The sequence below is a fragment of the Chenopodium quinoa genome, unplaced genomic scaffold, assembly GCF_001683475.1.
Source record: "Chenopodium quinoa cultivar QQ74 unplaced genomic scaffold, ASM168347v1, whole genome shotgun sequence".
NCBI classification, from domain to species: domain Eukaryota; kingdom Viridiplantae; phylum Streptophyta; class Magnoliopsida; order Caryophyllales; family Amaranthaceae; genus Chenopodium; species Chenopodium quinoa.
This window is the reverse complement of record NW_018745068.1, coordinates 61,349-133,437: the sequence shown is the minus strand read 5'-3', so window position 1 is coordinate 133,437 and position 72,089 is coordinate 61,349. Positions and strand designations below refer to the sequence as shown.

At 37.7% G+C, this 72,089-nt stretch overlaps 2 protein-coding genes and 1 long non-coding RNA gene across 4 annotated transcripts; all 3 read left to right on the top strand.

Moving 5' to 3' along the window:
• The first annotated feature begins 12,211 nt into the window (after nt 1-12,211).
• Nucleotides 12,212-42,194, top strand: LOC110709441 (cleavage stimulation factor subunit 77-like). 2 transcript variants are annotated; one of them, XM_021887657.1, is made up of 22 exons: nt 12,212-12,577; nt 12,737-12,799; nt 13,280-13,389; nt 13,597-13,697; nt 14,310-14,371; nt 14,440-14,580; nt 18,847-18,975; nt 19,490-19,536; nt 20,673-20,736; nt 21,766-21,886; nt 22,028-22,086; nt 22,168-22,236; nt 23,657-23,797; nt 29,809-29,873; nt 30,754-30,850; nt 32,808-32,867; nt 33,310-33,462; nt 34,451-34,517; nt 34,603-34,710; nt 35,805-35,939; nt 39,361-39,582; nt 41,858-42,194. In XM_021887657.1, exons 1-22 carry the CDS (start codon nt 12,503-12,505, stop codon nt 42,019-42,021), a joined length of 2,253 nt encoding a protein of 750 aa, XP_021743349.1. In that variant the 5' UTR covers nt 12,212-12,502; the 3' UTR covers nt 42,022-42,194. The 2 variants fall into 2 exon arrangements, with proteins under 2 accessions (XP_021743349.1, XP_021743350.1); XM_021887658.1 differs by lacking the exons at nt 12,212-12,577; nt 12,737-12,799; nt 13,280-13,389 and having other exon boundaries at nt 13,607-13,697; nt 14,450-14,580.
• A 2,906-nt stretch (nt 42,195-45,100) lies between these two features.
• On the top strand, nt 45,101-46,746 carry LOC110709475 (protein gar2-like). The gene is made up of 3 exons (XM_021887698.1): nt 45,101-45,449; nt 46,165-46,229; nt 46,339-46,746. The coding sequence occupies exons 1-3, from the start codon at nt 45,101-45,103 to the stop codon at nt 46,744-46,746; spliced, it is 822 nt and encodes a 273-aa protein (XP_021743390.1).
• A 9,085-nt stretch (nt 46,747-55,831) lies between these two features.
• Nucleotides 55,832-56,867, top strand: LOC110709439. Its single transcript, XR_002508938.1, has 2 exons — nt 55,832-56,033; nt 56,765-56,867. It is a non-coding gene; the product is annotated as an uncharacterized LOC110709439 (long non-coding RNA).
• The last annotated feature ends 15,222 nt before the right edge of the window (nt 56,868-72,089 follow it).

Here is a 72,089-nt window from a genome sequence, read left to right as displayed (position 1 = left end):
CGTTCTAGTTGAAATTAGATTACCATTCTCATTTTCAACTACGGTCATTCCTCCCTTTTAGGGACCACATGAACGGGGGAAACCCATCTAGAACTCGAAATGGGGAAGATGATGCCGGCATCAAGGAGTTTGGTGATTTCTTTCTTCACCACCTCCCCCATTTGAGGATTGAGTTTCCTTTGCCTCTCAATGGAAAGCTTAGCACCCTCCTCAAGTGTTATGTGGTGCATACATAAAGCGGGGCTAATACCTTTGAGGTTATCTATGGTATAGCCTAAAGCACCTTGGTGATCTCTCAAAACACCACATAACATTTGAGTTTGGCACTCGTTCAAAGAAGAATTCACAATAACCGGAAAAGTTGAATTGGGGCCCAAAAACTCATACCTTAGGTGTGATGGTAGAGGTTTCAACTCTACCATTGGAACACCCTTACCTTCTCTTGAGGTAGCTACTTCTAATGCATCATGTGTTGTGATTCCCATGCACACTTGCTCATTGCTTGATTCCGTACTTCCTTCAAGCATCTCTTCATACAATGCCATCTCTTTGCTTTGGTCACCTATCTTTTCCTTGTTCAAAAGGACATTCTCAAGGGAATCGTTAGTAGTGAGCAAGTGCTCATGCATAGAAGTTACAATAGAATCAATAGTATCAATCATCATGCAATTATCAAGACTAGAGCTTGGATATTTCATGCTCTCATTCAAATCAAATTCTATCACCTCATCTCCTACTTTTAGTGAAATTTTAGCACTTTGAACATCTATTAAAGCACCCGAAGTAGCAAGAAAAGGTCTTCCTAGAATTATTGGAATGTTAACATCTTCATCCATCTCTAACACAACAAAATCCACCGGGATTACAAACTTCCCCACCCTTAGAGGAACATCCTCTACCTTACCCTTTGGGGATTTAATAGAGCGATCGGCCAATTGAAGGGTGATGTTGGTGGGTAGAAGTTCCCCTATCCCAAGTCTTTGGTATACCAAGTATTCCATTAGGCTAACACTAGCCCCTAGGTCACACAAAGCATTATCAATTTGCATCTTGTATATTGCACATGGGATAGAAAAGTTACCGGGATCTTTTAACTTTGGTGGCATCTTATTCATGATAATAGCACTACAATTCTCGGTGAGATTCACCGTTTCCACCACATCACACTTTCTCCTTCCACTCAAAATATCTTTTAAAAACCTAGCATAGTTAGGCATTTGCTTGATAGCATCGGTAAAAGGGATTGAAAGGTGAATTTGCTTCAGTGTTTCAAGGAGTTTTCCGAATTGCACATCTAATTTGTGTCTCACAAATTTATGGGGATATGGAAGTCTTTGCAATTGTTTGGTTTCTTTTTCACTCTCTTTTTCTCTTCTCTCTTTCTCAAATTCTTTTTCTTTCTCACAATCTTTCTCCTTTTCATTCTCATGGTTTTGCTCTCTCTCTTGTTCAAAATCACTTTTAAAGGGAGGCTCACTCATGTTCACTTTCTCATTGTTTTCCTTAGGGACTCTCTCTTCCAAAACTTTCCCACTCCTAGGTGATATAGCATTCACCGGTTTCTTGGGGTCAAGTCCTTGGGGTGGAAGTTTAGAAGTGCTAGCTCCCTCTTTTAAAGCATTGGCCAATTGAGAAATTTGTGTTTCAAGCATTTTGTTATGGGTCATTACTTCACTAAATTTCTTTTCACTTGAGGCCATGAAAGAATTGAACATTTTAGTTTGATTTTCCATCATTTCCTCCAAGCTAGACCTACTATGTGGTGCTTGTGCATAGTGGTTGTCTTGGGAAGCCCTATTACCTCTAGCATTCGAATTGGACGTATTTTGATTAGAAGAAACTCTATTATTATTGTTGTTCCAATTGTTCCGATTATTAGAGTTTCCCCCTTGGTGAAATTGCCCTTGATTCCCATAGTTTCCTTGATTATTATGATTATGGTTACCATAACCACCTTGTTGGTTGTAGTTACCTTGGGGATTTTGGTCCCTTTGGTTCCTACTTCCCCATTGATTTTGATTATGGTAATCGTAATCATTTCCTCTTTGGTTATAGGAATTCCCCCCTTGTTCTCTTCTATTTGGTGGTAAGTATCTTTGATTGTCATTCCTATGTCTATTATCATAAGACAAGGCATTGACTTGTTCATTTTCATTTTCATTACCATCTTCGTATTGGGGTTGGGGTTGGAAATCATAATTACAAGAAGAGGTATCATGGTCATAAGACCCACAATTTTCACAAAACAAACATCCATGAGGCATGTTATTAGAAGTAGAGGGAGAAGAGTTAGAATTCATACCTCTCCCCTTAGATTGGGAGGGATGCTCTTGTGTTGAACTAGAGGTCTCTAGTTTTGCCTTAATGGACGTCATCTCCTTCCCAAGGTTGGCGATTTGGGAGGTCAAATTGTTGATGGCATTAAGATGATCAACGGAGTAAACCGCATTTCCTCCCTTGTTTAGAGAATCTCTCTCTCCTTCTTGCCAATCCATGTGGTGCCTCACCACATCCTCAATTATCTCTATGACTTGCGCCTCCGTCTTGTTCATAATCGGGCCACCCGCTCCTGCATCCAAGCTAGTCTTTCCTTGTGGGCTCAAGCCCCCATAGAAAATTTTAAGCACTTGATATGACAGAATGCCATGATGAGGGCACTCCCTATGATATTTTCCTGTATCGTTCCCATGCTTCATAAATGGTTTCACTAGCTTTTTGACGGAAACCTTGGATCAAAGCTCTTGCCTCGGCCGTCTTCTTTTGGGAATAGAATCTTCCTAAGAAAGCCGTGGTGACCTCGTCCCAAGTTCTCAAGGAGTTAGGCCTCACCTCATTCTCAAGCCATTCAAGAGCTCTTCCTATCAAAGAAAAAGGAAACAACTTTAGTCTCACAAACTCTTGAGTTACCCCATTTACCTTGATCGTGTTACAATATTTTTCGAACTCGTTCAAGTGTGAAAGAGGGCTCTCATGTTTTGCTCCACTATATTGCCTCCTTTCAATCAAATTAATCATTGCGGGCCGAATCTCGAAGTCATTGGCTTGAGTAACGGGTGGAGCAATGCCGCTTGAAGCTCTATAAGCTCCCGGAGTTCCCAACTCCTTTAAAGGTCTTTGAGGTGGTGGTTCCGCGTCACCCATTTGATCTCGATCCTCCTCGAAATTGGTCTCCCTAGCTGGGGGAGTAGTAAACGGCCTAGAACCGGCTCTTTTTCTCCTTCTATAAGTTTGCTCAATCTCGGGATCGTAAGGTACCAAGATCCTGTTATGAGTTCTGCGCATACACTCTCAACAAACGCAATTAGTACCAAGGCTACAAGTGTAGCCAAAAAGAAACAATCTTTTTGAATTTTTTTTTATGGTGAACTAGACTCAAGTAATCAATTAGCTATCAACAACACCGTTCCCCGGCAACGGCGCCATTTTGATGGGCGTTAGAACGGTCGTACATTCCACACTCAATCAAACACATTTATTAACAAACACCTTACAAACCAAGCATAATGACAAGTAAGAGTTCGGTCCACAAGGAACGGGATATGATTGCCAAAGATCTTTACACTTAAGCTAACTCGAAGTCAATTGGTGAATTGGGGTTCGTCAAGAAGACAAACAAACTATGGTTCTAAATCAATGAATTAAAGATACTAGGGAATGAGATCCATTCAACCAAGGCAAATAGGCAAACGGGGAGTAAAATAGACAAGATATAGCAAGGACTATATGTAAAATCAACCTCATGCAATTAGAAAACAACTCACACTACTAAACTTAGATTCCTCATTAGTTTAGCAATAGATGATACATAATCAAATTACAATAAGTAATGACGTACTCAATTTACACTTCCATGTCAAATTAGGCATATCATACTATCAAGCTCCTTAGTCAAGGGTAGCTAAACCTATCATGAGGAACTAACAAGCAATCTCATATAATCAATTTAATTGCAATACAAACATCAATGCTTCTCTCACATTTGCATAGTTAACCCAAAAGGTCGAGCTTCACCCAACCCCTAGCAAGAAAACTACTCACAACTCATGTTTATCAACATGCAATCAAGAATTAGGGTTCTAAATACTTCAATAATTGGGGAAAAGTGGTTAACAATTGAAATAACTATCATCCAATAACAAATTACCAAGAACTAAGAAGATTTAAATAACATGCAAATACCAAATGAAATCTGAAATTAAAAGGAAGAAGGTTGGAGAAATTACTAATTGAAGCTTCAAATGTTGAATACAAAATGCCCAACTTTGAGAATAATTCTTGAATTTCACTAATACAATGATTTGATTTGATGAAAACTAAGCTAAATTAATCCTAAGAAATGTTTCAAACTAAGAGAGGTTTCTGAAAACTAGGCTACTGTCCTCCTTCTCCCCTCTTTCTTAAACGATCTCAAAAGGACCTTAAATAGTCCGTACAAAATTGGCTGAGATCGGGAAAAGGTCCGACCGAACTCTGGGTAAGTTCGGTCGGACTCAGGGTAGGTTCGGTCGAACCCTGTGTAGGTTCGGTCGAACCTCCCTGATCCTTGTTTGGTCGAACTTTTGAGGTTCGACCTCTCCTGCAAAATTGCTGAAAACAGGTTTGACACTGCCTTCACTGCACCCTGGAGGTTCGGTCGAACTTTTGAAAAGTTTGACCACACCAAGGTTCGACCGGACCTTTCAGAGGTTCGGCCACACCTCCTCTTGCACTTCCTTTTCTTGCTTCCTCTCCTTCCCTTTTGCTCCTCTTGCCTTTTTCCATGGCTTTCATGCTTGGCCAAGGGGCCTCCCACCGTGCATAGGACCGTCACGGAACCTGCAGAAGATACCAAAGTTCACGAGAGCATGGGGATGATAAAATAATGCATAAAGATTATCAAAATAAGCATTACTTTTCATCAACACAAAAAGAAACCATAAGAGGATAATGAGGTGGAAAAACCTAAGAAAAATAAGAGGAAAAAGACCTAAATACTACCCCTAAGAGTGACATAAATGTCACTCATCACCCATGAATCTTTGAAGATATGAGGCCACCATAACCCGCTTTGTAGTACTTTCAAGGCTGTTTTGTTGGCACCCATGTGCCCTCCACAAGGATCGGAGTGGCACATCTTCAAAACGCTCTTCACTTCATCATTTGGCACACATCTACGGAGTAAACCATCTACTCCTCTTTTGAAAAGGATCGGATCATCCCATATGTAAATGCCTTGCTTCCCTTTTCAACTTCTTCTTCTGGTTCCTTGAAGCATTTGGAGGAAACTCCCCACAAGCCAAATAGTTCACCAAATCCGCAAACCAAGGAAGATCTTTCTTGGCCAACAAGTAAAGCACATCATCTTTTAACTCATCACAAATTGGGACCCCATCGTCATTATCTTGCACGTTCTCTAACCGGGATAGATGATCCGCAACCACATTTTCGGCCCCCTTTTTGTCCCGAATCTCTACATCGAATTGTTGAAGTGATAGCACCCAACGAAGAAGACGAGGCTTGGACTCTTTCTTTGCCACAAGGTACCTAATAGCCGCATGATCAGTGTAGACAATAGTTTTGGAACCAAAGAGGTAGTTCCAAAACTTCTCAAAAGCATGAACCACGACAAGAAACTCTTTCTCCGTTATGGTGTAGTTCCGTTGAGCTTCATTCAAGGTCTTAGACATGTAGTAAATCACGTGAAGCCTCTTCTCTACCCTTTGCCCCAATACTCCTCCAATCGCAACATCACTTGCATCGCACATAAGTTCAAATGGCAAATCCCATCTTAGCTCTTGCACAATTGGAGTTGAGATTAAAGCCTCCTTTAATTTGTTGAAAGCTTGGAGACACTCTTCATAAAAAATAAAGATGGCATCTTTTTGAAGAAGAGCATTTAGAGGTCTAGCAATTTGTGAGAAATCCTTGATGAATCTTCTATAGAACCCGGCATGCCCCAAAAATGACCTTACTCCTCTCACATTGATTGGTGGCGGAAGCTTTTCTATCACTTCAACTTTGGCCTTGTCAACCTCAATCCCTTTGTTTGAAATCTTGTGACCAAGGACAATTCCCTCTTCCACCATAAAGTGGCATTTCTCCCAATTCAAAACCAAATTAACCTTCTCACATCTTGTCAAGCACTTGCCCAAGTTGGACAAACAATCCTCGAACGAAAGGCCCCCTACCGAGAAATCATCCATGAAAACTTCCATTTCGGCTTCAAGCATGTCCCCAAAAATACTCATCATGCATCTTTGGAAGGTTTCCGGTGCGTTGCAAAGCCCGAAGGGCATCCTCCTATATGCAAAAGTTCCATAGGGACAAGTAAAAGTTGTTTTCTCTTGGTCATCCGGGTTTATAGGGATTTGAAAGAAACCCGAATAACCATCAAGAAAGCAATAATACTTGTGCTTGGTTAGTCTTTCAAGCATTTGGTCGATAAAAGGGAGAGGAAAATGATCCTTGTTGGTGGATGCATTTAGACGTCTATAGTCTATGCACATCCTCCAACCAGTCACCGTTCTAGTTGAAATGAGATTACCATTCTCATTTTCAACTACGGTCATTCCTCCCTTTTAGGGACCACATGAACGGGGGAAACCCATCTAGAACTCGAAATGGGGAAGATGATGCCGGCATCAAGGAGTTTGGTGATTTCTTTCTTCACCACCTCCCCCATTTGAGGATTGAGTTTCCTTTGCCTCTCAATGGAAGGCTTAGCACCCTCCTCAAGTGTTATGTGGTGCATACATAAAGCGGGGCTAATACCTTTGAGGTTATCTATGGTATAGCCTAAAGCACCTTGGTGATCTCTCAAAACACCACATAACATTTGAGTTTGGCACTCGTTCAAAGAAGAATTCACAATAACCGGAAAAGTTGAATTGGGGCCCAAAAACTCATACCTTAGGTGTGATGGTAGAGGTTTCAACTCTACCATTGGAACACCCTTACCTTCTCTTGAGGTAGCTACTTCTAATGCATCATGTGTTGTGATTCCCATGCACACTTGCTCATTGCTTGATTCCGTACTTCCTTCAAGCATCTCTTCATACAATGCCATCTCTTTGCTTTGGTCACCTATCTTTTCCTTGTTCAAAAGGACATTCTCAAGGGAATCGTTAGTAGTGAGCAAGTGCTCATGCATAGAAGTTACAATAGAATCAATAGTATCAATCATCATGCAATTATCAAGACTAGAGCTTGGATATTTCATGCTCTCATTCAAATCAAATTCTATCACCTCATCTCCTACTTTTAGTGAAATTTTAGCACTTTGAACATCTATTAAAGCACCCGAAGTAGCAAGAAAAGGTCTTCCTAGAATTATTGGAATGTTAACATCTTCATCCATCTCTAACACAACAAAATCCACCGGGATTACAAACTTCCCCACCCTTAGAGGAACATCCTCTACCTTACCCTTTGGGAATTTAATAGAGCGATCGGCCAATTGTAGGGTGATGTTGGTGGGTAGAAGTTCCCCTATCCCAAGTCTTTGGTATACCGAGTATGGCATTAGGCTAACACTAGCCCCTAGGTCACACAAAGCATTATCAATTTGCATCTTGTATATTGCACATGGGATAGAAAAGTTACCGGGGTCTTTTAATTTGGGTGGCATCTTGTTCATGATAATTGCACTACAATTCTCGGTGAGACTCACCGTTTCAACCAATTCACACTTTCTCCTTCCACTCAAAATATCTTTCAAAAACCTAGCATAGTTAGGCATTTGCTTGATAGCATCGGTAAAAGGAATTGAAAGGTGAATTTGTTTCAATGTTTCAAGAAATTTTCCAAATTGCACATCTAATTTGTTTCTAACAAATTTGTGAGGATATGGTAGTTTTTGCAATTGTTTTGTTTCTCTCTCTTTTTCTCTTCTCTCTTCACTCTCTTTTTCAAAATCTTTCTCTTTCTCAAATTCTTTTTCTTTCTCACATTCTTTCTCCTTTTCATTCTCATGGTTTTGCTCTCTCTCTTGTTCAAAATCACTTTTAAAGGGAGGCTCACTCATGTTCATCCTCTCATTGCTTTTTTTAGGAACACTTTCTTCCAAAACTTTACCACTCCTTGTTGATATAACATTTACGGGCCTCTTAGGATCTAGTCCTTGGGGTGGTAGTTTAGAAGTGCTAGTCCCTTCCTTCAAAGCATTGGCCAATTGTGAAATTTGTGTCTCTAGCATTTTATTATGGGTCATCACTTCACTAAATTTCGTTCACTTGAGGCCATGAAAGGATTGAACATTTTAGTTTGATTTTCCATCATTTCCTCCAAGCTAGACCTACTATGTGGTGCTTGTGCATAGTGGTTGTCTTGGGAAGCCCTATTACCTCTAACATTCGAATTGGACGTATTTTGATCAGAAGAACCTCTATTATTATTGTTGTTCCAATTGTTCCGATTATTAGAGTTTCCCCCTTGGTGAAATTGCCCTTGATTCCCATAGTTTCCTTGATTATTATGATTATGGTTACCATAACCACCTTGTTGGTTGTAGTTACCTTGGGGATTTTGGTCCCTTTGGTTCCTACTTCCTCATTGATTTTGATTATGGTAATCGTAATCATTTCCTCTTTGGTTATAGGAATTCCCCCCTTGTTCTCTTCTATTTGGTGGTAAGTATCTTTGATTGTCATTCCTATGTTTATTATCATAAGACAAGGCATTGACTTGTTCATTTTCATTTTCATTACCATCATCGTATTGGGGTTGGGGTTGGAAATCATAATTACAAGAAGAGGTATCATGGTCATAAGACCCACAATTTTCACAAAACAAACATCCATGAGGCATGTTATTAGAAGTAGAGGGAGAAGAGTTAGAATTCATACCTCTCCCCTTAGATTGGGAGGGATGCTCTTGTGTTGAACTAGAGGTCTCTAGTTTTGCCTTAATGGACGTCATCTCCTTTCCAAGGTTGGCGATTTGGGAGGTCAAATTGTTGATGGCATTAAGGTGATCAACGGAGTAAACCGCATTTCCTCCCTTGTTTAGAGAATCTCTCTTTCCTTCTTGCCAATCCATGTGGTGCCTTACCACATCCTCAATTATCTCTATGACTTGCTCCTCCGTCTTGTTCATAATCGGGCCACCCGCTCCTGCATCCAAGCTAGTCTTTCCTTGTGGGCTCAAGCCCCCATAGAAAATTTGAAGCACTTGATATGACGGAATGCCATGATGAGGGCACTCCCTATGATATTTTCCTGTATCGTTCCCATGCTTCATAAATGGTTTCACTAGCTTTTTGACGGAAACCTTGGATCAAAGCTCTTGCCTCGGCCGTCTTCTTTTGGGAATAGAATCTTCCTAAGAAAGCCATGGTGACCTCGTCCCAAGTTCTCAAGGAGTTAGGCCTCACCTCCTTCTCAAGCCATTCAAGAGCTCTTCCTATCAAAGAAAAAGGAAACAACTTTAGTCTCACAAACTCTTGAGTTACCCCATTTACCTTGATCGTGTTACAATATTTTTCGAACTCGTTCAAGTGTGCAAGAGGGCTCTCATGTTTTGCTCCACTATATTGCCTCCTTTCAATCAAATTAATCATTGCGGGCCGAATCTCGAAGTCATTGGCTTGAGTAACGGGTGGAGCAATGCCGCTTGAAGCTCTATAAGCTCCCGGAGTTCCCAACTCCTTTAAAGGTCTTTGAGGTGGTGGTTCCGCGTCACCCATTTGATCTCGACCCTCCTCGAAATTGGTCTCCCTAGCTGGGGGAGTAGTAAACGGCCTAGAACCGGCTCTTTTTCTCCTTCTATAAGTTTGCTTAATCTCGGGATCGTAAGGTACCAAGATCCTGTTATGAGTTCTGCGCATACACTCTCAACAAACGCAATTAGTACCAAGGCTACAAGTGTAGCCAAAAAGAAACAATCTTTTTGAAATTTTTTTTATGGTGAACTAGACTCAAGTAATCAATTAGCTATCAACAACACCGTTCCCCGGCAACGGCGCCATTTTGATGGGCGTTAGAACGGTCGTACATTCCACACTCAATCAAACACATTTATTAACAAACACCTTACAAACCAAGCATAATGACAAGTAAGAGTTCGGTCCACAAGGAACGGGATATGATTGCCAAAGATCTTTACACTTAAGCTAACTCGAAGTCAATTGGTGAATTGGGGTTCGTCAAGAAGACAAACAAACTATGGTTCTAAATCAATGAATTAAAGATTCTAGGGAATGAGATCCACTCAACCGAGGCAAATAGGCAAACGGGGAGTACAGTAGACAAGATATAGCAAGGACTATATGTAAAATCAACCTCATGCAATTAGAAAACAACTCACACTACTAAACTTAGATTCCTCATTAGTTTAGCAATAGATGATACATAATCAAATTACAATAAGTAATGACGTACTCAATTTACACTTCCATGTCAAATTAGGCATATCATACTATCAAGCTCCTTAGTCAAGGGTAGCTAAACCTATCATGAGGAACTAACAAGCAATCTCATATAATCAATTTAATTACAATACAAACATCAATGCTTCTCCCACATTTGCATAGTTAACCCAAAAGGTCGAGCTTCACCCAACCCCTAGCAAGAAGACTACTCACAACTCATGTTTATCAACATGCAATCAAGAATTAGGGTTCTAAATACTTCAATAATTGGGGAAAAGTGGTTAACAATTGAAATAACTATCATCCAATAACAAATTACCAAGAACTAAGAAGATTTAAATAACATGCAAATACCAAATGAAATCTGAAATTAAAAGGAAGAAAGTTGGAGAAATTACTAGTTGAAGCTTCAAATGTTGAATACAAATTGCCAAACTTTGAGAATAATTCTTGAATTTCACTAATACAATGATTTGATTTGATGAAAACTAAGCTAAATTAATCCTAAGGAATGTTTCAAACTAAGAGAGGTTTCTGAAAACTAGGCTACTGTCTTTCTTCTTTTTCAAAAACGATCTCAAAAGGACCTTAAATAGTCCGTACAAAATTGGCTGAGATCGGGAAAAGGTCCGACCGAACTCTGGGTAGGTTCGGTCGGACTCAGGGTAGGTTCGGTCGAACCCTGTGTAGGTTCGGTCGAACCTCCCTGATCCTTGTTTGGTCGAACTTTTGAGGTTCGACCTCTCCTGCAAAATTGCTGAAAACTGGTTTGACACTGCCTTCACTGCACCCTGGAGGTTCGGACAAACTTTTCAAAAGTTTGACCACACCTAGGTTCGACCGGACCTTTCAGGGGTTCGGCCACACCTCCTCTTGCACTTCCTTTTCTTGCTTCCTCTCCTTCCCTTTTGCTCCTCTTGCCTTTGTCCATGGCTTCCATACTTGGCCAAGGGGCCTCCCACCGTGCATAGGACCGTCATGGAACCTGCAGAAGATACCAAAGTTCACGAGAGCATGGGGATGATAAAATAATGCATAAAGATTATCAAAATAAGCGCAAATAAGCATTACTTTTCATCAACACATAAAGAAGCCATAAGAGGATAAATGAGGTGGAAAAACCTAAGAAAAATAAGAGGAAAAAGACCTAAATACTACCCCTAAGAGTGACATAAATGTCACTCATCAAGCGCCCTCTCCAATCTTCAATCCTCTTGTCTTAAACACGATTCATGCACCGAAAGCCTGCCTAATTGAGTCCATAGACCTGCAAAACATGGACAAACACAAACCAAGAGGGGGGGAAAGCCGAGACAAAACATTTTCATTCAAAATTGGGTTAGAAAGAGGGGAAATGATCGCAAAATCGGGTTTAAATTTACACAATAAGTGGTCAAATAAACCACTTATCAAGGGGCGGCGGCGGAAGGGGCGGCGGCAGCGGAGGTGGTTTCGGTGTTTGTGAGAATGAGGGTTGCTTTAGTGAGAGAAAGAGTGTAAAATTCGGTTGTGAGAATGTGAAAAACGCCCAGAAACTGGGTTTATGCCCCGCAAGAAACGCTGCCTGAGGCAGCGTTTTACAGTATTGGGGTATTTTTTTTTTTTAAATAAATTATGAAATACGAAATTTGGCCAAAAAAAGTCAAACAAAGTAAAACGCTGTCTGAGACAGCGTTTTACCCCAGAAGCTTAGTTTAGGAAATACTTTTGCCACGAGACCAATTTGGTAAATACTTTGCCAAATTAGCTCACTTTGGTAAAAAATCCCAAAGGTGGTTAATACAAGTATGTCATATTAAGTGGGGCTGGCTTCCCATTGTATGTCAACCCAAATTCTATCTGGCCATCCGATCTGGCACCTCTAAGCATTATTCAATGAATTATTTCTTTTATTAGTTGTAAAATCGAGTTCAAGCGCCAAGCTGCCCTCTCTCCATCCCCACTTTTTAACCAAAAAATCCCAAATTGAGAATCAAATTGATTTTGTGCATATTCAAACTCTTACAGAAATCCAGCTCAATCACTCGCTACTTCACTAACTACACAATCGTTTCCGTTTATTCTTTCATTGTTTAACTCTTTCCAATAAAAATTGAATAAATATTTTAGATTTGGGGGTTTAGTTGAACCCATTAAACCCCCTTAATTAACCCACTAATGGCCGATAATCTCGACAATAATAATGATAAATACAATGTTGAAGCTGCTGAGATTTTGGCAAACGAAGCATTGGTAATTTTTACTACTTGATTTTCTGACCTAATTTCTTGTTATTCAATTTCTTACAATTTTTCGTATAATTTGATATTATTATTATTATTATTATTAATTTTTTTTTTAATTTTTTTTAATTTTTTTTTTTTTTTTTTTTTTTTTTTTTTTTGTGATTAGCATCTGCCAATTACTGAAGCAATTCCTATTTATGAACAACTTCTGGCCATATATCCTACTGCTGTAAGTGCGCTCTATTTAAATTTCCTATTTAAAATAATTTGTTACGCTAAGTTTGTTATATAGGAACAGATCATTGTTATGTTCAAAGTAATAAAATTTCGGGTTTTGGCAATATATGAATCATGTAATGATAAATTGGAATCATTGTTATGTTCAAAACTACATTGGTTTGATTTACTTTTTTTGTTCGATTTTAATGGCAATGGGTGATGTGAAACAAGCAACAAGCAATAATTTTGCTAATATAATTTTCAAACCCCAAGATGTTAAAGTTTGTAGAATTTTGTGATTATGTTTGGAAGTTAAAGCAAAACAATAAAGATGGAAACTTGACGAGGAGGGGGAGATAAAGAAAATCATTGGCCGGATAAAATAATTTTGAAATTAATTGCAACTTCCCTAAAAGGAATACATTGCGATTTAATAAGAATGAGTTATATGTACGAAGTATTGATCTAAACTGAATAAGTTGATGTTCAGGCAAAGTTTTGGAAGCAGTATGTGGAGGCACAAATGGCTGTCGATAATGATGATGCTACAAAACAAATCTTTAGCCGTTGTCTAATGATTTGTCCTCAAGTTCCTCTTTGGTGAGTGAGATCTTCTATTTCCTTTGGGCTTTACTATGGATAATCTGACATTATAACTTGCTATGTGAATCTGGTCTTAGGTTTGTACATGCCTTCTAATTTGGAGTTGCTGTTTGTGATATACGAGTATCTTTTGATGTCTTCTAAGTGTACTTTTCTTGTTTATTAATACATGTCTCACTGTGTGCTCCATATTGTGTCTAAAAGGAGGTGCTATATTCGTTTTATAAAGAAGGTTAATGAAAAGAAGGGCTTTGATGGTCAGGAAGAAACAAGGAAAGCCTTTGATTATATGCTGAATTGTGTCGGTAAGTTAACTCTTTTTGCAAAACATATATAAAGAACTTTCAGTAAGATGTTTCTGTACTGAATTTTTTCCAATGACTGGTATGACCACCACCTTTTTCCCATTTGTTCGTTCAGTGATTCATGGTAGGATAAGTAACTAGTTTGACAGAAGGATATAATTCATATAACCATCAGTTGGTGAGTTGGTTCATTATTATCCTCATCATCTACAGTTACATGTTTGATGTTTTGGGCATGGAGCAAAAGAACTTAATTGCCTTAGCGTTGTGTTTACCAAGTAGGGTATAGCCATCATTGCTTCCTGTAAACAACTTCTGTTATGTGGACTTAGCTAGTGTATGCGATTTTTGGGGCTTCAGGTTGCAAATTCATGCCTGTGATCTGAATTGGTCAAATGCCTTTTTGAAGTCTATTTTGTTGCCACCCTCTTGGTCAAAGTTTTTAATGTAAATCTATGGTTTTTTTACTTGGATAAACCACTAAAGACAGGCTTGCAGTTTATAGTCATACTGCAAAAGCAGGTGGAATTGGTCCTGATTATAGCAATTGATTGAAGGGTGTGACAGTTGAGAGATGCTTGATGCTTTTAATGATACATATTTTTGTAACAGGAGCTGATGTTGCATCGGGCCCTGTATGGTTAGAGTACATCAGCTTCTTGAAGTCCTTACCGGTTAGTCACACTTATCTTTACATTACCTTCTTCAATGATATATGTGCATTCTAACAGTGTTTTGGCAGGCTCGTTCAGCACAGGATGAGACTCATCGTATGACTGCTGTTCGCAAAGCATATCAAAAAGCTATTATCACTCCAACGCACAATGTTGAACAACTATGGAAGGAATATGAGAATTTTGAAAATTCTGTTAGCCGCGTACTGGTAATTTTGATCTTTTATTTTGTGTTTTTTCAAGAATATTTTTACTTCTTTTAGTATATAGATGTAAACAAGTGCAAAAGTGTGTTATTCCATTCAGCATTGTTTTCAATGTACCATCTTAAGTATTGTAATGTACCTTGTTTGGACATGCACTACATAACTCTTTATTTTAGCTCCCTTATTGTTACTCCCTTCATTTCCTAATGTTAGTCCCAATTTAGAATCTTTTGACTATTAAAAAATAGAGGGAATCTTCTAAATTTCTCTCTATATACAAGAACAAATATAGTCATATGAGATCCAGTTTTATTCGTCTCGATGAGCATTTTTTTAATTTGTAATTTTTATAATTTTTGCTAGTGTGAGATTAAAGATATTTGCGATAAAAAATTTGCATCGATATACATAAATAGGACTAATATTATGAAACGGAGGGAGTATTATATTTATAATGTTTGCCATTGTAAACCGTCTTGTTCTAGGCATGAAGTGTATGCTGTTATGTAAGACAATATTGGCGAGGTGTTGTTGAGGCACCTGAAGGCCCATTACTTTAGCTTCCAATTCCTTTATTGGGAGATAACTAAAGAAGTTATGACTCATGAACTCTTTGTACATGATGGGGATGACAAGTTATCATATTAAATTTATCAATATAGCTAATTTCATTCAACGTGATTCTAGATAATTTGATATTGTAATTTTGGAAATATGCAATGTGAGAGCCTGGTTCTTTTCACAATATTTAACTGAACTAATATCATTTTTACTGTACTTAGCTGATTTTTACTGATTAAAACTTATTTTTACTTCCTTATTATTCCCTGTGAGCTTTTAATGTTCCCATCAAGTATATAAACATATACAAGTGCGGAAGTGCCTATGTAAGTGAATTAAATTTGGTGTAGTTTATAGACGACCGACCCATTAGTGTGGGTCCTTACTGCATGGTTTCTCGAGGTAAAATTTCATTGTCCTCATTCTTACCAAATTGCTAAGTTTTGATTCCCTTGTCAAAGCCTGTACACCCGTTGCTTAAAAGTAATCCTGAGTCTTACATGTTTATGTGTGTTATCAATCCTGCTGCTCATGATATAACTTACTTTGGTGTTATTATGAAAATATTCATGTATGTAGTTTAAGGACTTTCATTTCTTTTGTTTTTTTCTTTCTTATTTTTTTTGTTAAATACCTAATAGGCCAAAATGCATAAAATAATCACCTAACATCTTGTATTAGTCTTCATGTCTTAGTGACGACTTGTCTATTACTTATCCTTTCACTCAAGCTCAAGTGAGTCTGAAAACATTATGTGGAGATCACCACTCAGGCTTTCTTTTTGCCGCATTTGTGCATGGGTTCAATGAAGTTGCATCTAACTGCTGTCAAGATATTAAGGTGCAATTTTGAAAGTAGGGCTTGATGCTTGACTTAATGAGTTTCACTTTCTAGTGATAGTTGATGTCATAGAGTTTACTTGGGCTAGCTTTTTATTCTGACTAGGTGTACTATAAGTGGGTGTAATGCGGAGGGTGTTATTAAATCGAGCTTACCTCTTTACCCATAGTGCTAGGGATCCATTTCCTAGAAAACTCTAAATTAAGTATTCTTTAAGATAAGAAAATTTCAGACCAGATTAGATCTTTTTTTTTTTTTTTTTTTTTTTGCTTATTGCCATGTATCTTTATCTTTGTATTTAAAAAATATATGTTGAGTGAACCTAACAAGATCCTATCTTCACATTTCAAACCAGGCCACACCACATCAGAAAAATTCAAACCACACCAGAATTTTAGAAAATTCAGACAAGAACACCTTATTTCAGGCAAAGAGAACAAAGCTTTAGTGCCTTAGCTTGCTGTAATGAACTTCATATTACACATGGTTCTAAGAGATGAAAATGGTGATTTTGTTTAGCAAACCTGAATTACAAAAAGATAAAGAATAATTACAAGTATTCAAAAGACTTGACCCTCTTGCAAATCTATCAAATAACAACTCAAATATTCTGGATGCCTTTTCTCTATGCCTACTCTCCCTGTTCGTAATAAATCTGATGACTACTAACAGAATAATATTAGACTTTCCATGATGCCCCTCCCCTAGGTTGGCTCATTACACCTACTTAGGGGGCTTGTTATTCAGTAGAACTGAGGCTAAATGCTCTAGGGCAATCCTCTAAAACCTTATCATTATGTATAGTAGGAGGATTGAATGATTGAAAGTTTTACTACTGGGCTTTGTTTGATATGATAGAATATCATGTCCGATGTATATCTTCCTCGTTGCCTTTGATTATCAGTGATATTTTCTTGAGGGAAGTGGAGTTGACTCTAGGCTATATGCAGGCTTATCGTTACATTTGGTTTAGCCATGGAAATGACCACCAGCCCTATATTTTTGTCTCGTTTTCTTAATCCACCTTATTTGGATTGGACCATGTTGGTCTATTTGTATCACTCTCTTTTGCTACCTAAATATGAATATCTCTAGGGAATTAATTTCTGCCTTTCTTAAGAGTTGAAGCTGTAGCATAAACCTTCCATTACCAGTTCCTAGTTGTGTTTTGATATGAGCTTGTCCAACATATAAGTTCTATTTCTCAGGCTAGTTGAGAAAGAAAGTCTATTAAAGAATATGCTACAAGGGGGCACATAAGATAGATGAATGAGATATGAACTTTCTTTTGCATGCTACACAATCGCCCAAATTTGTACCAAGTAGCAAATTTGAGCTACCCTTGAAAGGATTTTGAGGAAATATCCCCTCTCTAACTATTAATACTTAACTTAGAGAGGGTTCTGGATAAGAAAGAAAACTTTATAATCAGAGTGAATATTTAGAAAGAGAATAGATAGATAAACGCAAATCTGTAACATTTTTTACTGTATTGAAATGTGTAGCCAAATTTTTTTACAGGAGAAAAAGTGACTTGGTTCTTACTATATGATTCTTATATGAAAAATTAGAGGTTTTTATAGGTGTATTGTGGATAGGTAATCCCAGTGGACCAATGATCGGCTGACGGCTATCATTTTCAATTTAATATTGGGTTTTTGCATAGCAATGGTACATGTATCTGGTCAAATTAAGTCCCCTTAGCAAGGATGCACGGGTACGCCTCCTCTATGCCGTTTCCGTACTGGGGACGGAACCGGGTATGGGTACGCCTAGGATACGTCCCCACGGTGTACCCTTGAAAAGTGGTGCGGGGAGCCTTTTTGGGTACGGCTTTCAGGCGACTTGGGGACGTTTCGGGGACGGCTTTGGTACTTTTTGGACGTCCCCTAGTACAAATGGAAGCCGAACCCTAAAAAAAAACCCTCTTTAATTACTTACCTTTGCGATTTGAATACCCTAAATCTTAAAATACACAGATGATGGAGTAGATTGGCGACCTGCTGTTGTAGGCCTGTTGCCCGACCACCATCTCCGACCAGGCGACCACCAGCTGCGGAGTCCTCTGCTTCTTTCTCTCGCTCTCTGTTTCTTTTGTTTGATTTTTTTTTCTGCATTCATTGAAGTTTTTTTTCTTTTTTTTCTTTCTTTCTTTTCAATCATAGGTGTGATTATGTGGGTTTTTCTTTTTCTTTCAAAGAAAAAAAAATGTGGGTTTTTCTCTATATTTCGATTCCTACTATCAGTAGGTTTTTACTTTTTTTTTTTCCTCTTGTGATTTTAATCATTAATGTTGTTATGTTGTGAATTTTTTGATTATTAAAAAAAAACTTTTTATGGATTTATATTTTGCTGATTTTTTTTAGCGTATCCATGCCGTACCCGTTTTTGGAAATTTTGATTTTGCCGTATCCCGTCCCCGTATCCGTACCCGTTTTTGTACCCGTATCTGTTTCTGTGCAACCTAGCCCCTTAGCATCTTCCATATTTCGAGTATATGGCAGTACTTGAGCTTTCGTTTATATAGTTCTTTAGTCAGGACTAGATGTATAGTATACTATGGTTAGCTTATACTTTGTATGCTGGATCAGTCGCCATAGAGGCTTGCTGGATGAGCTGGGCTCCATATGCTCACTAATGCTGGTCTTGAAATGAAAAATACTGATGCATTATGATGCTTCATAATTATCTGCATATGTGATGGCTACTTAATTTTATTTACTCTTATCAATTTTTTTTTTTTATTTATTTATTTATTTATTTATTTTTTTTAATGGAGAAAATGGTCCTTGGTAGCATAAACTTTGATTTTGAATACTTGAGAAGCCGTATAGTATCATGATTAGAAATGTGGTAATTGTTATGCAGGCTAAAGGACTTATATCGGAGTATCAACCAAAATTTAATAGTGCAAGAGCTGTCTATAGAGAGCGGAAGAAATATGTTGATGAAATTGATTGGAACATGCTGGCCGTCCCACCAACTGGTTCTTGCAAGGCAATGCATATGTATTAGTTTTGATTTAAGATTGTATCTTGTTTGTTTCAAAATTTTGGCCCTTTTGTTGGCATATGCTATGACCATGCAAGGATAGTGTGGTTAATCATGTTTATTTAGTCACTTGTTAAAGTGTCATACATCATTTGTAGTTAAAACTCATCCTCTTCCCATGCCTTCATGTTTAATGCATGTTAAGCCAGTCACTTGTAGTTTTATACATTATTTATTGTTAGAACTCATTCCTTCACACTTTATGCCTATTTTGGGCCTTTTGTTTGCATATGCTATGGCCATGCAAAGATACTGTGGTTAATCATGTTGATTCATTCACTTGTTAGAGTGTCATAAATCATTTTTTAGTTAGAACTCATCCTCTTGCCATGCCTTCATGTCTAATGCATGTTAAGCCAGTCACTTGTTGGAGTGTCATACATCGTTTGTAGTTAAAACTCATTCCTTCACACTTTACGCCTTCATGTCTCATGGTTGATTTTTCTTTGAATGTTTACAGGAAGAACAACAATGGATGACATGGAAAAAACTTTTAGCATTTGAAAAGTAAGTATTGTTACTGTAAGCCTTTCACATTTTGTTTAGTTACTTGTAGTTTATAAAGTGTAGTATTGTGTATCATTCCCCGTTTCCCAATTTTTATGTCCTTGAAATATTTGTCTGGACATTTCGATTTGTATTATGATCTCATTATTGCCAGCTTTATCTTGTAATTTTAACACAAAATTGTGATGTGTTCATCTATAAGAAAATTTAGGGGGTATCATATACCTTCTTTTCTTTTGAACTTATTATCAGCCTTACTTGGGATGACTGTGTGCATTCTTGATCTACCAAAGACATCCTTGTGGCTTGGAAAGAAAGATGAAGAAAGGTGGATTGCTTAATTGTAGAGGATGGTTCTGTTTGCACGTTATGGTGAACTTAGAAAGCAAGTAAAACCAGGTGATTTTAAGGATAGACTTTCCCAACTTCAAATCATGGTATATTTTAGTTTTTAGGCCATTGGATAGCTGGTCAAGTGTTAGAAACTCCTCACTCAACAAAATGGTTCTGCTTTACCTCCAATGTAGAGGATTTTCAGACTTACTGTTTCTCGTTGTCACACTCATCAAAAGAGTTCTTGTCTTACCTCTAATGTAGAGTATTTTCAGACAAGATATGTTGGATTAAAAAAATGTGATCTAAAATATTTGGATTTGTTCACATGTCAATTTCCATTTCTGTGAGTCAGAAGAATTGTGGTTATGCCCTAGACCTGCTTTGTCATGGACTTTGATCTGGTGGCATTACATATTATTGGTTGCTTTATAAGTGGGTTCTCCTTCTTCAAAGATCCAGCAAATTCATTCTTCTCCCTGTGGATAAAAAATAGCACCGTAGTTACGTTTCTGTTTATGCTTCCGAATAACTTTGGAAGTGAAAAGTTTAGGTCAGAGTTTGTACGCATAACCTCATGGCTGTGTAACAACCTTATCAGACTAAAGTAATTCTAGTATATTTTTTTAATAGATCCGTACATAACACTAGATGTATGTACTGTTTCATTCTTGTAGTTGCTTTATGATATCTGCTTAAAAAGTTGGTTCTGTGCTTCAAACCAACACAATGCTTTCCTCCACATCTGTCCTTTTGTTTATTCTGCTATAGTTATGTGCTTATTGAAAATGTCTGCTTTGCAGGGGGAATCCTCAAAGGATTGACAGTGCATCATCTAATAAAAGAATTGTCTTTGCTTATGAACAGGTAGAGTAATAGATGTATGCATTTATGCAGAAGTATACTAGATATGCTTTTGTTATGTTCTTCTTTTAGTGATCTATTTTCCCTTTCAATGCTTTTCCAATCTATGCGTCTCGGACTCGGGTACCCATGTCTGACACGGTTACATGTCCACATGTCCAAGTGTCCGACTCGGCTATTTTGCTTAAAAGTTTTCATGATTTTGAACTAAAATGAAGTGTTTAAGTGTCCACCCATGTTCGAGTGTCAATGATCCGATACGGATACTTGAGGTGAATGAAGAGTCTGTGTAACATAGTTTCCGATTAATTTTTTCTCTTTTTTCATTTTTTTTCTCTCTTTATTTTTTTTTTCTAATTATATCCCTTTTCCCCACCGCATTAAATATTGAATGAATGGATGTACATATATAAAGTGGTGGGCTAGTTTCAACATGCAAGTTGTTTTAGTATCATTAGCTGTTCTGTAGAATTTAGCATGCTTAAGTGATGATTGTCTCTTTTCTTAAATTATATTACTTCATGTGCCGGACTTCATTTAATTGAATTGCTTTCTTTCTTTCAAAAAAAAAAAAAAAAAAAAATTTATGCGCTCTGAAGGGAAAAATAAAGCTTGAAGCAAAAAGGAAAAGAAAAACAAAAGTGTATAGTTACCTAATTTTGAGGCTTGCTTACCCAAAGAAAGTTCAAGCTAACTTGGATGACTGTTTCCCTTACTGAATTTGAAGAGTGCTAAGGGGCAGACATCATTTGCATGTACCTCAAATTTGTGCCTGTACTATCTGCAGTATTATCTGTGCTTTTGAGCAAGCAGTCATTTCTTGGCTAACTTTATAACGTCAGTATGAGCCTATGAGGCAGCTAATACTGAAAACCTTGCAACTCTGTGTTCATCTAAATGATCATACATCTGCTAAGCTAGTGGTTCCTATTGCTGTTCTAATTTTGTTTCTCATGGTTTTTGTTTGATATTTGTGCTCTTATTGTCCTATTGTCACTTCATAACTTTCCCTTGCTTTTTGTATGATACCAGTGTCTGATGTATTTATATCATTATCCTGATATATGGTATGACTATGCTTCATGGCATGCAAAAAGTGGTTCTGTAGATTCTGCTATCAAAGTTTATCAGAGAGCTCTGAAGGCTCTTCCTGGTGATTTTCTTGCTTTTGACTTCTCATAGCTTCTTGTCATGTTTTAATTAATAGGCAGTCTACGCTTTCTTCATGAAATGATAGTGTCTCTGCCTTTTCCTTGTGGGCTTTCTGAATATTCTTATTTTCTTCCTCAAGCAGGTTCTGAGATGCTGAAGTATGCTTATGCTGAGCTGGAGGAATCCCGTGGAGCAGTCCAGGTGAACTTTTCTTGCTTTATCAATTTGATCATTTATATGAATTTTTTTTATCTAAATAATAACTTTTCTTACTCGATGCAGCCTGCAAAGAAGATTTATGAGAGCCTGCTGGGCGATGGTGTGAATGCAACAGCCCTTTCACATATACAAGTAATGTGTGGTAGAAATTTCTAAGGACTTTTCTATTAATCAAAGTTGTCTTAGAGCAGTTTTTCCTGAGGCAAAGAGCACTCAATTAGCTATATAATATGAATATAAAGGTCTTGTCATAATCTCCCTTTTAAGAAAGTTGTTTGAGATTATGCAAGCTGATTATCAGGCTTTAAGATTAAGGATAGCTCACCAAATTGACTATATGGATTTAAGCAGTTAAGCTCAAGTCTGAACCCAATGTATTGGTTTCAATTTGTTTTGTGCATCCTGCACCACAATTATGAATACATATTGTATCAGCTGATCATTCTATTGCACTTAACAAGCTCAACCAATGAACTGTCATACTGTAATTTAGATGGACATTATTGAACATCTCATGTTCCCTGTCCTTTTCTGACATTTGTTGTTGACCCTCTAATCAATCTTTGCTTTATAACCTTCAAGAGTATGACATCTTTCTGAGATTGATATTCGTAAAAGTTTCATCATATTTACGTGAACGACGTGTCATTGATTTCCTTTGCTATAGTTTTCTCAAACTTGTATTATTTTTTTTATACTTCAACGTTTTAACCACTCCTTTAAAACTTCCTTGAATTTTTTTCTTGGTTCTCTTTTAAAACTCCCTTAATCTTTCTTGGATGCTCTTTCCTTTTCTCACTTTACTCACCTTTTTTCAAACTCTTCTAACTGGTTGTCTTGTTATGTCCCTTTCTTTATATCGAACGATTCCTTATGACAATTTATGTTAGCTGAATCATTGTGGGACTAAGGCTTTGTTGTTGTATAAGGAAAAAAAAAAATCTAGCAGGATCTTGTTAGGTTTTAATGTGAATTTTCAAAATGACTGATATATTTTTTAGTGACACATAAATTAAAGTTTCTTTAGAAATTAAACGGAAATAAGAAGTTTTGGTCTGACCTGGTGTGCTTTTTGGCAAGAATAAATAAAAAGTTCAGGCATTAATGTTCTCAGCTGGCTCTTGTTGAAAGAGTTGCCACATGTATGTGCAGCGATATTTCTTCCCTGGAGACCTTATCTGTGTGTACTCTTGTGATTCTGCAGTTTACATAGTTGATTTGCCAAAGTTTTGTTGGCTATTCTTGTTTAGTCAAAGTTGATGACTACCGGTGATCAGGATTCTTTGAAGATTGTTTCTGATATTTGATCACTTGAATTATAAAAACTTTATTATGGATCTTTTAAAGGAGTTGAGGAAAGAGATTAATAATCAAGGATTTTGGTCTTTGCCTTAGGGTGACCTGTATTTGATGATGTTTATTCCATTGTACAGCATCTCTTCTCAAATACTGAATCTATAGCATGTTGATAAGTGCTTTCCTTTGGTAGAATATTCTTGTAATTTTGTCTTTTCAATCTCTAACTTTTGCTTTGTGATGTTTGATGCTCCAGTTTATAAGATTTCTTAGAAGAAGTGAAGGAGTTGAAGCTGCCCGCAAGTATTTTCTGGATGCCCGCAAGTCACCTAATTGCACTTATCATGTATATGTTGCATATGCAATGATGTCTTTTTGTCTTGACAAGGATCCAAAGGTAGTTCAATGCTCTATAATCTATTCCCCAATTTCTTATTAATTAAGATCATGTGTATGATTACTACGATATAACAAGTACTACAGTTTTATAAATCACATACCTGCAATGAACCCACAACCACCTCCAATTACCTTGGTGTACAGCAGGAGACAAAGACAGACACAGCAGAGCAGTCCTCCACTACAAGCACAAGCACAGGCAACAACACAATCAACCTAGCAACAACGGTTCTCTGAAGTGGCAGGGACTTTGGATTATTAGCTTTCACTGTTGGTAATTTAGCTAGAAGACAAGTAGTAGTAAATGTATCAATTAAGGCCTTTGGCCACATTATGTAGTACATGCTAAGTAGTATAAGTAGAGAAGACCTAAGGAGAGAAGGGCATCCAGAAAATTGTAGCAAGAACTTGGAGAGTAATGGCCTAAAGCCGTTGACGCTATTACGCAAGCTTTAAGCTTTATCAATCAAACAACCTTTCGACCATTTGTGTTGCTCGTATCACGCTAGTCCGTTGCAGTTGGTATCAGAGCAGCCATGGCACCGAAGGCGCTGACGGTAACCGTCGAACGGGTAGCAGCACTCGAAGAGCGATTGGAAGAGATAAGCGACAAGGTTGGAGATGGAGAGAATTCTCTCCAACAGATTCTGATAAAGAATCAGGAAGAAGAGGCACGCAAAAATCGAGAAGCCATAGAAGAGGCTAGAGGCCCGAGTAGACCGATTTCACGACAACTAGAACCAACAAAATGCTCTAATGAAAAACAAGCAAGACAAGTTTTTTGCATAAATCAAAGGAATGATGGCAGCCTTGTAGAATAGAGGCAAGACACCCCGAACGGCAGAAGAAGAGGTGGAGCAGCCGCCTGGTGCTGGTGGCTCTTACGGCCTCCGATTCGAAAACTGGGATCCCGGAGTCGGAGGAGGGTTTTAGAACCACGGCGATAACCAAGAGAATCGAGGGAATTGGAAATACCGGAAACTAGATATGCCGGTTTTCGACGGATTTCACCTAGATGGGTGGATACTCCGGGGAGAGCAATACTTTCAGGTTTACGGACTGACGGAGGTGGAGAAGCTACAAGCGGCGGTCGTGGCTATGGGCGGCGATGCCTTGAGGTGGTACCAATGGGAGAGTAGACGCTGGCCGTTGATTGGTTGGGAGGACCTCAAAGGCCGGATTTTAAATCAATTCCGACCAGTAAATTCAGGCACCCTCCACGAGCAATGGCTTGCGGTGGGGCAGCTAACGTCGGTGGTGGAGTATCGACAACTGTTCATCGAGAAGGCTTCGCCTCTACTGGACATCCCGGAGAGTATTATGAAGGGCCAGTTCATCAACAGCTTGAAGGAAGAGATAAAGGCGGAGAACCGGATGTTAAACCCACTGATCCAGCTTCTACGTTGGTTGGAGTCGTCCCAAACGCTAGCCACAAACACATTCCTTTACAACCCAAACCGTACCAACTCACAAATGAGCTAAAACCAAAGCCAAACCCAAACTCCACAAACTTCTATAGCATCTGTAAACAACCCAACCCACTCCTACCAAAATCGAACCAATCCAAGCTCATCTAGATTCAGTGGTGAAGTGCAACCATTTACTGAGAAAGAAATCCAAGATAAAAAGGCAAGAGGCCTTTGCTTCAAGTGCGACGACCGGTGGACAGGACCCACCCACGTTTGCACGGCCTAGGGCTTGAGTGTACTACTCGTGGAAGAAGATGAGTATGAGAGTGGAGAATTGCAGGCGTTAGAGACCCCCGTTAAGGAGGAAGAAGTACCAGCCACCATTTCCATCAACTCCATTGTCGGACTTACAATCCCAAAGCCATGAAATTGATCGGAGCGATTAATGGGCAACCGGTGGTGGTGATGATTGACCCCGGTGCCACCCATAATTTCGTTTCATCCTCGGCCGTAGTGAAGCTCAGACTACTCGTCACGGGAACACACTCCTTTGGCGTGTCATTGGGGAACGGAGAGGCAGTAAAAGGGCGCGGCCAATGCCGAGGAGTACGCCTGAAATTGAATGAAGAACTCGAGGTGGAGGAGTTCTTAACCCTCCAGTTGGGCAATTCAGATGTAATATTGGTTGTTCAATGTTTAGAGAAGCTAGGACCGGTGTTGACTAATTGGAAGCTGTAAGAAATGAGCTTCTAGTTGGAAGGCAAACCGGTGGCTATTAAAGGGGACCCAACCCTTTCTCGAACCGGAGTGACACTCAAAACTATGATTAAAACACTTCGGAAGCAAGGAGGTGGACTCCTAGTGGAGTTAAATCAGATTGAAAAGGGGGAAGGGAACGAAGAAGGCGAAATTTCCACATTTGTGCAGGGCATGTTGGAGGAGTTTGGTGAAGTTTTCGAGGAACCAAAAGGGCTGCCTCCCGGTAGAGGGCACGAGCACTCAATCCTGCAAGGAGGGGTGTAACCCGGTAAGCGTTCGACCTTACCGTTACCCCCAATTTCAGAAGGACGAAGTAGAGAAGCTCATTGGAGAAATGTTAACAGAATCATACGACCATCTACAAGTCCGTTCTTTGCTTTTAGTGAAGAAAAAAGACGGATCATGGCGCTTTTGTGTTGATTATCGGGCACTTATCAAAGAAACCGTGCTCGATAAGTACCCTTTCCGGTGATCGATGAATTGTTGGATGAGTTGAATGGCGCTCAAATATTCTCCAAACTTGATCTTAAGGCCGGATGTCATCAAATCCTTGTTCGGCTGAAGACACCCATAAGACGGCATTTCGTACTCACGAAGGCCACTATGAGTTTTTGGTAATGCCATTTGGGTTGACTAATTCCTCGGCGACGTTCCAAGCACTTATGAATGAGGTATTCCGTCCATTTTTACGTAAATTTGCTCTCGTATTTTTTGACGATATCCTTGTTTATAATTCAAGCAGGGAAGAATACATTGATCATCTTAAGATGGTGTTGGCTACTCTCAAAGCTCACTCTGTTTGCATATCTCAAAAAATGTGAATTTAGGAAAGAAGTTGTAGCTTACTTGGGTCACATGCTTTCCAAAGAGGGCGTGGCTATGGACCAAGAGAAAATTTGATCCATGGTGAATTGGCCCGCCCGAAATGAGGGATCTAAGGGGCTTCTTGGGCCTTACTGGGTATTATAGAAAATTCATAAGTCACTATGCCCATATAGCCCACCCCTTGACATACCAACTCAAAAAGGATAATTTTGGGTGGTCCGAATCTGCCGAGCAAGCATTCCTCCAACTAAAGGCGGCAATGACATCGGCACCGGTCTTGATAATGCCGGATTTCAAGAAAATGTTCGTGGTTGAATCAGATGCATCCGGATTTGGGCTGGGCGCGATGTTAATGCAGGAGGGCCGACTGGTGGCCTATTTCAGCAAGGTGTTGGGACCCGGTGGCTGGAGCAAATCGATCTTACGAAAAAGAACTCATGGCGGTTTGCTTGGCAATTCAAAAGTGGAAGCATTATCTTTTGGGAAGGAGGTTCATCGTGAGGAGTGATCAACAAAGTTTGGAGTATATTATGTAACAAAGGGAGGTCAGTATGGAGTACCAAAAATGGGTGAGAAAGCTAATCGGGTTCGACTTTGACTTGCAATACAAACCGGGGGTGTCGTATCGAGTGGCCGACGCCTTGTCGCGGCGAGGTGAAGATGAGAAGGAGGCGAAGTTGGGGGCTATAGTGGCCACACAGGGAGTTGATTGGGCAGTACTGGAGAAGGAGATTAGGGAGGATGGAGCCATTCAAAAATTGAAATCCGAAATCGCAAGCGACGGAGAGATAGTGGGGTATACGGTGGAGAACCACCAACTGTTATACAAAATCCGGTTGGTGTTACCTCGTAATTCCAGCCTGAAACAGACCTTGTTCAAGGCTTATCACGACTTACCAGAGGGGGGTCATGAGGGGGAGACTAAGACGTATTTACGGATGGCGAATGAATGGTTTTGGGTCGGTATGCGTAGAGAGATAGCGGACTATGTGCGGGATTGTGTCGTTTGTCAACGCAACAAGCTCTCTCAAAAATTCCGGAGAGGGTGTGGGAAGACATCACCTATTCCGGAGAGGGTGTGGAAAGACATCACGATGGACTTTGTAGAAGGGCTGCCGAGATCAAAAGGGGTGGATACTATTCTCGTGGTGGTGGACCGGCTCTCGAAATATGCACATTTCCTTGGACTCAAGCATCCCTTTACAGCTTATTGGGTGGCTGACATTTTTATGAAGGAGATAGTGCGATTACATGGTGTGCTAGGAAGTATAGTGACAGATAGGGATTGCATCTTTGTGAGTATATATTGGAAGGAACTTTTCCGGCTACAAGGAACCGAGCTCAAACGGAGTACCTCATACCACCCTCAAACAGACGGTCAGTCCAAAGTGGTGAACAAGCGGCTGGAAACTTATCTCTGTTGCTTTGCCGGAGATCAACCCAAGTCATGGGCAAAGTGGCTGTCGGGACGGAGTTTTCGTACAACACTTCCACCCATTCCTCGACTCACATGACTCCTTTCAAGGTTGTGTATGGGCGAGATCCACCTAGGCTGCTACGGGTGGGCTTGAGTCAGACCACAGTCGACACAGTGGAAGAGGTATTGCAAGAGCGAGATATGATGCTCGATGAGCTTAAATTGCACTTGGTGCGCGCACAACAAGTGATGAAGAGCAATGCCGATGCTAAGAGGAGGGAGGTCGAATTTAAGGTCGGCGATTTTGTGTTCCTGAAATTACAGCCATACGACAGTGTTCCCTAGCTTTAAGGCCATTTGAGAAACTTGCAGCACGTTTTTATGGTCCTTTTGAAGTAATACAACGAGTGGGGAAGGTAGCTTATAAGCTGCTACTGCCTGAGTCATGTCGACTTCACCCCGTGTTTCAGGTTTCTTAATTGAAACAAGCTATTGGGAATGTTCCAAGTTCTCCCACCATTCCTAAGCAAATTACTCCGGAGTTGGAATTAGTGGTCGAGCCGGAGACCGTGCTAGACAGAAGACCGAAGTTAGGGCAAGGCAAAGGGCTGGAGGTTCTAATCAAGTGGCAAGGAATGCCCGAGTTTGAAGCCATTTGGGAAGACGCTGAGGCTGTTAAAGCTAAGTTCCTGGACTTCCACCTTGAGGACAAGGTGGCTCTTTTGGGGGGGGGGGGTAATTGCAATGAACCCACAACCACCTCCAATTACCTTGGTGTACAGCAGGAGACAAAGACAGACACAGCAGAGCAGTCCTCCACTACAAGCACAAGCACAGGCAACAACACAAGCAACCTAGCAACAACGGTTCTCTGAAGTGGCAGGGACTTTGGATTATTAGCTTTCACTGTTGGTAATTTAGCTAGAAGACAAGTAGTAGTAAATGTATCAATTAAGGCCTTTGGCCACATTATGTAGTACATGCTAAGTAGTATAAGTAAAGAAGACCTAAGGAGAGAAGGGCATCCAGAAAATTGTAGCAAGAACTTGGAGAGTAATGGCCTAAAGTCGTTGACGCTATTACGCAAGCTTTAAGCTTTATCAATCAAACAACCTCTCGACCATTTTTATTGCTCGTATCACGCTAGTCCGTTGCAATACCCTTGCTACTGGGTGTAACATATGTAAACCTTCTATTTTGCCCCAACACGGGGGCTTGAACTCTATATGATGCATGTGTAAATTTCTAATTTCAATAATTAAATTACTTAAATACCCAACAAAAAAAAAAAAAAACTTTACATACTCTCTTTGACCCACAACAAAATTACCCCTCTTTGCTGTCTTAATGTTCTTATTACAAATAAGTTCTCATTCATAAATTATCCAATATTACCTGGTTTTTGTTTTATTGAAACCAATACGTGCTATCTGCATTCAAATGGCCGGGAGGTCCAGAAAAATGAATTCAAGTATTTGTTGTATACTCAGTGTACTGTTCACTATTGCTATTATTAGGCCATTTCTTTGCAATTCTTGTTCAATAGTTGTTGCTGTTATTTTTCTGCTGTTTGATTTTTTGTGTTGTCTCTTCATACAGGTTGCTCATAATATATTTGAAGCAGGATTAAAACGTTTCATGCATGAGCCTGGATACATCCTTGAGTGAGTTCAAATCTTGTTTACATATATATATATATATATATATATATATATATATATATATATATATATATATATATATATATATATATTCTCTGTTTCCATGTAAATTATTCCAGTTGAATTTTTATGGTTGATGAGGATAAAATATCCTTGACCACTATTTCCTTAAATTGTTAGTAACAAATACATTACTTTTTCCATACCAGACACATTTTGAACTAGATTTTGGTGGATATATAACAAAATGCCTTGAATACCCGTTTGTGTAAATTGTTATTTGAGCATTTCAAGTTCTTTATAGAAAACAAGGTTTTTCATGCTGTCCAAGTCATTGACAACCATTTTATAGGATGCTTAAACTATATATTAAGTTCAGGTGTGTTTTGCCTTGTTAAAACATGTAAACTGGTTCCATGCTAAATTTCTGTCATGCGAATATTTGCAATTTTCCTAATTACATTTTCTCCCAGATCTCCTTATTATTGAATTATCAAAGGACGTGAAAAATACTGTTAAAGTAATGATTGATCAGTAACATTATTGTATATTTCTCTATAAATCAATGGTTAAAATTTTTTATGTTTGCCAACAAAGGTCTGATACATTTATGGAAGCTCACTTTTTAGGGCATTCTGTGATGTTCATTGTGGCTTAACAATTTCCGAAAGTATGACTAAATGAGATTGTGTTATCTTCAATATACATAATGGACAAAAGCTCAAGTGTCAAGCTATGATGAACAAGTTATTGTGAAAAGACAATTAAAAAATTTATTCAACATACAATCCTTTTTCTTTGTTTTCAATGTGGCTCATGATAATATATATATTATCACCAACACATTTTTCTATTTCTTTTTTATACTTATTATATGTTGCAGATATGCAGATTTTTTGTCACGCTTGAATGATGATAGAAACATCCGAGCTTTGTTTGAACGTGCACTCAACTCACTTCCACCTGAAGAATCTGTTGAGGTAGAAACTCATTCTCGAGATTGCTCTGAAAGCAATCACATCTAATTTAGTTTCTTGATAAAGCTTATAGAATGTCCTTGTATCGGGGGGGGGGGGGGTGGATTGTGGCTAATTAGTAGTTATGACCGGTCTTAACCTTCCTATGTTTCAAGTGAGACCATTGCTGTCCCAACTATCTCAATATAATGGTCAACATACTAAAGAATCCCAATATCAGATTTATAGTTGTCCTAATAAGGGGATATACTTGTTTGTAATAAGCATTGTGAAATTCAATTCTTTTTTTCGCACTTAATATACATCTTCCACCTTTTCCTTGTAAGTTTTTATAGCTAATCTAACATTAACGGTTTATACTACATTCTACTCATCTTTCTTCTCAAAGTGATAAGGGTGTTGGTGGTGGTGATGAAGGAAATTTCGCGTTGTTTGGATCATTAAACTAAGTAATGTGGCAAGGGTCATTATCCACAAGGACTAAGGGACATCTATTTGAGTCAACTAAATAAGAGTTGGAAAATTTCAATTAACCAACTACTAGCTACTAAACTAGTGATAAAATCCAGGTAAACAAAATTTGGGGATGTGGTTAAACTTCAATGAATCACAAACATTTTAGGTAAGCTAGGTAACAATTACCTCTATGACTATGTTAGATTTTATGTATAAAGAACAAACATGGGTCAAATTGGTATATGTGAATTGTACAAGTGAGGCACTTTAAATAAATAGAGGAGTAATAAAAACAAAAAGAAAACTGAAGTGAAAAGAAAAAAAGGAAAAATAAAAATAAAACCCCCAAAAGTTAGAACTCCCCCCCTTCCTTTTCCGTTGGCTACTCCATGAGATTTTCTTTGCTGCCCACCATTGTTAATCAATCTTGGCTGTTACTTCGTCTATCATCATCAATGAGGTCCGAAATCAAAGAGACCCACCAATCAGATCACATCTGTCAAACATTCATTAATTCCGTATAGGGCTTGTCTCAAAAGGTTTGGACGAACCAAACACCTTTAGATTCTCCGAACGCCTCTTGATTGCGGTTCGCTTGAATTCGAGAATTACTCTGTTTTCTTTGTTTGCATGGCACCAATGTAATTGGTGGGATTGTGGTGAGATCTTAGTAGTGTTGATCGTGCAGTGAGGCTGGGATGAAAGTTGGTGTTTGGTGCTGTGTTGTGCTGTGGCCTGAGAGTGGCGTTGTTCTTGGTGCGTGAGGCTGCAGGCTGATGGTGTGTTTTTGGAGGGGTGCTGCTGCATGGAGTTGTTGTTTGGAAGGTGGCCGTGGTGAGACAAGGGAGAGTGTTGTTGTAGTTGTGACAAGGAAAGTGAATAAATAAATGTCGAAATAAATTAAGAGAACTAAACTAAATCAACCTATTAAAAATCAAGAAACAGTAAATGAATTACTAAGTAAGGCCTAAAAATGAATAAAAACCACTAAAATGTAAAAGGGAGTAAAATTATATAAGTAGAGGACAAAATCACTTAAAATAAAGTAAAATGGACTAGTTATTCCCTAATCACTACATATGACTCTATGAGTGACATAAGGAAGAAAACCTCAACCAGCAATTCCAAATTTTGACCTTGGCAGGAATAAACCAGGGAAGAAACCTCTTTGTCCTCATCAACTAGCTATTATTGTAATACTTCTAATATTAGGAAAGGTAACGACTAGTATACAATGGAGGAAGTATAGCCTTGAGGTTGAGGTCAATATTCAGAATATTCATTTTGGTGGAAGGTACTGTGGGAGATCTTGTATATATTGGATACATAAAAGACTTGTTAAAATGTTAAGGATTTGGGTCTGGTCCTTTTTACCTTAAAATTTAAATGCAATAAGTTTATGTCCAGTTTCTTAATTGATCCTCTCACTGCATGTTATCTTTTATATTTTGATCTTTGGTTACTTTGTAAAGAAGTGTTTTATTCTAGCAATTATATTCCACAGGTTTGGAAGCGGTTTGCACAATTTGAGCAAACATATGGAGACCTGGCTAGCATGCTTAAGGTAGTAAAGCTAATTGTTACATTTATTTGTACCACATCTAATGAGAACAGTGACTGATAATTGGAATTTCTCCTTTCAACAGAGCATGGAGTTTGGCCTTCAGGGACCTAGTTTTCTTTGATTTTTTTTTTTTTTCTTTTTTTTTTGTAACTGATTCAACTAATATTGAGACTGCATGTCTGTAACTGTTCCGTCAAACCTGAAGATGAAGAATGGGTCTTACGTTATTTTTACTGTATGCAAATTGCAGAAAAAACAGTATTAAAATTTGTATGACTAATAATGAATCGAATATTTTTTGCCTTGTATCCAAATTGTATATTAACTTGGGCGGCACTGAAATAAGTATTTAGTTGGTCATTGTGTGATTTAATATGCATATTTGTATACATGGTAAAGGTTCGTATAGGATTTTCTGATAGTATCTGATGTTTGTTGTTAGGTTGAGCAAAGAAGGAAAGAGGCTCTTTCGAGGACCAGTGATGATGGAGGTGTAGCACAGGAGGGTTCACTACAGGAAGTAATTTCACGATACAGTTTCATGGATCTTTGGCCATGTTCATCTAAGGATTTGGATAATTTAGCACGGCAAGCGGTGTGTTTTAATTCCTGTCTAAAAAAAGAGACAAAATTTGTGATGATAGAGCAATTGAAATCAGATTATCTGATTTGCAAGTTACCTTTACATTTTCTTCTCAAATTCCTGCATTTGTGATGATAGAGCAACTAAAATCAGATTATCTGATATGCAACTTACCTTTACTTTTTGTACCCATATCCTGTACTAGTGCCTAATGTAATTTTTAATTTGTTTAAGTGTTGATTCCATTTTGTTAAAAAGATTATTGATAATTTGATGTTGTAGAGAGAAAATTGTGTGGAATGTGTATGTTATTTTCCTGGTTACTTGTGCGGCACACTGTTTCCTAATAATCAAGAATTTTTAGAGAACCCAATTTCTGACAAACCCTGGTTCAGAACTAGTTGTATGGTGGATAATAATGTGTTGATAGAAATAGGTCAGGTGTCAGTCTGTAATTGTTTATCAACTAATGTATGAAATTCCAGTGCATTATCCTTTCTTGTTGCTTCTGTTTAATTCCAAAGAGTATAGTAATCGATTGTAATAAAGTTAGGAGATCTTTTGAGTGTTTTTGGTGAGTATGTTTAAGAATTAAAAAAGGATAAATAGGATTAATGCCCATGATCTAGATCATGCAATGTGGTTGTATCACAATCAGAAGTACTCGTGTAAAATGACAGATATAGCTCGAAAGAATGGAAAAATGATGTGTAGGCTCTATGCCCAGTCAATTTCTTATAATGCTTGCATCTTATATGGTTGTACCACTGTCCACAGATAATGTAACCCTACTTTTGCGATGTCAACCATAAATGTTTTATTCCCTTCTTTTTCCTTGCATACTGGATAGGGTTGTATGGCATTAGAGACATCTGGTGTCACTAAATATGTGTAATAGATACTAGAGCACAACAAATTCTTGAGCTATAAAATAATTAGTATGTTTTGATTACTAAATGTTTCAAGAATACTAAACACATCATTTTGTTTAAACATCCAGTGGCTCACTATGAACATGAACAGAAAAGCGGAAAAATCTAACGTGCCAAATGGAGTAACTACTACAGGTACTGAATTTCTAAACACTGTGTTGATTGTGATAGATTTTCCACATTTTATTAAATGTTGATGGGGTTGCTTGTGCTACTTAAGGTGAAGAGAAGAGTACTTCAGGAGTTACTCCTATGTTGGACCAATCGTCCAAAGTGATTTATCCTGATGTTACCCAGATGATGATATATGAGCCTGGGCAGAAACAAGGTTTGGAACCAAACTTTGCAACGATTATATATTTTGTGTGCAACTGTTTTGCACAAAATGTCGCGATATTGAAATCTATGTGTAATCTTGCCAGTACATTTTATGCTCTGTAATTAGAACCTACAACTGTTGACAACTTGACATGCCTTGCAACTTGTTGCAAACAATATATATGCTATATTTTGGATTTGTACAACCAAAGTTCTAAGTTAGAGTAGAACCTTTGTTTACTATGTCCATAAAATTGCTTATTCCATAGAAGTCTCAATTTTGAGCATATGCTGAGGGTTAGCTGCTGTGAAGCAATACAAATGGCTTAGAAGGTGCAGCCTCCTTGGGCATGCCTTGCTCAATGTGTTGTGTGATTTACTTATATCATAAAAGTAAAGAGGTTTTATAGACTTATTGTAAAATTTATGTAGCTATTCATATTCCCTACATGTGTCTACTGAAAAATATTAAACTAGATGTGAAAATATATGTGAGATTAGAAAGCTGGAATAAGTGGCTAATGCAATGAAATAGAATCCTGTATATATATGTATATATTCCTCTGAATTAGAGTATGATATACTCTTATATGAATTGTGAGTCTTCGAATTCCTGATCATCAGTTCATACTATGTCATTTGAAATTTAGCCTGTTGTGCAATAATTCTATAATTACATCTATCAGGGATTTTTTAAATTGTCCACATAAATCTGACCCTAATAAAGTTTCGTTTTAATGACAAGCATCAAATAAGGCTCTTTGTATACTGAAATTTAGATATTTTAGAGGATGAAATTTTATGGGAGTCTGCTTTAATTTGATACACTAGAATGTACACTTTTAGCATTAGGCACGAATTTATAAGAATCAAGCTCTTCACACTCTTACTGGTTAAGGCATTAAGTTTATTACAGATGACGATCAAGTATTCAAGTTATGAATTTTTCACTGCATCACTCTTAAGGAGTTAACATACTTTCAACTTTTGCAAAATTAATGATAACTTCATGTCAACCTGAACGCTTAATTTATCTTAGACCTGAAATGTTGTGTTTTTACTTGTACCATTTCTGGATGTTGAAATTTTGATCATTAACTGCAGGGTCTACAGTTCTTCCAAGTGGAATGGTAGGTGGCCCTCCTACCGTCTCTACTACCATGTCAACATTTGATGGGATTTTAAAAGCAGCTCCTCCTGCACTTGTAGCATTTATAGCAAATCTTCCTGCCGTAGAAGGTGATAATTGAACTTAATTCAAGTGCTTTAATTTTTTAATTGTTTTGCTAGTGATAGATACATAAAAGTTCTATCCTCTAATTTTTTACACTTTATGCGGTGCAATATGGGATTTGGTATGATACTTATGAGAATGATGAGATTAATATTAAAAGATTTTTTTTCTATGTTCTTTTTAACCTTTATTTAATGATGATTTGATCTTAATACTAAATTTTTTCTTAATCTTTTTAATACATGTATGAAAAAGATATTGCTAAAATGTACTAGAACCCTATGCTTTAAAAGAGGAATTTGTAAATTTTGTTTTGTAATTTATTTTTGGCTAAGTATCAGTGTATAGGTGTGCCTTAGGCACAAAGTGACATGGGCTATTTACATTTACTGGTCCAGGTGAGGTGATTTTGGTGAGGTGCAGTCGGTTTTTTTTTTTCAAAATTTTTTACACCTTTTATTAAATGTGTCTCACTTCAATGTGGCTAGCCTAAGGCATAGGTAAATCCCTATCGCCATGAGCCTTCTTATATGTTGCTTGTATCAAGAAATGGCACTAGTAATTTTTGTCTAACATCCTTACTCATTTTTGTACTCAATTGCTTCTGACTGATCAGCATTTTCAAATAATCAGCCATTACTGTTAACCAAAAGCAAAGTTTGATAACTAGCCATTAAGAGAAAACTAGTGCTTTAAGTTCATGTGGTGGAATGCGCATGCACCCATATATTATCAGCCAAAATTCTAGTGAGAGAAGCAACATTTTGACTGGTTTTTCAGAATTAAAACATGTGAAGTTGTGAACACAAGGCAGTTACGAGAATGTATAATTTTCCTCATTTTTCTACAAATGTATAATTCGGCCATAGTAAGTCATAAATGCAATTTCAGTGACATCTATAGTGTTCAATTTTTTATTTTTTTATTTTTTTTTCTTCCTTTGGACTTTTTTGTAAAATCCATTTTGGGAAGAAATACAAATTCTTATTCTTTCTTTAAGTATATAATAGAGCTCTTATCTTATAATTATTAAAATTTTCACTTCTTTATTTTGAGTGTTATGCTTAAAGGGTAATGTAAAGTAGAATTTTAGCCAAGTATCTCACTCTCCCACTTACTAAATGATCCTTTGAAGTTGAAATTTATTTTCAGATTTTTTATTTTTTCCTTTGCCTTGAAATAGGTTGAGGAATGAGATAATTAGGAAGAAAGTAGGGGTTACATCGATTGAGTACAAGATGAGGGGATAATCGCTTAAGATGGTTTAAGATAGTCTAGCCATGTAAGGAGGAGACCAAGTGTTGTCTGGTAAGGAGGCTTGAAGAATTGCAAAGTGTTGTGATCGCGAGAGGTAGGGGAAGACCTAAGAAAACTTGAAAGAGGGTGATTGGGAGTTACATGACTGCTTTGGGTATTGAGGAAAATATGGTGTTGGATAGGGTGGTGTGGAGGGAGAAATTTTCATGTCAACAACTTGTCGTGATTATATATATACTTTTAATAATTGTTATTGTATTTAATTTTATTATTTTATCCCACTACTGTTTTATGAACTGTATTGATTTCCTTTACTCAAGTTTTCTCAAACCTTTTTTTTTTTTTTTTTTTTTTTTTGACAGAAGCCTTTATGTTTTTTTACGCCAATGTTTTAACCACTCCTTTAAAATTTTCTTGAATTTTATTCTTGGTTCTCTTTTATAACTCTCTTAATTTTTCTTGGATGCTCTTTTTTTGCTCACTTCACTCACATCTGTTTCAAACTCTTTCAAATGATTATCTTGTTATGTCCCTTTCTTCATATCGTACGATTCCTTATAATGATTCTTGTTAGCCGACCCCAAATCATTTTGGGAGTTTGTTGTTGTTGTTATTGTTGTTGTGGTTTTAGAATCCAAGACACAAGCTATAATGTGAGGGTTTTGAATCTTTACACAATTCTTAATCCTCTTCAAAAACAAAGAATCCCCAATCTGTTATTTTGTACTTTCACTTTGGACCATAAAGTGCCGAATGCTGCCTTTCTATTCTATAAAGGTAGTTTTGTAACCAGTATGGAGCCGCTTCTTCGCCTGAATTTCGTCGGTAGCTTGGGAACCCCCTCCTAGGAGGGGACCGATGATCGGCCACCTGTGGGACCGACTCCCGACCAGGAAGTACCGGCAGCTACTCGTCCTTTTTCTGATCAATCTCCGCCTTCTTGTGCCATAACCGGGTTTCCCCCTAAGCTGCTCAACTGAGCCTTGGATCTTATTGCTGTTTTTCCAGCTCTACCAAGCCTTTTGTTGAACAAATTAGGGACCTAGATTTTGCATTTTTCCAAGAATGTCTACTCCACTTCTGAATCCCCACAGACCTCGCATGCCCCAATAATCCCTAATTACGATTTCTTCAACCCGCGTGAGCTATTGTTTTTGCGTGATAATTTTCAATTAAACACATCTTTTGATCAAGGAAGATTGCTTAATAATCTTATTAGATAAGTGCTTTATTTAAGAAATCAGCCACTATTGTCACAAACTCACAACCATTGGAATTGGCATTGTAGTTAAGAGGCATAGAAGCATGTGGGATTTAAAAACGAGGAAGAATTTGAGGTTGATATTAGTTGAACTTCTAGTTCTTTGGAAGATGAGTGTGGGAAAGGAAGAAATGTGTGAATTAAAAATCTTAAATTAGAGCCTCCAAAACTAGGTAAGTAATTTTGATCCTAATGCTTTTTAGGAATGGATGACAAGGTGTAATAGGATTTGTAGTGAAAGGTTATTTAGATGATAAGTCTCTTATGATCATAGTCAATAAGCTTAATGGATATGCATCTTTATGGCTGGATATATAATGATGTAAAGAGCTTGAAAATGAAAGTGGAAAAAGTAAAACCTTGGGCGAATATGAAAAAAATTGATAAAAAGGTTTATACAACCTAATCGCTCCTTGGAATTAAGATCGTATCATCAACATAGAATTCTGGTTTTGAGGTTTATTTTCATGAATTTGAAAGCTGTAGTGTAACTAGTTGAAGAAAATATGGAAGAGCAAACTATAGCATGTGTTCAATTTTTTATAATTTTATTTATTTAATTTTTTATTTTTAATGAGGGTGGGAATTGTGGGAGGGTGGATCAAAAGTAAGAAACTGAATTTGAGGATTATATTTGTGAATTTCCTTTCTTACCTGGAGTTTTATCTGGTGGCCTGTTATTAGTTGCCAAGTTGTTGACCCTGGTTGTTCTGGTTAAAGAAAACTTGTGGAATGGGGGAATTTTGTTTACTGGATTTGATGCTTTCTGTCTACATGTAATATTTGTGCTCGCCAGTTTCATTATTCTGCCAATTTGTGCTTCCTTTTGAATAAGTAGTCGCTGATTTCTCATTGCCTCTAACTTTGTAGTCTACCCCACGACTAAAGTTTATTTTTTCAAATGTCAGGTCCTGCACCAGATGTAGATTTTGTGCTGTCAATATGTTTGCAAAGTAACCCTGTAACCGGACAGGCGTCAAAGCATGTGCCCTCAGCAGGTCAAGTACCTGCAGCAGCTGTTTCTGGTATAAGTGAGCCTTCTGGTTCACACAAAGCCCGTCCGGCTCCAAGTGGTTCATCTGTGAGAATGGCAAGAGATAGACAATCTGGAAAGAGGAAAGATGCAGAGAGTATGTTTTTTAATTTTTTTGCTTCACTATGTCTGTGTAAAATGCATGTTTCCTATGATGCTTTACTATGTCTCTGTGTAAAATGCATGATTGCTAAGATGCCTCACTATGTCTGTAAAATGCAAGATTTATAAGAATGGACATCGCTTAGAAGATTTTTGCAAGCATCTTAAACATGCATGATTGCTCAAGACATGTTGCTTACCACAAGGCAGCTGATAATTGAGTCACCAGAACTTTCAGGAAATATCAATCAATCAAAGCCTTAACAAAAAATTAATGGGATAATGGTTGTATCAATGTGAATTAGCTTCACTGGCAATGTATTAAAGGGTTGCTTCTGAGACCCAGAACCTTATCTTGGACCTTGGACAAATGATACATTCTCTTGCATAGAATGTGAAATATTATAAGGATATGGAAGAACACAAAAAACTTTCCATTCTCTGTTAATTCTTGTCCCTTGATAAGCTTCTCATTCCTCTCTTGAACTGGGTCCACTTAATATAGTACTCCCTCCGTCCCTAAATTAAAAGCCTCTTTCTCTTTATTATGTGAGTAATAAATGCTAGAAAGAGGCTTTGTATTAAGGGACGGAGGGAGTAATAGTTTACATTCCCTTCTTTATCTTTTTTTTTTCAACTTCTCTGTTCAACTGAAAAACTATAAATAGTACCCCCTTCGTCCATTGTTAAGTGCCATTTTCTCATATTTCACGGGTTTTAATGTAAATGAAGTATAGAAAGCATGTTTGAAGTACATTAGAAATAATTATAAAGAGTACAATATTTTGTTTTCTAGTAGAAACAATAATGAAAAAACATGTGTGAAGTACATGTGGGCACCAATTTTATAGGGTTTTTAAGGAAGTTTAGTATGTTAAAAGGTACAAAGTGGGGGTATGTAGGTAATCATACATGAGACAAAAATAGAAACAAGCACTTAATTTTGGGACACCCAATTAGGAAAACAGACACTTAATAATGGGACGGAAGGAGTATCTACTACCTAATTTATTATGCACTTGCACTCTTTTAACAGCGTCCCAAGAGAAGGGGAAGTTTTTTGTGGGACTGAAGGAGTATTACATTTTACCATTGAAGTCAGTCAAAGTCTCCTTTTCTCGAATATGCAACTCTCTGCCAGTTGCCATTTGTGCCGCCTTATAAGACACAACAGACAAGACGTCAAAATTGATACTCTCGGAAGTTTGATTCATCTACTGTAGACTATTGTTTGAGTGTAAGAAAAAGGTGGTTAAAGTAAGATGAAGTTAAACATGGTAAGTGTAAGGGAAAGGTGGATAAAGTAAGAAACAGTGAAGCAAAAGGTGTAAATAGTGTGGGGTAAGGTAGTTAAAGGGAACTAAGTCAAACTTGCTGAATCACCCCAAATGGGAATCTGAGTCAAACTTTCAAGAATGGAGAGTATATGAACTCCAGTTGTCTTACTTTTAATCAAGGGCAAAAGTTGTGTTTATTGAGGATGATAGATATGAGTATTAAGATATTTTTATGCCTATAGAATGGTCTATTTAACAATGAACTAAGTAATCTTATTTTTTCAGTGGATGATAGGAGCCTCAGATATGAGAATAAATAATGCTTGCTGCTCCATAGGAGTTTATCTTAGTTTCACATTAATTGATTTTTCTGCTAGTTTCGCCTGCAATGTATTTTTTCTTCTTGTTTTTCGTTTTGTTCAATATGTTTCCCATGGTACAAAGCTCTTCATATCTGTGCTCTTATGAGATAGTGTAAAACAACCACAACTATTTCTTATTTCGTTGATAAGTTGAACTAGAAGTTGATATGATATGTCATAAACTGATTACTAGAAACAGACCAAGTCAATCAAACTGGGTCTATGTACTCAAAATTCAAATGCATTGAATTAAATACTGAACCTTGCTGAAACCAAACATAGCTCTGTATCTACAGTTTGGATGAAGAAACTGCTGATACAGGTTTCTCAGATGTCTTTTAATTTGAAACCTAGTCTTATGTATCCAAATTTAGGTAGTTTCCCTATGTTGACGGTCTCATTAGTTGCTTGCGAGTCACGGGTTTAAAAGCTGCTATAGAACTGATTTTTGGTTATTTTGATACCTGGAGTTTGCTGGCTGGATTATGTAAATGGTTGTGGTTGGTATAGTGTGAATTCCATACTGAGTATTAGTGTAGCACTCATCAAGCTGATTGTTGTGATACTTGTGAAGCTTTATAGATATTAACTTGCTCGGGGATCATTATATATGGTTAATTTCTTTTTGCAGGACAAGATGATGATGAAACTGCTTCAATGCAGAGCTCACCTCTTCCCAAAGATGCCTTCAGATTGCGCCAATTGCATAAAGCTCGTGGAGGATCAGCTTCACAAACGGGATCAACGTCGTATGGCAGTGCATTTTCTGGAGAACAGTCTGGGAGCACTAGCTGATAGCCTGATACTGCAATTTTGTAAAATTAGCATTTGTATCACTAGGTTTTTTTTTTTTTTTTTTTTTTTACATAATTTATATTTATTTAATAATGGTTTGTATAATCCCCTAATAATGTAATGATTCAGTTATCCTTCTAATAATCTATTATCAGCAGTTGCACTCTTTTTTAGCAATACTTGTCAAATATCTTAAAATCCGTTGAGAATTGACTAGTGCTCAAGAGTGAGTTGCATGCCAACATAGCTTTGTTTTGCTTAGTAGTTTCATAATTGTTAGGAAAATAATCCACGTATGAGTTGAGAGAGACTGATTATTTGGCTGTCCAACATTAAAGAAATAGAGGAAGAATGACTAACATTTAATCGTGTGGTTTACTCCTAATACCAATTGATTTAACACCTTAACAAAAGTGAAAGGTTTATCAAAGGAGCAACTAGCCAACTAAACATAACATTCAATGTTTTGTTTCCTTTACGTCCCCAGAATAGCTTGCCATCTTTGTCTAATGTAACACCTTTTCCAAAACAATCCTAAATACACATAATTAAATATAACTAAGCTTTTTTTTTTTATTAATACAAATAAATTTCAGAGTTAAAATAAAAATTACATATTACCTTTAAAAAATGAACAATATTTTGTGCTGCTTGCAATTTATTCCTAAACCTCATCCAATTCTTGAAATAATTTATTGACTTTAGTGGAGACTTGTAGTGCATTTCTGAAATATAAGCTAATTGTTGCCATACCATGTAGAAATTTATACGTTGTCTGCATATAAATAAGGCTATTCCTAATTGCGCAACGATAGCTATACATCTACCATCTGGTAGTAGCCTTGTGGCCTCTACATATTTGACTAAGTTAATGAATATAGCTCGATCTAGGGTCCGTTTGGTACGGTGTAAAACATTTTCAATGTAAAATGGTTTTCCATGAAAATCATTTTACAATGGAAAACTCATTTTCAAAAAAAGTTTCCGTTGTTTGGTTGAATGGAAAATAATTTTCCATTTTAAGCATTTTTCATTGTTTGGTTGAATTAAAAATTCACTTGTGAGGGAAAATGTTTTCCCTCCACTTGTGATGGAAAATGTTTTCCCTCCACTTGTGATGGAAAATGTTTTCCTTTTAAATTGGGGGGAAAATGTTTTCAATAAGGTGGAAAATGATTTTCCACCCCAAGTTTTACATTTTAATGTTTTACACCAAACCAAACAATGTAAAATGGGAAAACACTTTTCAGTGAAAATATTTTACGCCCTACCAAACGGAGCCCTAATCTTAGTTATTGTTCCTTGCAATAGTTCGGACGAGCACATAAATATTTTATGCATCTAATCACAACCGGGCTCACCCCTTACACTTAAGGGTTGTCTTTCAAGTGGGCTGAGTATTCTCTTTATTTCTTCAAATGCAATGATGATCGCACAAGACCAAACCAAAGTCATATCCATCACAACACATTAGATGCAGTAGTATTATCACCAAAGTTATCAAAATCGAGATTCTACTTTGAATCGGAAGGAGCTCTTATAATCAAATTCCAGAATCATAAGATTCCAGACATGCTTAAGACGCCATACCCAAATTTAATTGAATATATTTGAATTTTAAGTTAAAAACCTACTCCATCCGTCCCCGAAACTTCGACCCTTTTGGGTTGATTTCGCGGGTATAAGAAGTTAAATTGGAAGTGTAAGAGTGTATGGGGAAACTAAGAAAAGTACATTGAAAAATGAAATTTACATTGAAATTGCAAAAAAGTAGAGAGAGAAAGTAATAAAAGTATATAGAAAAAGCAAAATTTGCATGGGGAAGCTAATTTTGCACAAATATTATTGCAAATTAAAGGGTATTAAAATGCAAATGGGATGAACATTTTGGGACTACAATTAGGCCATAAGGGTCGAAGTTTCGGGGACGGAGGGAGTAATTATTAATAGAAAATAGTTGTTTACCCGCTAAGCAACCAATAATTGACACCATATATTTATAAATAACTTTCTAGACATGTTTTAAACTTCTAAGGTTTTCGCTAGTTAAGAGAAATATGTAAAATCAAGTAGAATCACAAATTGAATCGAACGGACATACATAAATCGTAAAATCGTAAGATTCTAATTTTATAACAGGATTTTAATAATTATGATTATAACAAAAAACGATGTAAAAAAAATTATAAAAAAAAAGGAGTCTTTAAATAAAGGAAAAATTGTCACCATTAATCCCAACTTTGCTCCATCCGCTGTTATTAATCTCAACTTCAGTTTATTCCCTATCACTCCCAACTTTGTACACCTTTAATTTTTATCACACTCATATGACTTGAAATCGGATAAAAAGGTTAACTTATGGGAGCTGAGTTGTTTCCTTCCCTTATCAATGCCACGTCAGCTCTCCCTCCCAACTACCCTTTTTACTCTCTCTGCTACTCCCTCCTTCAATGCCCACTGCAACATAGTACCTTGAAACGAAAAAAAAGGAAAATTGACGCCATTATTGTAGCTTCAACCGAAATTGTACTTTGCCCTGACGTCACGGTCATCCATTTCTATCAAGGAAAAGCAACACGCGTAGTTTGGAAAGCAAAGAACTTCCATTTTAGGTAAGTTTTCGAACCCTAAATTTCGCTGAAATTGCGCATAAGTTTGCAACTAAATCTCGAACTCTAATGAATTAAACTCTTAATTGATGAATTTGTGTACGCAATTTCAATTTATTTGTTAATTATGGGTGCGAATTATTGTTTGGTTGATTTTTTTTTGTGTTTTTTTTGTTGGTTTGTGTTGTTTGAGTTCGAACCCTAAATGCTTGGTTTATATGTAGTCCTGATTGTAATGTAGTTGCTGTTAAATTAGGTATGGCTACTACTAAAATAAGCTTGAAAATGTGGCATGGAGGGGTGTTTAAACAGCTTGACAATGGTGGGTTCTGTTATAGCAATGGGAAAGGTAAAACCTTTAGTGTAGACCCTGATGAACTATGTGCTTTCTATCTTGTGGAGTTGGTTATGAAGTGTGCAAGATATGATGGTAAAATTCTGGGTTTATGTACTTGGTTCCTGGACTAACTATGGTAGATGGGTTGAGGAAGGTTAATGATGATGACAGTGTTAGGGAGATGATAGATATGGCACTTAAGTATAGGGGTGTGGAGGTGTATGCTGTACATGGTGATAATGACCCTATGCCCTTCCTTTCTGAACTTCAGCTAACTCCCTCCAAACAGCCCAAAACTGTGAGACCCAAAAAACTTCCTATAAAGAGGGGACCACCAGTAAGATCTAGTCCAAGGAAGAAAAGTCAGACATTGACTATTTGTGAACCTTCCCAAAAAGCCCTTGACAGCTCATTAAAGGCCAAAAAAGATGCTCCCACTGCATTTGTTCCCACTCCACCAACCAATACCTTATCCAACCAAAGTACTTTTAGAGTTAAATATATTATAAACCCTAACACCACATCTGAAAAAACACATCCCACGCCCTCTACCTTTCTTGCAGCTTCAAACACTAACAATGAGTAGGGATGACAATTCAATCCGAGTTCGATTCGAATCCGATTCGATCCAAAGAAAAAAAACTGATCCGAACCCGTTCAAAATTAGTCCGAATCCGAATCCGAATAGGAGGCGGATCGGACTTGGACCCTATGCAAAGTCCGACCGAGTCGAGAGTATGAGTATATGCTTTATAACTTGGGACAATTGCTTGCTTGTTTTATAGCAAAATTTTATTATGTAACTTAGTTCATAATTAAATATGTTATGTTTATACTTTACTTGGTATGACAATACAAACAATTATAGGTATATCACACATTACAAAAAAAAAAAAAAAAAAAAAAAAAAAAAAAAAAAAAAAAACAAATTTAAAAATATTAAGATAATTTCGGAGGTCCGAATAAACGGGCCGGATTTGGATCCGATAATTACGAGTCGGATTCGGACTCAGATTCGGACGGACTCGAGTTCAGATCCGAGTCTAGGGTCCGTTTACTAAACGGATCAGATTCGGGTCGGGTGCGGCTAAATCCAAATTCGATCCGTTGCCATTCCTAACAGTGAGCTTGTGAACAATTATGAGTGGGAAGATTCAAGACCTGATAGCCCTATTCCTTTAAATGATTTGATCCCAGATTACAGTTCTGAGAGTGAAAAAGATGACCCTATTTACAAACCAGAAGTAGATAAAGGGAAAGGGGTGAGTACTTTTTTGGGGGGATGTGTACACAGATGATGAAAGTGATGAGGTAGAAGGTTTGGGTGGAGAAGCTAGAGATGGGGAAGAACTAGAAGTTAGTAAGGGTTAGGGTGGAGAAGCTGCAGATGGGGAAGAAGTAGAAGGTTTGGAGGATTTAGAGGCAGAGTTGGATAAGGAAAGGGAGGAGATCTTAGATGATGAGCTGCAATACCAATCTGAAAGTGAGGATGAGGAGTACACTTTAGCTAGGAAAAGGGCTAGAGATATAACATCTAACCTAATTGACATTGCAAAACAAATCCAAAAAGAAGCAGCAAAGTGCCTGAACAAAGAGGAGGAGGAGGAGGAAAGAGCAGCTGGTGACAGGGCAAAAGTGGGTGAGGGTACAAGCACTGAAGTTTGTGAGGGTTCTAGTCCACACAGTGATTATGAGCAAAGTGATGAGGAGTTTCATACTCCACCTGACAGTGATGAAGAGGATTTACTTCTTGAAGGAAAAGGAAGTCAGGGCTATTAGTATCTACTGCACACACAGACTTGGGGACATTCAACTAGAAGGTAGGGCAGAGATTTGCAAATAGGGATGACTTTAGGAATGTAGTAGCTAGATATGGGATTCTACAGGGCAGGGATGTGTATTTCAAAGTGTGTGACAATCAAAGGCAACAAAGGTTATGTTTAGGGTAAAAATTACCCATGACAAATGGACCAATCCGGACCTGCCACGTGTCCACCACGTGGGCCAATCAACGTCCGCCATTTGTCACCCTAAGAGGTCCAACATGGACTAATCAGGCCACGCCACGTGGCCTCCCATATGCCAAATAGGCAAAATGGCCACCAAGGCCCAAAGTCCGAGAGAAGCCCAATTTGCCCTGGTTAACCTAAACCTAAAATTGGCACGCTTCTCAAGACTATAAATACTTAATTAATCCTCATTAAAGGGGATTCAGCAGAATGACTCTCACCTAGAGAAAACCAAAACACATTGATCACTCCTCCCCTAGAGGAACCAGATCTCCCACCTTTACTTTCCGCATTTATCACTCCTTAATCAAGTACTAACTTGACCGTCGGAGGTGGATCTCCAGTCATCCGGAGCATCCGTTTGTTTTGCAGGTACAGGCGTCCGATTCCAGTCTCGGAATTGTAACTCTCCCGCAGGACATCAAAAAACCCTGAAACATTTTGGCGCCGTCTGTGGGGAGAGTACTTTCGAGATGGCATCACAGTCTGTACCGATTCTAAGTGACAAGCGTCCTATGGATGACCCACAGGTCCACTCAGACCAGGATCCGCCGTCTGGTCATCAGTATGCGATCGAGGGACCTGCCCCTATTCCTAGGAACGAACTCATGACCCTTATGAGTAGTTTCAAGGGGGAGATCCAAGACTTGATAAATAAAAGGGCGCCTGTTTCCCCAAAGGAGCAGTCGGTCAGAAGGCCCTCCCAACCTGGGAGGACGAAACCTATAAAGGATCGTGAGGCGACCCCTTACCCAAAATCAAGGGCAAGGAACTCACCAGTGATCGACCTAACAAAGTACCGCTTCCCTTCTCCAGAGAAGAGGAAACCCATCCGTCTTGTTCAGCCGGCCTGATCAAACCACTCCCAGTTGAAGTTACATGCGCCTTGCATGACACTCACTGGGTACAACCGGCAATATACCAGCCTCCGAGCATCCGGCCAGGCGGCCAACTAATGCAGGCATCATACGGCCGAATACAAAGAGTCAGACGGTCAAGCTTTACATTAATCTCAATGACCTGGCAACACATGGCTACTTCCATACTTCTAAGCTCTTGACAGCTAGAGTAAGCATGCATTTACTTAAGTATATATTCTATAATATACTTGGTATATATCACACTACCATCCTAGTGGTAGCAGGCGGCTATAATTCCACCATCAACTAGCACAGGCGGTGGCAGCCATAATTACAAGCTAGCATGGTTTAGCGAGAGCCAGCTAGTTCATAAAACCAGTCGGCCAGCCATGATTAAAATAGGCGGCATCTGCAACAATTGAGTATAGAGAGCATAGCTAAGCTCAAGTCTTCATAACCTTGAAAGCAATTGTTTTGTGTGCTTGAGGCTGAGTAGGGGCTAGAGTAGGCAACACCTCAATGTCGCAGGCGTCATCAACCACCCAGCACCTGGCCAGGCGGCTACCAGCCTAGTAGCAACCAAGCAACAGCCTCACACCATCCGTCTGAAAATACAAGCGCCTCTGTTGACGAGTCGAATGGCACTATGTACTTCCATGTGCTCATGTGTTCATGGGTATTCGTGTGTTTATAGCATGCCCAAAATCTATGATACGGCACTTCAAAGACAAGGGCCTTTAAATACCGAGGCGAATGGCTTCACTCACATGGCAGGGGCTATTTGATCAAGCAAGAGGCACATCCGTCCTTAAGCAAGAGGCACCACTATGTCAAGCTTCAAGCTAGCAACCATAGCAGCCAGTCATGCTAAAACAGGCGGCTGCCACGATCAAATCCAACCATGCGCCTGGCACTTCAATGTTGGGCATAAGTTACGAGCATAAAACTAAGATAAGCATGTAGCCTAGAACTAGAGCCTTGATTGTAAGCAGGAGCTTGATGGCTCCTACCTCAAATGCATACAAGCGTTAAAAATCAGGCGACACTCGAATGGCTCAAAACAGCCGGCATAAGTAGCAAACGGCAGCCAGCTACAATGCAACCAGCCAAACGCATATGCTATGGCAACAAAGATGGTTGTATACCAACCAGCCAAGGTAGCCCCGTGTGATCATAACAGGGAGGCGGCCCTTGAGTAAAAAACAAGTTAAAGTGACACTAGGCATAATACCTAGTGTATGTGATGACCATGAAAAAAGAGCAAGAAAAGCATGCGGCCTTTTATGAACCACTTTACCCAAGTATACATTATTCAATACACATAGTATATACTATACAAATATCAGGCGGTATATAATACAAGAATCATCCATGCTTGAAAACGGGTTTTGAGAAGCTGAGCATTGGAACTCTTGCTAGAGTAGGCGGCACCTAAGAGTTGCTCCTCAAGAGAGCAAACAACTAAATGTAATAATGGTCGAATGGCACTTTATTTATATGGACTCATGGGTGTTTATAGCTAAGCTTTAATGCTGCCTATAATAACCAAATGCCATGTAGTCTCCATGAATCAAATGATCATAAAAACTTGAAAGCATACTCCCTCAACCTTATGCTCGAAAGTGGTTGAACTGTTAATCATACGACACTCCAAGCATCCGGTAACGATGGATGTGAGACATTAACGCCGTAAGAAGTTCGTGAGACATGAATAATCCTTTCAAGAGCAGCCAACAAGCCTCTCAACTCCACACAAACAAGTGGCCATCATGTGCCAAAAATAAACGGCCACTCATCAAAAGCAGCTGCATGATTACTTACAACCGTATGTGTATGATATCGCTGTTAAAGATTGTGTTACCTAGCTTGTATTAACAGGCGGCCCACCAACCTTATCCCACGCAACATTCCGGCAGTATCACAATAGAAGAGCAGCCGGCCCCATCACAGCTACAAACAGCCAGCTCACATCTTTGCGTACATAGGCGACTCTCATGATGCTTGAACAGCTTCCTCGGTCGGTTGTCGTACTTGCCTAGGAAGCGTGCTGTTTTTCCTTCAAATAAAAGCCAGGCTGAGAATGCAGTAGCGGCATGCTAATCAAACGGTATGTATGGTGGTATCATTATCATAGTTTCATGGCCTTTCTCTAAACTACCACTATCATTATTATGATTATTTTTAAAAAAAAAAAAAAAAAGAGAGAAGACAAGAAATATTAGGAAAGCCGCCTACACGCATGATCACTTAAGACTAATGCAAAGAGTCAGGCGAAATTCGGTTGTTACGATTATGAGGGATCATCCAAGCCAAATTTATGAGCCCAAGAGTATATAACTCAACTTGCTAAGTTAGGGAATCCTCATTGCTCTCATTTCAGCCGGCATTTAGTGCTCAGACGCTCAATAAAATCAAATAGTCAGCCACCCTTGTTAATGAAAACAGGCGGCCACAAGTGCTCTTCAAGACTCAAGCCCAGTCCCAGCTAGACTCACCTTAAACAACCGGAACTTGGTTGAAAGGGCATGAGCAAAAGTGGGTCTTCATACTTTTTAAATGGGGGCCGAGTCTTATGATCATTTTTGTCTAAATAATGCCAAGCACGTAAATAGCATGCAACCGGCATCATGCGCTAGTCACCTAGCTTCAGCCGGCATTTACATTATGGCTTATTGTATTTTGATGCAATGAACAAAGCCCACCTTTTAAACAGCAGGCGATGCCCGAAACATTTGGTGCTCGGTTTACTAGAAGTTCAGAGCAAGAGAAGCAAGAGCAGCCTGGGCACGCGAGCTTTTATAATCTTTGCTATATTGTTGAAACAGCCGGTAGTATGTGAGCTTACAAGCAGCCGACCAATTATTTGATTAAATGGCTATGTACAAGAAGAACATTAAACGCAAACACCTACAACAACAAGAGACCAGCATACTATTGCACTCAAAGGAGTCGGCCGGCTGTGAGTGTTCAACCAGCGTGATGGGCCTAGCAGGCTACTCATTGAGCTCTCGGCAACGAATGGGCAAGCTTAATAGGCAGTCGGTTGTACTGCTTGAGTAAATGACCAGCTGCGCTAATAGGACCAGCTCATATAGGCAATGATTAAACCGGCCGAGTGAATACAAGCCGGCACAAGTCCGAATGCTTTGAGAACAGGCGGCACTAGAGACAAGTGCAACACAGGCACAAAAACATTCGTCATATAACCTAGCTTCCCACCATATTGCATGCGTTGAGCTTTGCGCCACAGCCATATGCTGCCTAGTCCCAACGCACTAAAACAGCCGGCTCCATCACGAACAGCCAGGCAACCTCATGGACAAAAATTATACTCCGCATACCTTGAGTGTGCTTCAGCGGAAGTGCACCTTGCGATTAGATGAGCCGGCCTTGATTAAAAGACACCTTTGTTCACATGTAAACAGGTGGTAAGGTGGTTAACCTTCCAACTTGGCTAAGCAAGGAAAGCAAGAAAGCCACTAACCGGCAATGGAGCTAGCAATGTTACAAAGCAAGCGGCACATGCTCACTTAAAAGTCAGTGGTTAGCTAAAGTGGGAAGCCCTTATTGGTTGGATATGAGGATAACAGAGCAACCTTCGTATTTTGTTAGACAAGCCATAATAAGCATGGATGGTCGAGATCATCAAGCAAATCATCATGAGAACAATTGGAAATTTCTTGCTAAGTCAGAACCTTTATTGCTCTTATTTTAGTGAACGGATGCGCAATAAAATCTAGCAACTTCTCGTGGACGCTTCAGCTTGGGTAGCCGGCACTTCGATGGCACCTTCATTGGTCCTCACAAATAGGCTAGCAGGCGGCAGCTCAAACTCCAACCGGCACATCATGGTAACAGCCGGCCTATAACCAAGCATGATAAATTTTAGGAATTCTTATGGCAACAAGAGTTCTATGGTCACGAGAACAGTCGGCATTTAGTGGTCGGATGACTCAATGAAATCAAGTACCACCTCGTGGACGCTTGAACTTTAGTGGCCAGCACTTCAATGTTTGGCATTGATAAATAACACTACATTGGTCCTTATCATTATTATGATTTTCCCTCGAAAAAAAAAAAAAATTGCCTAAGGTTATTAAACCCGGCAGCATAGTCAGTAACAAATTGAAGACCGTCTCCCTTCATGGATTACCTCCACTTATTTGTGTGACAGTAAGAGAGGCGACATGAATAGTAGCCGGCCCCCTATACAATGAAATCTCGTAGCTATGAAAGCAGCCGACTCTCATTAATAACACCATCCATCCTCTATGGAAGTGAACTAGGTGATCCATCTGCTCTAACACTTGAAATGATTTCAATACTTGATACTGATTCAGAGGGGCATGCCACTTGTACCTTTATAGTCGGCTACTCTCCATTGAGTATTTTACTCTATCTTCAGAGGGGCATGCCGCCTGTACTTTTACAGTCGGCCACTCTCCATAGAAGAGGGACGGCTGTTTCCAAAACAGACAACCACCCCCTTATACTTAGCTAAAAAAGATTAGGGCCAGGCCGACCATGTGCCTAAACAAGCGGCTGCCCTCTTCTTACTTAGCACCTACGTTCGCCAAGAACTAACCAAGGCCACAGGCCCGATGATCAGCCCAGGCGCCAAGCCAACTGATCCAATCTTTAAACTAATACGACCTGTCCCAACATCATAGCAGGCGTCCGACGGCATCCCTCCGGATGAAATTCGTCGCAGAGAGCATCTCCCTTTTGGGTGGAACATTGCTCTATAAACTAATTACACGACACCTATACGACTGTCCCCAAGGGCAACCACGTAGCCGTTTTTGAGACAAGGATAACTCTATCACTAACCAAACCAGTGGTAGCAGTTGACATCTGAGTCGGATGACCCCCTGTATTACTTGGGATAAATTCAGGGGGTACCTCTTGAGTTAATAGCCAACAAACATTGGCGAATCAAAAGTTTCAGCCGGCCTCCACCGCCTGGTACCTTTACTACTCAAGCAGGAGTGACGGCGACTGAGTAACTCCCATGTTAACTCATAGTCACTCTCTCAAACTTAGTATGGAGCCTAAAAGGTATGAGTAGCCCGCCTGTTTTTAGCAAACAGGGGCTCTCAACCACTACTCCTGCTAGGTTAACAACCTTTGAGTTAATAGCCAAGAAAAACTTGGCGAATCAAGGGGACTATCCGGCCCCCGCCGCCTGGTTTCCCTACCACTCAAACAAAATAGGCAGTGATTGACTAACCGCAAGGTTAACCAGTCGCCCTCCTTAGTACGGAACCTAAAAGGTATGAGGAGTCCGCCTGTTTTTTGGTAAACAGAGGTACTCGACCACTATTCTTACTAGGTTGGCTATACTTAAAGCTGCCGTCTGTAACCCAACAGGCGTAGCTACTTTGGTTGGACGTCCTGTCTGACGCCTGCTTCTATGCAGCCACCAAAGCAGACGACCAGCCATCCACCAACGAAATAAACTAAGTACCAAACTTAGTATATTGAATCAAAAGAGGCCAATGGCCGAATAATGCTAAACGCTTACCCCTTATGCAATAGTTGACAGTCCACCTGATCAGGGGCTATCTGCATAGTGGGGCAAAGAATCGACATCTGTCTAGTTCGGCGGCAATCATTATTATGATTGATTAACTTTGAAAATGTCATACCGCCCAAGGTATCAAAATTTTCTAAGTTAATCAAGTCCATCTCCCATTAGAACTAGACAAGATGCCGACCTAGCAAAGCTTCGAGGGTCTAACTTTCTAAAGGAGCAATCCCTCCTGGAAAGAGAAATTACTCCTTCCGAGGGGCAAATGTTTAGGGTAAAAATTACCCATGACAAATGGACCAATCCGGACCTGCCACGTGTCCACCACGTGGGCCAATCAACGTCCGCCATTTGTCACCCTAAGAGGTCCAACATGGACTAATCAGGCCACGCCACGTGGCCTCCCATATGCCAAATAGGCAAAATGGCCACCAAGGCCCAAAGTCCGAGAGAAGCCCAATTTGCCCTGGTTAACCTAAACCTAAAATTGGCACGCTTCTCAAGACTATAAATACTTAATTAATCCTCATTAAAGGGGATTCATCAGAATGACTCTCACCTAGAGAAAACCAAAACACATTGATCACTCCTCCCCTAGAGGAACCAGATCTCCCACCTTTACTTTCCGCATTTATCACTCCTTAATCAAGTACTAACTTGACCGTCGGAGGCGGATCTCCAATCATCCGGAGCATCCGTTTGTTTTGCAGGTACAGGCGTCCGGTTCCAGTCTCGGAATTGTAACTCTCCCGCAGGACATCAGAAAACCCCAAAACAGGTTAGGTGTGAAATGCCTTAATAGTTGCCCTTTTTATGTTTATGCTTCATGGGACAGCAGGAGAGCATGTATAGTTGTTAAAACTGTGAAGGGTGTGCACAATTGCCAGAGGAATATGAAGAGGAATAGACAGCTTAAGACAAGTTGGGTAGCAACACAGTTCCTTAAGGTATTCAAGACAAGGCCTCACTGGCCTGCAAAGGAAATTCAAGAGTGTGTGTTAGGAAATTAGAATTTAAGATGTTGGTGAGTAGGGAATTTACTTATAAAGTGAAGTACAAGGCTCATAGGATGTTGCATGGTTCTATGCTTGACCATTACAATAAGCTTGGAGGTTACGTGGCTGCATTGCAGAGTAGCAACCCTGGTACTCAGTTGGAGTTGGTTACTGACACTGAGAAGGAACCTCTAATTTTTCAGAGGTTGTTCATCTGCTTTGAATGGTTGAAAAGTGGATGGTTGGAGGGATGTAGGAAGGTACTAGCAGTATATGCTTGTTTCCTGAAGACCTTTCTGGGAGGACACCTTATGTCAGCTGTGGGAAGAGACAACAATGATCAAATGTTCCCAATTTGTTGGGCAATTGTTGAAGGTGAGAACAATGAGTCCTGGGAATGGTTCTTCAAACAAATGCAATCATGCCTTGATCTTAAGGATGGGGAAGGCATGGAAATCATATCAGATGAGCATCAGGTTAGAACCCTTTTACTTTGAATTTGCTTTGCTAATGTAGCTACATATGGAAATGGCTTGACAAAATTGTAACTTGTATTATTTTGCAGAGTATCTTGCATGGAGTTTCAATTGTGCTCCCAATGCAGAGCACAGGCATTGTGCAAGACACATCTTTGCACACTGGCACAAGCAGGACAAGAGAGATGAATTGAAGTTGCTGTTTTGGAGGGTTGCTAAATCTTATAGCATGGCTGACTACAATGAGAACCTAGAAAAACTTGCTGAAGTCAACATGGATGCTGCCAATGATTTCACAGCCTATAATCCTAAAGTATTTTGTAGGGATTTCCTTAACCATGCCATACAAGTCACATTGCCGAGACATTCAATGGCTACATCATATAAGCCAGAAAAAAGCACTTGATATACTGCTTAGAGGATATAAGATAAGCATTGATGCAGAGGCTTGTTGTGAAAAGGCAAGCAATGATGAAAGCAACCACCATGTTGTGTTTAAGGATTCAAGCTAAATTGGATATTGAGAAGCAAAAGGCAGCTGAATGTGAGGTTTTGCCATCTTCTAACCACCTTTTTAATGTGAGCTACTGTAATACCCCTTTTTTTTATGTATTTTATAAATTATTTAATTAATTATAAAATATATTTTTAAAATACTCAAGTATTTTAATTAAATATTTAAAGGGCAAAGTATTTAAATTATTGAGTTTTATAAAAGTATAATTTATTTTGGGCTAAACGTTTATTAATCTTTTAGGCTCGTTTAAATAATAGTATGTAAACAATCCTTACATACTCCTTGTGGACCAACCCATTTCATTTAAGTAAGCCCAATTATTTTATTTGCACCCTTGTGGGTCAAATATTTCATGACTAAAGTCCATTTGTTTATTAAGCCCAACCCTATCTTTATTCCCTACTCTATAAATACCTCTCAATACCCCAAAATTTTCCCACACAAGAGATCAAAAATCAGATTTTGGGGTAAGTAATCTTTTCTTTTCCCTTATTTTTCTTTTCTTTTTCTTTCTTTTCTTTTCTCCTTTTTCTTATTCTTTTCTTTCCTTGCATGTTGCTTTGGTTCATGCATGAATGCATGGCCAATTGCTGCTTTCATGTTTTGCAGCAACCTCACGCCACTCCCCAGCCAGCCGGCCACCTCCCGCCGGCGACCCACGTCGGCAACCATCCCCACCGTGAGCCACCTTTCTCTCTATCTCCTCCTCCTTGTTTTAAATTATTGTTTTATGTAGTATATATTTTTGGGTTTTTATTCTTGTTATTTAAATATGATTAGTATATTTTATAATTGTGTTTTGATAACTAAAGAGTATAAATTTCTGATTTTGTATGGTTTTAAATTATGGTTTTTATAAAAGTATTAAAAAGTTAGGGTTTTAACTATTAAAGTGTTGATTTTTAGGGTTCTAATAATCAATTAAATTAGGGCTTTCATTCCTATTGAATTTATAAAGATTAATTAAACATAAAAACTGATTTTCGGTAATCAAATTCCGATCTCCATTCTTAATTATTTTTAATCACGTTTTAATCCCGTTGAGATTATAACTCGTCCAATTTTTACAAATAAATAGTGTTTTTCATGTGTAAACAACCCTCTCGTGGCCAAAATCAGCCTCTAAATAGGGTTTTCGGACAGTTTTTGATTTTTGACGAAGGTTTAATGTTTTAAAAATAATTTTCAGATTTATTTGGGGGGTTTAAATTTTAAAAAGTGTGCTGGAAATTTTATATAAACACCATGAATGAGTTTTTACTTTGTGGTTTTAATTACCCACTTAAAGAAAGAGTTTTAAAGGTTTTAAACCAAAATTTCAGCTTATTAGAGAAGGTTTAAAGTGTTTAAAAGTTGCTAGAAATTTGTGTAATCAAGGAAGTAATTGATTTTATGTATTTGGTATTGTAGGAGACTTTAAGTTGAGTAATTTCTAGCATTGTGGCTAGTTGGAAAGATGATTTAATTAAGGTACGTATAAGAATACGAGAAAACTTGATTTTAGGAGCATGTTTAGGGACTTGGAAAAACCTAGAATCATGCTAGGGAACTTGTGGATTGGTTGACATTGTTTGGTAATGAGTTGATTGATGATAAATGTGATGATTGGTTTAATTTATGTATGAGAAAATTTGCATTGATTTTCCTTATGAGCATTATTTATGCAATAATTTGCAAAGTGAGCTTAGAGGCAAAAATACAAGGATATATGGAATGAATTATTTTAATTACTTATTCATTTGTATTGAAATGGAATGAGTAAAGTTAGAGTTAAAGTCTTATAAGACAAGATTGTGGATATGAGGTGCCTTATGCATTTAAGGTGTTTATACACCGAGGTAGTTAAAGGATTCAATAATAAATGTTGTTTGTCACTGATAAATTAAGAATTGAATTGGAAACTTGAATGATTTGAATGATTGATGTATGATTGGTTGTGTTGTTTGCATATGAGTCATCACCAAATTTAAACTAGTAAATCACGTAAAGTGCAAGAAGGATGAGTAATAAAACTCTAGATTTGTGCACATCTAAAGTAATGACAAACGGGGGTTGGGGTTCATGGGGTATTAGCCGTGCACTTTTCAGAGGCCGTCTGATCTACGAGTCTCTTGTTTTAAATTCTTTTAAAATTATAATGAGTTAGATGAGATCTCATACTAGCTATGGCCACGGAGTCGCGCCTGTTTGACATTGGATGTTTATTAATGTCTTTCGAAAGGAGGCATAGGGTTTTCTTATTTAATGTTTCGGAATGGAGCACAGGGGGACAACCCGGTCTATTGCTTAATCCAATTAAATTAATGAAGTGATCAATACTATTAGAGAAACTTAGTAATGAGTAACAATTGAATCATGTGTTCGAGTCAATGATTATATTGTGAGTGTATGGAATGCTTGATAGTATCATGCTAAGACTCTTTACTATATTTCGTAGCTTGTATGTACTCAGCGATGCTGATTGCGTGCTTTTGTGTGTTTCTCTTGGTCATGGCCTTCACCTTCAATGACCTTGTAATGATCCAATTCTTACACTTGTAAAATTGGGGAGCAGATTAATCACAGGTTTTTTCATAAACTGACTTGCATCAGGGTGATGGGATTTGAGTGGAGCGTTGGCTGATTACTTAGCTTAATTTATATCATATATTAAATTTTATTTTGGTTCTAATTCCATTTACTTCCTATTTTACTAGATTTTGAATAAGGGTCGTTATGGTTCCAACTTGTAAGACTAAATTGAGTTTTGACTTTTAGTTTTGAAATTTATATTCTTTTTTAAAACTAAGTTAGTTTTCCGCTGCTGATTTCTAAAACTAGCCTTAACGTTTGAATACGTGGCGGTAGCACGCCAGTAATTCTCTCACAGGTTATTAGAAGTATTTACAGGTTAATACAGGTTTTAAAGAGAGAATTATTGGGGTGTTACAGCTACTACTTAGACCAATTAGTGGTCGATTTGGAAACAAGAAGCTGCACCTGTAGGAAATGGGAAATGCTTGGCATCCCATGTTGCCATGCAGTTGCTTCAATTTACTTATTAGGCAAAGAAGCTGAGTTGTATGTTGATGAATGCTACCACAAGGCTACCTATCTCAAAGCTTATGCAGGTATGTTAAACTTTGTTGGCTGATAATTCTTCAATTTACTACTTAGTCAAGTATGTGTGCTTATTGTTATTGTTATAGCTTGTATAATGTTGTTTGGTGATTTATGTTGGTGAATAATGACTTTGTATTTGTTTGGTTTAGGGTCCATTCCCCCTTGTGAAGGGGAAAGGCATTGGCCTAAGGTCTCCTGTCCAATTGACCCACCTTCAATTAAAATTGGACTTGGGAGACCTAGGAAAAACAGGATCAAAGATCCTTTTGAAAACCCTAAAAAGCTAGGAACCATTAAAAGGAGTGGGGTTGAAATGACCTGCTCTCTATGCCACACAAAGGGCCATAACAAAAGAAAGTGTCCTCAGAAGGACACTTCCCAAGCCCCTCCTCTTGCTGCTAAAAAACCTAGAGGGAGGCCTAGGAAGGAGCCTGTGGTTGCAGAAGCTGCACAATCTGCTCAGGCCGCACCATCTTCAAGCCACCATTCTCTGACTGCACAGCCTACTCAACTTGGTAGAGGAGGAAGGATGATTAACACGGGAAGGGTTTCAAGAGGTGGAAGGGGAGGTGTTGGGTCTACTTCTGGAAGGGGAAGGGGCAATGTAGATGTTGGACCATCTACTAGAGGTGCTGCAAGGAGCAGAGCCAAGGGAAGGGGCAGAGGCAGAGGCGGGACCCAACTGCCTGTTGGTGTATTATTTGCACCTGATGGATCAGCAATAACTTTAGTAAGTTGATTGCACTTGTTTCGGGGTTTTTTTATGTGTCCTGCGGGAGAGTTACAATTCCAAGAATGCCCTTCCGCCGCCTGTACCTGCAAAACCACGAAGACTCCGGTTGGGTGGAGCTCTGCCTCCGACGATCAAGTCAGTGATGTACAGGAGGAAGATAGTGCGTAAAAGGGTGAAATTACTTCTCACGTAATGGGAGAATTCCGCAATTAATATTGCTCGGTTTTGGTGTAAGTGTATTTATGAATGTATTAAATTTTCTGAATTGAATTGAATGCCCCATTAATGAGGATTCTCCCACTATTTATAGTGGGGAGTATTGGTTCCCCATTTAGGGTTCCTAGGACACGTGTCAGCAGGGGATTGGAGCCCTGCTGACCAATAGCAAGGTGCCACGTGTCGCTCAGCCATAGGGCCACGTGGCTGGGGTGATTTTACCCCAAACAACACTTGTTCTTTGTTTAAATACTTAACACTAAATGCCAACTACTGTATGCTTATTCCATGGCCTGTTTGCAGACATCAAGTAATCCAAGAGCACCAAGATCAGGCCCAACTGGAGCAGCTGCAAGACCAGGGCACAGATCAACTATGGCTTGGTTTCAGATGAGTCAATCAAGCCAGACTTCGACCCTGCATCAGCCAACTCAGTAGTGGATGTCTCACCAAGTCCATGTTTTTAATGACTAAACTCTGTTTTAAGCCATCTTTTGGGTTACATTGTTGTGTTAAGTCTATATTTTGCAAACAATGTTTATGTAATGTATTAAGCACAATGACAGTGACTATGTAATATTTTTCAAACACTAACTCTTTATGAATTGCAATTGATCTTCACAAAATGTCTTTCATTAATTCATCATCATCATACATTAGATTAAGTGGCTTAGATACAACATCTACCTAACCTTATGCCCTAAATAAAGCCACCCAAACCACCATCATCAATACAACATCACTTTTAAGCTTTCAAATAAACTAGAAATAACATTGCAAAGAAAATCCATGACACAAAGAGTGCAACTGAGAAATTTTTTTCATTCCCTGCAGCCTTCATTAGTTCAATTCGAGTGTGAGAGAGTTCCATTTTTGTATCGTTCAACTCCTCTATCTTCATGTCCAATTTAATCTCCACAACCTTCAATTTGTCCTTCATGAAATCAACCTCCATTTCCTTCTCAGCAAGAAAAGTCTATTTTTCAAAGAGCTTAAATCGCAAATCATCATCAACTCCATAGCTTACAATAACCCACTGGAAAAAACCACAATCACCCACCTGCAAATACAAAATCCCCAATCCAATTCAAATTAAAAACCCTAATTCCTATAATTCAACACAACAATTTTAATTGATTGGGGAATTTAACTCACCGGCCACTTAGGGCAACCATAAAACTTCATCCCCGCATTATCACCAGTTTTCGCAGTTCGAACCACCGCAACAGCCCCACATCTGCACTTCAATCTTGAAGACACCCAACCAACTGCCCTTGACGAAGAAGACCCACTTGACATTGCGCGAAAATGGTGATACTCGTTGATGGTGATAAGGGTTCTTCTTGCTTCACATAGAATAGGGAAAAAGAATGGTGACAGGGCTCTTTGTTTAGGAGAGAGAGAAGAAAAGTCAAACAATTTAACAAAAAATATTAAAAAAAAAAAGAACCATTGGAGATGACACGTAGGATTGCTACAGGCTACAACAGGTCACTTAACTGGTAGGGTGTGATAAAAATTAAAGGTGTACAAAGTTGGGAGTGATAGGGAATAAATTGAAGCTGGGATTAATAACAGCGGATGGAGAAAAGTTGGGATTAATGGTGGCAATTTGAAAGATGATATAACATATATTAAAACAAAGATAAATAGTGACAGTACATCAAATTGCCATAAGCTATTTAAGTGAAAAAAGACCTCTTGGAGTAGTGGTCCAGAGGTCGCCTCACATCCTTAAGGTGCGAGGTTCGATTCTCATCAGGCACAAATCCCATCCCCCTACCCCCTTCGACAATTGCCAGTTAGACTTCCCAAATCGTTTGAAGCGACTATAGGCAAAGAAAGTCATGGATGTGGTGGATATGGTGTAGAGCCAAAAGCCGTCTCTAGGAATAAGAGTTTCTGCTCTTTTAAAAAGGGTGCCAAAAAGAGGTTAATACCATTATTGCCTTGCCGTAAAAATTGCATTCATTGAAACACAAAAGAATCACCTATCTCTTTAACTTCCTTTATACCATTTTAGAGGTTCTACAATTTGGAAAGATTTATTATTTAGTTGGTGGTGCTGATAGTTCGTCAACCTCAATAGACATTTTTAAAAGATCTATACAAGCCTGAGGTCAATTTTTTTTTTCCCACCACCAACACTTCCCTCACTCTTTTGTTTTCCTTGATGGTTTTAAGGGGACTTTTGCTCTCTTCACCGAATTGACATTGTTCCTAAGATCATTGATAGGCCGTCGTCGAGCCTACCAATTAAGATAAACCTATCTTGGTCTAAATAAACTAATAGCAAGGGTAAGAAAAGGGTTGAACCCAATAGAGGCATTAGATCATCCACCGATATGTTATCGTCTGAATAGGCTAAATCAAGTCAAGTTTGTTTTGGATTTTTGATTAATTACTAGTTCAAATCAACTAAAGGCTAGGAGGAGATTAACAATATTAAGAGAGGTCTAGGGATCGGGCTATACCACTCAACCTCATCACAAACCACAATTAGCATGCATAATAAGGTAAATTGGGGGATAGATTAGGGAAGGTCATCTATGGTAGAGGTAATCATTGGGAGGGCCGAGCCAAGGCCAAAAAAATAATCCCATTTCTCGGCCCGGGCCAAGTTTTGGGCTGGAAATTACGTGCCCAAACCCGCCCAAAATGGCTTGGTTGTACGGGCTTTTTGGGTCATTTTTGGACCGAGCAAAAATTAATTAACTAAAATTACATAAAAATTCATTTCCATGCCCCCAAAAAAAGGACCCGACTAGAAATTCCTATCCTCATGGCATTTTAAGTCAATTAAGCATAAGAGAGCTAATTCAACTTCATCTCTCGATCCTTCGTTGAGAAAGCTTGTATTATTAGTTCTAGCAATGACCATATACAAGAAATAACAATGAAACCACTTAAGCTCAACTAATTAACACCCAGCAATATCCAAATTAGCACATGCAACAAGTTATTTATGACTACATTAAGGGTTTTACCCAAACCCTAGAAATTAGACTACTCACTATCCATGGAGGAGAAAGCAATTAACAATCTAGAGTAATTCATGAACAAAATTAAGATTAATGCTAAGTAATTTAACAATCTAAGCATGCAAATCTAAGCAATAAGTACGTAGCAATTAAAGTAGAGAGAAGATAGAAGAATAAGGGAAGAAAGTATTACTAGCAGCTTAAAACCTTTTTTTTTTTTAAGACAGAAGCTTCAAACTTGAATAACAATGGTGGAACTTGCTTGTCTTCTACAATGATTGAAATTGAAAGTTCTAACACTAAGAACTAAGATCTAAGCAATAATTTGAGAGTTTTTGATGAACTACAATTTCTAACTAAGAGAAAGGTTATGGAAAATTGGATATCTGTACAAAAGAAGCCAAAGAAGTATTTATCCCCCCAAATTACATAGTAATCTCCGCTAAAAATTTCGCAAGAAAAGATGGGCGCGGTCGCGCCATGCCTTGGCGAGGTTGTGCCACTCTGAGTCTAGTATAAGTTAGGAACTCCAGCTCTAGGGAGGAGAAGGCTCTCCAAATAGGTAGAGAGGCCGCGCCTTTGGAATTTAACCAATTCTGACTGAGGGGACAGGAAGTACTGCATCAAGGTGGAGAGGCCTCTTCACTAACCTGGAGTAGCTGCTCCATGTGTAAGGCCGGACAATGCTAATGGAGAGGCCACACCACATCCTACACATCAAAATTGAATTTGGGTAGGAAGTTTTGTATCATGTTTGTAGTGCCTAGTGGAGAGGCCGCACCCTTCAATTCTTAGATGAAAAGCTCATTTCTCTTGGCTTCTTTCCATTGTCTTCTTCCTTCCAACTTTGGTTCTTTATCCAATTATCCATAGGCTTTAATTGGTCGTCTTTGGACCTAAAATCTAAAAAAAAAATAAAAAAAAAATGAACAACCCGTAAAGCATAGGATACACAAAAAATTGTTAAAAATAGAGTAAAAGTGAAGCAAAACGTTTATTTATCAAGAAATTAAGATTCAAAAACACCCTAAAATCATGAACAATTTAAATAATGTGGTTTTTTAACGTCATCACCAACATTTTTGTCCTAAAAAGGACACAAAGTCGAAATAATAATCATGAACATTTGTAAAAGGTAGCATTTCATAATTTTTTTAAAGGTAGTAATTACTAAGTTGCCTAATTTGCAAGGTAGTAAGTGACAAACAATTTTCCTTAAAATGTGGACTATGTGGTACAAAATATATATTGCCATTTTCAACATCAATTGAAACAACTTTATTCAGTACATAACCATCATCATTAGAAACACTTCTTCAATTGAAATGAAAACGTAATTAGTACATAACCATCATTATGGAATAAAAACATACATGGTTTAGAAAATAGATTTCACGTTTAAGTAATGAATTTCATTCCAACTCCATAGATGCTTTATAATCAGTTAATAAATGGCTAATAATGCATCTTGTGTCTTAGACATCTTAGCTACTTCAATTTTATCTACTTTCTATTAAAATTATTATCATTAATATCACATTAACATCATAAACAAGTCATCAGTTTTCTCAAGTCACCAATTAACCCTAACTCCAATATTAAGACCACAATCCAGTTTACTTGCAATTAATTTGAAATAGACAAAATTCAAACTTCAACGCCTACACCAACTAAAATGCATCATAAAACACTCTAAATTGACATTAAAATGGACGAAAATCACTCAAAATCCACAATTCAATCCATCACACTCAAATTCAATATATTTATACTAAATTGGGATCGGAGAAAACCGTACCTTATCTGCGCAATTAGGGAAGCAATGATTGTCACTTTCGTCCTTCACTCCACAACAACGTCCTTGTCAAGATGATGGGGTTGATTTTTGGCATTCATTTCAGCTTAGAAAATGTAGTTGAGTCTTCTTTAATGGAATAAACAGGGAGAGAAAGAGAGAGAGAGAGAGAAAGAGAGAGATATTTCACTAAGAAAAAATTAATTAGCTTAGGAAAAAGCATTTACTAGTAAATTCATCCTAAGCTCACTTGTCACAAAAAAATATCACAAAGTCACTAAACATATATCAATTATAAATTTAGAAAATTTGTCAGAAACCACTTTTTAAAGCACTTTTTTTTTTTTTTGTGAAAAACCATCTTATAATTTTTTTTTGTAACAACACACCTAAAACCAGATTTTTTTTTGCGAGATAAAAACAACTTAGGCCGGTTTCAGGGCATTGACCTTGTTTTCCGGCGTTGACCCTCACGTGGGGTCATGTGCTCAACCCCTCCCTTCCTTTCACCCCCCCTTTTTTTCTCCAATTACTTTCTCTCTCCTCAAAACCACCAAAACCATAGCCTAGTCAACCGTCGACTCCACCTCCCAGCTACCACTAGATAGTAGATACACCTCTTAGCCGCCGACACCATCACCCATTAACCTAGCCTCCATCACCGTCCACCTAAATCACTCTAAACCAACTCGAAAAAATCCCCACCCACATATTACCCGAAACCACCCAAATCCACCCGAAAAAAACTATACCCTCCCCCCAAAATCACCCAATCTTAACCCCACACCCCACGTACACCATCCACACCCTCCAAAACCACTAGACCCATCACGAAAACAGCCTAAAAAACCCTAAGTATCTTCATAAACACCACTAACCACCTTATCAACAACCCTAAACATCCAGAAAACAACCCTTTACACCTTTGAAACAACCAATAAAGAGAGAAAGGGTTGGTAGCGGCTTTTTTCCCCATTTTCCCCTCCAATTAAAAACTCAAATCTACGGTAAATAAAAAACTAACAAAATTAACGACGAATCAATTTCATTAACTCCAACAACTTACCTACCTCAAAATTAGGTTAATTGAGGCAGTTCATTGCAGCAATTCGAGCAAAACAATAGAGTTTTCCCCTTCAATTAATCGAATTTGAGGGTTTCTAGGAAGAACAGAGGAGAGAGAAAGTCTAATTGGAGGGGAAAAAAGAAATAAATGGGATTTTTTTCAGGTGGGCTTAAAGTAATTTGGGTAGGCGGTGATGGCGGCTAGGTTGATGGGTGATGGTGCCTGGCTGAGAGGTGGTTCTAGTGGCGGCTCGGTGGTGGTGTCGGCAGATGGGGTTGGCTAGTGTAATACCCCGTATTTTTATACGTATTTCAAATTAAATAAGTATTTCATGAAGTATTTAAATAATACGAAATGAATTATTTAGGATTTTCTTCAATACAAAAAGAATGATTTTAATTAAAAGTAAGTTTTATTATTTAATAATCTTGAAAGTATTTGATTTCATGATTTAAAAATATTGGGGCATTATTTTATAAAAGATAATTTATTTTAAAAGGGTCAAAAGTCTAGTTTGAATAGGAAAGGGATTATTAAGGGAAGTAAGTAGGAGTTTAAGAGAGAGGGTATAAATACCCATCGTATGCCTAGGGTGGAGTGCACCCAAAGGTAAATTTTCTCTCTCCTCTTATTTTATTTTTCCTTAATTTTTCCCCTTTCCCTTTAATTAATTGATTTAATTATTTATTGTTTAACCACCACCACCACACACGCCGGCCACCACCACCACCAACCTTCGCCGGTGGCAGCAGCCACCAGGCAACGTGGCAGGGGCGGCCCAGGTGGTTGCGTGTTGCCTATTCTCCGTTCTTAATTTTTTAATCACGTTTAGATTCTAACTCGTCCGATTTTTACAAAAAAAATAGTGTTTTTCGTGTGTAAACGACATTCTAAACAAAAAACACTACCTATGGTAGTGAGCACCACCCTCTCATGGCCAAATTCAGCTATTAAATATGGTTTTCGGGCAGTTTTTGATTTTTAACGAAGGATTTATGTTTTTTTTTTAATTAAATCTACCTAAATCTAATTAATGTTTTTGGGTTTTGTGGTGATTCTATGATGATTAATAATAAGTATTTTATTTATAATTTTCAGATTTTAGTTTTGAATTAAAAAGCCCCAAAATTGAAAACCCTAGGTTTCTAAATTAATATGTGTTAATGGGATTTGATTGTGGATTATCTAAATTATTGAAATATGTGTTTTAAAATTAAATTACAGCAATTTAAGATGTTTTAATAATGCTGCAAATTTTATATATAAGCCTAAATTAAGTTTCTTGAAGGAATTTTTAATTACCCATATAATTGGGAACAAAGTAAGGGTTTTAAATAAAATTTCAGCTTATATTAAAGGTTTTGTGAGCGATTTAAAAAAAGTATATATTGCTGGAATTTCTGTGTTAAAGAGGTATTAATACTCCTTTATAATTTTGGTTTGTAGGAGATTTCCAAGTGAGTGACTTTGTGTAATCATGGCTATTTTGAGATCGTATTCAAGGTACGTTCGCGTACTTGGTAAAGTTTAAATGTATAGAAGCATGCTAGGCTTTGCTAAATTAATTCCAAGTAGTATCATGATAGGTGTTGGATGGAATTTGTTGATTGGATTGATGTTGGTGAATGATTGGTGATGTATGATTTATTTATGGTGAATTGGTGATTGGAATTAATTGTATTGGCATGTTGATTGTGAACCATACTTTTATTATTGGCATGTTAGAAAGCATGTTTAATTAAACTAAATGTTTAATTTGGTTGAGAATATGAAAAGGAAATTTTATTATGGTTCATATAATTTTTATGATGCTATAAGCATGAGGAAGGAGCTATTTAAGTGTGTATGTACACGAGGATTAAATTATATTTTGGTGCCCATGTAACACCCCAATAATTCTCTCTTAAAAACCTGTAAGTACCTTTATCAATTTGCAAGAGAATTACTGACGTGCTACCGCCACGTGTTCAAACGTTAAGGCTAGTTCAGAGTTTAGTAGCGGAAAAAACTAGCTCAGTTATAAGTAAGTTTCCAAAACCAATAATCAAAACCAAATTTAGTCTTACAAGTTGGAACCATTAAGTCCCTTATTCAAAACCCAATAAAAGTAGTAAATAAATCAAACCAGAGTTTAATTAAATCCAAACTTATGAAACGAAATATACTGTGGAAACATCTAACACTCCACTCAAAATCCCACCACCTTGATGCAAGTTCTGATTGTGTAAAAACCTGTGATTAGTCTGCTCCCTAATATTACAAGTGTAAAAATTGGATCATTACAGGGTCATTGAAAGGCGAAGGCCATGACCAAGAAAAAGACACACAAAAGCACGCAATCAGCAACGCTGAATACATACAAGCTATGAATTGTAACAAAGAATCCCTAAAATGTTACTAAAAATCAATCAGCACACACACAATTTAATTATTGACTCAAACACACACGCCTTAACTGTTAACATTACTAAGACTTCACTAATTACTAACAATAATTCATTTCATTCAAGCAATAGACCAGGTTGTCCCCCTATGCTCCATTTCGGAACATTAATAAAAGAAAACCCTATGCCTCCTTTCGGAAACATTAATAAACATCCAATGGCAGACGGGCGCGATTCCGTGACCATAGCTAGTATGAGATCTCATCTAACTCCTTATAGTTTAGAAAAACATTAGTAAACAAGAGACTTGTAGATCAGACGGCCTCTAGAAAGTACACGGCTAATACCCCGTGTACCCCAACCCCTACCATGTTTGTCATTACTCTAGATGTGCACAAATCCAGAGTTTTATTGCTCATCCATCTTGCACTTTACGTGATTTACAAGTTTAAACTTGGTGATGACTCAAATGCAAAACAATACAACTAATCATACATCCATCATTCAAACAATTCAAATTTCCAATTCAATTCTTGATTTATTAGTGACAAACAATATTTATTATTAAATCCTTTAACTACCTCGGTGTATAAATACCTTAAGTGCATAAGGCACCTCAAATCCTCGACCTCGTCTTGTAAGACTTTAATTCTCCCTTTACTCATTCCATTTCAATAAACATATGGACGAGTATTAAAATAATTCATTCCACATATTCACGTACCTTTGCCTCTAAGCTCATCTTACATGTTAATGCATAAATAATACTTACAAGATAAATTAATACGCATTCCTCATACATGAAACAAAACCAATCACCACATTAATCACCAATCAAACTTACTACCATACAATTCCAACCAATCTACAAGTTTCCTAACATGATTCTAAGGTTTTCCAATTCCTTAAACATGCTTCTAAAGTCAAGGTTTTCGTATCCTTGTATCTACCTTGAGTAAACGAGTTAGTTGGCCACCTTAGAAACTAAAAATCGCCTTCTACAAAGTCCTCTCCTAAACCAAACAACAATGGTTCAATCAATACCCAAGCAATATAATTTACAGCAATACTAACTTACTTTAAAACCCCTTAAACCATTGAAATAATGCTTTTAAATTACTCACAATAATCAAAGTTAATAATTCAATAGTTCAACTATAAGTCTATATGTTAAAATCATGAAAATATAGCTTATAACATAAAATTCCAGAAACTTTAAAGTAAGGATTATAATCTAGAAATTTAGTTTAAGAATATAAAACAACCTCATTAACATCTCTACTTGAAATAATCATTATATAGTAGGTTAGTATGTTAAAAACCTAAAAATCCATCATAAAACCATGATTTAAAACCTTTAAAACCAAAATTAATAGTCTGAAAATTTACTTTAATAGTAGAATGTATGAATGCAACTATCTAAACTTGAAATATATAAATAAAATTCAATTAGTTTCATAAAAACTCAATCAAACCTTCAAAATTCAATTAAACAACACTTTAAAACCTTCCTTTTTGCTAGAATTAAAAGCTTATATATTATTCTTAAAATTTCCTACATAAAAACATTAAAATACATACTTATTCACAAAATTACAGCAAGTTTAAAGCTTTATAAAAATCTGAAAATTTATTTTAAACAGTAAACCTTCGTTAAAAATCAAAAACTGCCCGAAAACCATATTTAAAGGCCGAATTTGGCCACGAGAGGGTGGTGCTTAATTAAAACGTCGTTTACACACGAAAAACACTATTTTTTTGCAAAAATCGGACAAGTTAAAATCTAAACGTAATTAATAGAAATTAAGAACGTAAATCAGAAATTGATTACGAAAAACTGAAAACTTGCTTTTGAATTAAACATCTTCATAATCATACTAGAATCACAATATAATCATATATGCTTAAATTGAATAACTTTAGCAACACGTTTTTAAGCCCTAAAACCATAAAAATCAAGTTTTAAACCCTAATTTCTTAACTAAATAAATCTGAAATTTTGATGCATAATTTAAACATAATAAAACTTATAAATTTATAATCTTTTATAATTCATATACATAATCAAACCATAATAATAACAATTAAATAAGAAAAATTGATAAAGATTTAAACTTGGGTTGAATTAACAAAAGAAGAGAAAACAAGAGGGAGGAAGAAAATAAGACTAACCTTTTTGTGTGGAGGAAAATTTGGGGATTCATGGGGTATTTATAGGAGAGAATTTTAGGGTAAAATTGGGCCTCATGAAAATAATGGGCCAATTAATAAACAAATGGGTTAGGCTTTGTTTTTATAACAATGGATTGTAGGATATTGCTTCATAAAATAATTTAGCCTAAAATAATTTTTGACCCAAATTAATAATTTGAAAATTAAATTCTGGACAAATACAAATAAATATTATAAATAAAATAAATTTTCATTTATAAAATATTTAAAAATACGGGGGATTACAGCCTAAGTGCACTTAAGGTGTTTTTTTTACACCGAGGGATAGGATTTGTGGCGCATTATGCGTTTAAGGTGTCTTTGACACCGAGGTAGATTAAAAAGGGTTCAACTATAAATTTATGTGGTCACTAATTATTCAATAATTAAATTGATATGTTTGATTGCTTGAATGATTTATTATGTTTGATTGTGTTGTGTTTGAGAGTCACCACAAAGTCTAATAATTGGTAAATAACGTAAAGTGAAAGAGATTACGCACCAAAACTCTTGGAACGTATATACCTTGAGTATGAACATATGGGGGGAGTTATGGGGTTTTATATTTAACCATGACTTCTACTGGAGTACAGACGCTGTATTTTCCTTTTTTATTATGCGCAAGAATTCCGCCACTTACGAGTGGTTTATTTTATACTTTCATAGTTAGCTCCCGTGTTAGTACTCCTTTATTGGGGCAGGTTAGGGGGAAACCCGTTCGATGCGTAATCAAGCTAAATAATTGGACTAGTTATTGGTCTAGTTAAGTGTTGAATGTTTGTATGCTTGTAAACAAGTGCGACAAGGTAAGTGGTGTGTGGATAGGATGAAAGCATGTTAGTGTGTTCTTATTACGCTTATGTACTCAGCTTTGTTGATTGTGTGTGTTGCATGTTTGTTTGGCCTTGTCTTTATCTTGGCCCTACGACGATCCATTTCTAATGGCGAGTAGTGGGGACAAGTAGAGAGATGCTTTTTAGGTGATGAAGCATAATCATGATGAAGCATGAGTGAAGAGTGAATCGTGCTTAATTCTCATAGGAATATGATGTTTTTATTGCTTTGAATTATTATTTCTATACGTTGATTGTGAGACTAACGCAAAGGGTTTTTTTAGCATTTTGGTTTAAGGGCCTACAATAGTTCCAAGTTGTAGGTTAACTTCGTTTGACTTTGTTTGACTTTTACTTACGTTTGGTTTGACTTTTAAGTTGACTTGATTTTAAATAGTTTTAAAGATAGTCTTCCACTGTGTGTCTTTGATAATTGCCTTAGCCGTTTTCACGGTGGTGGTAATATCTTCGTGTTTTAAAAAGGGCAAAACAGGTATTTTAAAGGAAAGGAATTTCTAGGGTGCTACAGCTAGGCTATGGTTTTGGTGGTTTTGTAGAGAGAGAAAGTAATTGGAGGTAAAAGGCGGGAGAAAAAAGGGAGGGGTTGAGCACGTGATCCTCACATGAGGGTCAACACTAGGAAATAGGGTCAATGCTTTTAGACGGCCTAAGGTGTTATCTCGCAAAAATATTCTAGTTTTAGGTATGTTCATAAAAAACTAAAATTTATAAGGTGGTTTTTTAATTAAAAAAAATGTTTTAATAGGTGGTTTCTGACAAATTCTTCAACTTAAGCGTCATTTTATAATGATTAACTTCATACTCAACTAACATATAAATTTATGAAGGGTTTCTTATAACTTAACAATTGAAATTTTATAAAACTCTCCAATCATAAATGAATTCTAATTATTCAAAACTATTACGAAAGATTAATTCATTTTAATAATATCAATATTCGCTCTGTTTTTTTTAAGTACAATAATTTGACAACACAAATTTATAAAAGTTTGATGAATTTATTTAAATAATATGTAAGTTGGTTTGTATGGAAATTAAACAATTATAGAATAGATAAAGGGGGTACATATTTTATTTAAAAGTAAATGATTTGAGTGGAATGAAATAAAAAGAAAATAATAAAAACAGGTAAGAATAGGGCTGTAAGTAGAGAGAAAGGTAGTTATGTAGAGGATTTTCAATTTTGAAATTGTTGCAGTTAAAAAACAACCGATTTATAACTGTAATGTATTTAAAAGCGGAGGGAATACTAATCAAAGACATAATGCATGAAATTGAAGTTAATTATCCCCAATTTCTTAAATTAATCACTAAATAACAAACCTCCAAATTTTCAGTTTTAAACCCTACCTAAAGAACAACCAAGATATAGTTATCCTGAATTTTGTTAATT

Bases quoted from the DNA above. Each gene is read 5' to 3' on its own strand.
- LOC110709441 (XM_021887657.1), top strand. From the start codon at position 12,503: ATGGCCGATAATCTCGACAATAATAATGATAAATACAATGTTGAAGCT. The intron at 14,581-18,846 runs GTAATTTTGATC...ATTGTTATGCAG, and splicing joins ATTCTGTTAGCCGCGTACTG to GCTAAAGGACTTATATCGGA. The intron at 35,940-39,360 runs GTGATAATTGAA...TTCAAATGTCAG, and splicing joins AAATCTTCCTGCCGTAGAAG to GTCCTGCACCAGATGTAGAT.
- LOC110709475 (XM_021887698.1), top strand. From the start codon at position 45,101: ATGGTAGATGGGTTGAGGAAGGTTAATGATGATGACAGTGTTAGGGAG. The intron at 45,450-46,164 runs GTACTTTTAGAG...ATTTGATCCCAG, and splicing joins CAATACCTTATCCAACCAAA to ATTACAGTTCTGAGAGTGAA. The intron at 46,230-46,338 runs GTGAGTACTTTT...AGTAAGGGTTAG, and splicing joins AAGTAGATAAAGGGAAAGGG to GGTGGAGAAGCTGCAGATGG.